This window comes from Crassostrea angulata, chromosome 3 (genome assembly GCF_025612915.1).
Source record: "Crassostrea angulata isolate pt1a10 chromosome 3, ASM2561291v2, whole genome shotgun sequence".
NCBI classification, from domain to species: domain Eukaryota; kingdom Metazoa; phylum Mollusca; class Bivalvia; order Ostreida; family Ostreidae; genus Magallana; species Magallana angulata.
In genome coordinates this window covers 16,347,106-16,408,053 of record NC_069113.1, presented here as the reverse complement: position 1 = coordinate 16,408,053, position 60,948 = coordinate 16,347,106, and the positions used below count along the sequence as shown (strand labels likewise).

General features: G+C 32.6%; 5 protein-coding genes across 8 annotated transcripts; 3 read left to right on the top strand and 2 right to left on the bottom strand.

The window, feature by feature from the left end:
* Positions 1-7,946: 7,946 nt before the first annotated feature.
* LOC128178693 (RNA polymerase II-associated factor 1 homolog) lies at positions 7,947-14,630 on the bottom strand. Its single transcript, XM_052845984.1, has 13 exons — positions 14,499-14,630; positions 14,184-14,276; positions 12,876-12,997; positions 12,319-12,385; positions 12,104-12,205; positions 11,560-11,665; positions 11,193-11,261; positions 10,841-10,944; positions 10,031-10,147; positions 9,551-9,676; positions 9,028-9,130; positions 8,832-8,913; positions 7,947-8,658 (listed from the first exon to the last, which is right to left on the bottom strand). Exons 1-13 carry the CDS (start codon positions 14,561-14,563, stop codon positions 8,375-8,377), a joined length of 1,440 nt encoding a protein of 479 aa, XP_052701944.1. The 5' UTR covers positions 14,564-14,630; the 3' UTR covers positions 7,947-8,374.
* Positions 14,631-14,809: 179 nt separating this feature from the next.
* Positions 14,810-47,564, top strand: LOC128176053 (mediator of RNA polymerase II transcription subunit 29-like). The gene is made up of 4 exons (XM_052842087.1): positions 14,810-14,966; positions 16,146-16,207; positions 17,007-17,091; positions 47,248-47,564. The coding sequence occupies exons 1-4, from the start codon at positions 14,820-14,822 to the stop codon at positions 47,461-47,463; spliced, it is 510 nt and encodes a 169-aa protein (XP_052698047.1). The 5' UTR covers positions 14,810-14,819; the 3' UTR covers positions 47,464-47,564.
* On the bottom strand, positions 23,095-46,558 carry LOC128176052 (uncharacterized). 4 transcript variants are annotated; one of them, XM_052842083.1, is made up of 14 exons: positions 46,200-46,558; positions 45,218-45,346; positions 37,512-37,623; positions 32,414-32,478; positions 29,343-32,002; positions 28,972-29,078; positions 28,712-28,847; positions 27,434-27,498; positions 25,965-27,315; positions 25,738-25,861; positions 25,526-25,649; positions 25,310-25,428; positions 24,919-25,114; positions 23,095-23,856 (listed from the first exon to the last, which is right to left on the bottom strand). In XM_052842083.1, exons 5-14 carry the CDS (start codon positions 31,634-31,636, stop codon positions 23,486-23,488), a joined length of 4,887 nt encoding a protein of 1,628 aa, XP_052698043.1. In that variant the 5' UTR covers positions 31,637-32,002; positions 32,414-32,478; positions 37,512-37,623; positions 45,218-45,346; positions 46,200-46,558; the 3' UTR covers positions 23,095-23,485. The 4 variants fall into 4 exon arrangements, with proteins under 4 accessions (XP_052698043.1, XP_052698046.1, XP_052698044.1 ...); XM_052842086.1 differs by lacking the exon at positions 45,218-45,346 and adding an exon at positions 45,091-45,151; XM_052842084.1 differs by lacking the exon at positions 45,218-45,346.
* An 839-nt stretch (positions 47,565-48,403) lies between the features above and the next one.
* LOC128176051 (nucleic acid dioxygenase ALKBH1-like) lies at positions 48,404-52,874 on the top strand. The gene is made up of 6 exons (XM_052842082.1): positions 48,404-48,740; positions 48,836-48,932; positions 50,645-50,807; positions 51,314-51,395; positions 51,782-51,975; positions 52,287-52,874. The coding sequence occupies exons 1-6, from the start codon at positions 48,597-48,599 to the stop codon at positions 52,741-52,743; spliced, it is 1,137 nt and encodes a 378-aa protein (XP_052698042.1). The 5' UTR covers positions 48,404-48,596; the 3' UTR covers positions 52,744-52,874.
* A 3,565-nt stretch (positions 52,875-56,439) lies between these two features.
* On the top strand, positions 56,440-59,751 carry LOC128178298 (neutral and basic amino acid transport protein rBAT-like). The gene is made up of 8 exons (XM_052845402.1): positions 56,440-56,924; positions 57,227-57,409; positions 57,610-57,755; positions 57,874-57,999; positions 58,085-58,204; positions 58,444-58,722; positions 58,897-59,157; positions 59,263-59,751. The coding sequence occupies exons 1-8, from the start codon at positions 56,510-56,512 to the stop codon at positions 59,599-59,601; spliced, it is 1,869 nt and encodes a 622-aa protein (XP_052701362.1). The 5' UTR covers positions 56,440-56,509; the 3' UTR covers positions 59,602-59,751.
* Positions 59,752-60,948: the final 1,197 nt, after the last annotated feature.

Genomic DNA, 60,948 nt, shown 5'->3' with positions numbered 1-60,948 from the left:
TTATCTTAATAATTAATGGCCAGTGAGAGAAAACCGCAAGGCTTGGTATAGTCTGTCCCAAGATATTTATGCAGCACATTTTGACGATTTTTAATAAAAATACACATACCTGTGAAAGAAGTGCAATTGAAATAGTTGAAAGGGATAATTTCCAAGATAATTTCAATGACACATTATCATCTTTCACTCAGAAAAATTCACAGGAACAAAAACAGATTCTTTACGGAGATTTATAATGGGGAATGTTTACATCTTTTCTCCATTCGAACACACTCGGAATACATCGTGCAATTTTTCAACGTTATCATCCGGGCTTGCTGCAATACAAAATCCCCATAGACATCACATTTTTTAGCATTGTATTGAAACCTGATAAGCCAACAGGGGCGTTTCGACTGGGAAATCTTGGAAATGTTTCATACTCTTGAATGAACATCTTTTGAACCCTGAGGTATTTATAAATACCAAGCAATTAAGCAAAATGTGATTCCAGTATATTTTGGGACAGACTATAGTTTAAATCTAATTATGTTACATTTAAGTTTTAAAATTCGGATAATTTAAGACTCTCTATAACAATTTCGAAATATGTTTATTTAAAGATGAAAGAATTTGTTTTAAATTTACGGAATTATTTCTCTTTACCATTGGCAACCAGTAGAAAGCCGAGTGGTATCCTACCAAGCTATTCCCCAACGTAATCATATTCACAAACAGAGGAAATCTTTGTATGAAAATTATACATGCAGTAATCATGTTTCAATCTAAAAAAACAACAACCCAATTTTAGTTTAATTAAACTATCCAAGCAGAGACATAAATAATAAAAAATAATGTTATTTTTGTCTCTGAGTCTGATCCAAGTAACTACATGTATTTCAAGTAATAGTATGTTGTTTTATTTTGTTTAAAGCCAAAAGAAAGATAAATAATTCTAAAATATATTAAATGTTTTTGAAGTTGCGACAAATACACAATTTCGAAAGCTTCGATGTTAAGAACAAAATATACAGGTACATGTATAACGTTGGGTTTTTGTATGACGCTCACAAACAAACGCGTTATTTTCGCGTAATAAAAACGAATCTTTTGTGTTATAGTGTTTACCGGTAAATACAATATCGAGAAACATTTTATATAAATGTAGACATGTCAAACAAGAACAATGAAGGATTTTTATCCGTGTCGAACTACTTATAATGACATGATGCTTAAATAAGCAAAACACGCATTAATTCAAACTCGAAATTAGATACGCATATGAGCGCATAAGTTTGAGGTTACTTATAAGATGAATAATATGCGCGTTTCTTTAGTAACTTTTGCCTTTATTGGCGAAAACTTTGTATTAATGCTACAAATAAGAGCTCATAGGGCATCCGTTAATATCATGATTTAATATAAACTATAATAATTTCTGCTCTTGAAATACTAGTAGTCAAATCCAATTTTACAAAAAAAATGGAAAATAAAATTGCAGTTTATATTACGTGTACTTTGAATGACAAATGTACAAGTTTTTTTCCTGTTTTGGAGGCTGATAATTAGTCAATCTAATATAAGAAATAACATATGAGGGTTAAATTAGTATTTTTCGCCAGGAGTACTGAAAAATATTAAGAGTAAAGAAAGATAAAGTAAGCGCTTGCAAATGCTCTGTCTCTCAATCAACACAGTCGGTATTCGAGTTATAATCTAGACTCACACAAAATGCTAGCACTTTAAGAGGTTTTAAAAACCTTCAAACGCTAGCATGAAGCTGAATTTGGATGAATCCTCCAAAACTATATTAAATATAACCAAAAACTAAGATATAATTGCGCATGCTCACTTGCCACTTCCTTGTTCCCACAAGTACTGACCATCAAGATGTTCCTTGGCTCTGCTCATTTAAATACCATAAGAATAAGTCATAATTGGGGTAAATGCGTTCGATTGATGACTCTTTTATGTTCCCAGAGATTTTATTTCTATTTCTGACAAATAGGAAAAGAAACCGGAAGTAGCCAATCAGGTGATTATCAATCAGTTTGGTTCCCGTGTCGCCAGCTACCCACATAAAACTCGTGACGTAACGCCCGAGTGCTGAGACCTCACCCTTTTATGGTTTTGTCGACTCTAAATAGGGACAGCCTGTGTCATCTTTATACTGCGAATACCATGAAAGTGTTTGGCAATTGGAAGCGCCTAAGTTAGCCATGCTGCGTAGAGTATTCATAAATTTTGTGATTTTGATTTTCAATGCAGAAAAGTTCTCTCTATCAGTTATGTTATGTAATAACGGTACTATTGACGATCGAAATGTTTTAAAATAAACCGCAAATGGTTTTATGGCGTAAATGGTTGCACTTTCTATACCTGTTATACATACGTATCAAAGGTTGTAAGTTTTTAAATTGTAAATTTTTGTCCACATACATAGAAACGTCAAATACCGTGTACATAATTTTTAGCGTGTTTGTGTGTATTGGTATTAATTTTTTTTTTTTAATAAGTGAACGCTCATTGTGAAAACTTTTATTTACTATAAAACAGTTATACATTTAATTCACATGTATGTAAGATTAACAGGTAACAGGTAAGCCCCCGAAGGTAATATTTTTTTTTTAAATCTAGCACCAAAAAATCTTCTTCAGAAAATAAATGTTTATAAATAGTAATAAGATATTTTTTTAGAATATACGATCTATCATAACTCCTCACAGTTATTTTGTACCACCTTAAAGGTTCATTTTTTATAATTTATCAAGCAGTCCAGAAATTTTATATCGTCAAAATCCACGACTTTTTTCAGTAATTTCCGTGAGTGCATTGTAACGGAAACTCGATTTTTCTTTTTTCTATTCGCTTTATCGTAAAGCATAAACATTGCTGCAATCATGATATGCGATATAGATGATACCGATAATACAATATAAAACAGCGGATCAGTTAACAAGCAAAATAGAGTCGGGTTCATCTGCAGTTTATTATGGGAATCCTAATATCCAGGTATCAACAGGGATGTAAGCCGCTGATATGCAGTTGGCTACATTTACCAATTAATAGTGATACATGTATTTCTTTTTTCAAATCGTTTCCAGTTTCATACTATTCATGATGTATCTCTCCTTAATTAACATGTAGTTTTTAAGTAAATCAAAATTCAAATACATACATATACGATTCAATTAGTATGGTTTAAAATACGGTCGGGTGATCAAATGCGATACGAATCAAGGGCTTTAAGGTATTCCACTCCTCAATGTTCTTGTATCGAGAATTTATTGAGAAGTACATGTATGTATACCATTGAAATCAATAGACAAAACAAAAGAAATTAATAAAAAAATACAAAGATAATTGGGTCTTAGAGTTCATCCCTCTGAGTTATGCCTACTCTAATTTGACCTTTTTGCACCTAAAATGCAATTTCAGCCTGATTAAGATTTGATGTCAGTATTTTTGATTGAGCAAACTTATTTCTTCAATATTGTCTTTAATTATGCACAATGGTCACACTGAATAAAATAATTATAAAAAAATGTGTACGAAGCTGCATAAATTTTTGTGTGACCCTTTTGCACTTAAAAGAGACAATTTCTATAATAGTTACAATTTGATTTGAAAGAAAACCTTTTTGAAAAGCAAAAATTTTAAAAGATTAATCCAGTATGCCTAGATGTGTATTCAGTATCATTTTGACATAATAAAAAATGGGGGTCAGTGATGTCAAATTTTAGATATTTGGCTTCAAAGGTAAAATTATCGCAAAATTTGGCTTTACAAAATTCAGACTTTTTTCATATTTTCATATCACAGAACCTATAGAATAAGTTACAAACCTATCAAATGTAAAGAAAGTGAATAATGAATAAAGTAAAATAAAAATAGAAGTTTATTGAAAATTCATATTTGCGTATTTCTGTCATTTTCGTCTAAAAAAAAAAAACCTTCCGCACGAAAAATAGTTCCCCCTAAAACTTGTTTGTTTCTTGAATTGAAATGGATTTTCTTTATGAATGTTGTGAAATTATGAAATAATAATCTTTCTATGGTGATTTAATAAATAAAATCATACTCATTTAGAACATAATGATTATCTGCGCAATTAAATCAATACGTGAGGACTGAGATACCTTAAGATAGACTAATATTGGTGAAATTTCATTGTATAATATCTTCATTTCATATTACTTGGACTTGTAATATGTAATTTTTTTCATGGGTTTATTAAGCTTTATATTAAACAAAACAGTGTATAAATGATCTTTCGTATCCTTAGTGAGTTGAAGACGACTGGTCGCTATAAATGGTACATGCTATGTACAACGTTAACAGTTATCTTTGTACATTTGCTCTTTGTATTTCGGCTATGCAATTCTATCTTTAGGATAATATTCATAAAATTACATATAACACAATTTAAGGAAAACAGCAGTTCTTGTATCTCTTTCTAGATATGAAACTCTTCTAAAATGAGGATGCTTGCACACTTTAATCACAAATTGTAGCTTTAAAGTTCTTGAGAAGATATTTGTTAACATTTTCGCAAATACCCGATATATTTCTATATTGTACTCTGAAAACCTCTTGGGACCTTAGGGTTGACCAGGGAGATATTGTTTGTATGATTTAGAATCTACACCATTTGATAATGCTTGTACAGAAACATCACAAATTTTATCATCGTAATTCTTGAGAATATTTTTAACATTCATTCTATATATTTCTTTGATGAAATTTGAACCCCTCCTGGGACCCACGTATTGATACGGGGGTCAGTTTTAATATAATACATGCGTCTTAACTATACATAGGAGATTTGATGTACATATTGGCATATTTTGTGCTGTGGTTCTAAAGAAGATTTTTTAAGACACACATCCTATATTTACTGTTTCCTGAAAAGGTTTAGCCTTTAACAGCTTAGAGGATGCTTTATATCAAGTTTGGCTAAGCTTGGCCAAGTGGTTCTAGAAAACCCTGAAAATTTACAATTTTAACATTTGTTTAATCTAAATCTAGATTTGTTTTCTTTCAGTTCATCCTTTTCAGGAATCAACTTCGTTTGATCAGTTTCGTTTACCAGTTCTGAGGATATTCAATTCATTTATAGTTCAAATCGTAGTTACTGTGTATGAGGGAGTGCACTTCAACGACGTTTACTTGGTGATTTCTCAGGATGTTGTTGGAGTCTTCCCATAATGTGATAGAGAAGAAATTTTTTTATTGAGACAATGAGACATTACTAACCAAGACCAATTTACATATCCCCCTATCGTTTAGGCTTTATAGGCTAACTGTAATTTGATGCAAAAAGCTGTCCACCATTCACAAACAATAATTAACTTAACATCTTCGAGACCAAGTGAAAGAAAATAGTTTTTAAAGAGCATAATATTGCTCTCTAATTGGTAAATAAACCAGTGTAAACGTCATCTTTTTTGTGTCGTCTGCTTTCGTCAAGATTGGGTCAACGGGAATGTCGTAGTTTGGAGATTAACTTTGGATTTATTTAACGACAGTGTGTACTATTGTCATGTTGCGCGCTTCATTGGCAAAATATTGTCTATTAAAACTATAAAACAGTTTCCTACCTCAGAAAATGGCAATAACCCGCCATTGTAAGCTGTAAAATTCGTCTCTCGGATACATAAAATATGATCAATGCTCGTTTCAGATTAGGATCATATTTGAAGTGCATATTCAGAATTTCCAGAATGACAGCATTATTAGGACCATTTATAAAATTAACTCACGTTCGCGTTAATTATAACCGGTATTTCCCTACTTTTAAAACTCGAGAAATATCTCTAGAATAAAATTCTCACAAAAATATCACGACCGTTTTTCATCTAGTCGATTTTTTTTCTTTCTTTGTTAACACTTTATTCCGATATTTTAATCTAACATTGTTCTAATCTACTTTGCGGCGCAAAGATTTCATTTAAACATTTTGTACTCTTCACCGAAAAGGGGGACGGTAACAAATTAGTTACTACGGTTTAATTTTAAAACATAAACGTTCTGAACAAAAATAACCCTATCTGATCTGTTTCTCCCGTTTTTGTGTCTGGACCATTAACTTTGTCGTAATGGGAACAAATGAAAGTTAGGTGTACTCTTCATCCATGTTCATGTCTCTGGTGATATAGTTATGATCTCATAAAAATTGCGTTTGATTCCAGTTACACGCCTGAAACCCACGGCCATCTTTTTTTCAAACCGAAACGGTCATATGCTAATTAAGTACCCGTTTGGTGTGCCAATGAAAATATTTGAAAACGTTCTTTACCACATTATTGTACATTTGACATTATAAGACACCTTTCCTACAGCCTGCATTTGAGATAATAAAGCTCCTTGTTTTTTAGTTTTCCGTGTCAGTTCATGGAACTTTGTGTATTCTGTAGTAGGCTAAAAAAACATCATGTAGAATATAACATGGAACCAACTTAGGACAAACATGTACGGTTTTCTTCAGATCACATTCTAACCACAGCAAAAAGCTCATACATTGGAAAATGAAATAACCCGATCAAACTGGAGGCATACAATTGGTAATGTCCCGTGTATACGTATATACGTAACAAAGTATCTGTTTGAAACAGTCGAATCAGGGCAGATAATTTATGGGTTTAACAAAAGTCCCATAGGCCACATCGCTCACAGGTACAACGCTGTCCATCTTAATTTGGTCCATGTGGCGAACTAGCTTAACTACACCAATGAAAATGGTATGTCATCGCTCAAACAAACGTGGAATTTTTGTGTATTAGTTTGCTTCCATATCAATTTTGCACATATTATTCTTATGTTCTTAGGAAGATAATCTCTATCATTACGACCCCTTCTTGACCCCTACAGATCATGGTAAGAAAGAACTTGAAACATCTGTATAAAAGTTTTTTCCTAAATCATATTCTCTATAATCATCAAAAGACTGTAAAATAGGGCCTTGCACATGAACTCTCTCTGGCACAAAAGATTAAGGTGGTATAGGTCACTTTCATATTTTGATGCACATCCTATCAAAATAAACAATATCAAGTATAATTTTTAAAAAGTTTTCTTTCCAAATATAGTCACCGAACAGAGTAGCGCAGTGGGTTTGACTGTTAACTACAATGAACTGTAAGTCACGAGTTTGAATCTTTCTTGGGCTTTTATTTTGTTTTACCTTCTAAAAATTGTTTAAATGCACTTGGTCAATTGTTGTAAAAATTTTAAATTCAAAATTGGTGAAGGTATTTTGATTATAATGTTCATTTATCCACATTAATATTGACAGTTGTCCAATATCACCTTGACGTAGGATTGAATTAACAAATGCATAAAGTTCCCATTTTCTTCCTAAGATCTTTTTTCTCAATTTGTCAAGCTGTAAGTTTTGACACTCCTACCTATTTTGCAGTTCCTCTCTGGCTATAAATGGTTGTGGTATGGATCAATTAAAAGCCCATCAAATATAAGCATTCTTCCATTTAAATTTCACAAAATATAGCCTTTTTTTCTTCAAATAATATATCTTATGTAAAATCAGACACCCTTTCCAGCTGATCCCTTTCTGACCCCCCCCCCCCCCCCCCCAACACACACACACAGATATTACAACGTGTTTTTTCATTCTAGCATAATTGGTTTCTCCTCTCTCTCATTGCAACAAGGTGAACCAAAATTATGTAGTTATTATGGGCATAACTGCTTTTGATAGTTTTGACCATCATGCATATATTTGATTGGTGAACGTAATGGATATAATATATACAAATAGAGTTTACAACAACTGTTTTCCTACTAAAAACTTTTCAAATAACATCTAAAGAACTGTCCTTGGTAATTACAGTGATAATTTCAGTGAGGTTAAGGACTGGTATAGTTTGAATACAAAGTGTTCTTGTCTTAATGAGATCTTTAGGAGATTATACTTAGTATTTGAAGATAAACAAGCCAAAAAGATAAACTTCAAAATCTCTGATTTATTTACAGGCATGAAGCACATATGAATAATGATGTTTTAAATGCATGTTTTGACAAAATTATGATGATGATATTAAAATCAAACATGTTCAATACCATGTATCTTTGCTTATTTGGTCTTTTAGAACAATACTTATTTTAAAGAAATAAACTCCAAGGTGCATCAGAAGGTTTTCTATACATACTAAATATTCTGAACCTTCAACTCGTTTCTAAACATATTGTTAGAAAATTTTTGAACTTATTACACCTTATATAAATTTTTTTTGGGATTTTTTTAAAGTTAGGTCTATGTTTATGGTGCAAGAAAGAAAAAAACAAAATCCAAAGAATAAAATATAGCTTCCAACGAAAAATGTTATTGCACCATTTTGACAGAATCCTCCAGGAGTTCTTTTTCAATAGAGCTCCTTCAATCTTCATCAGAGCTGCTGGCCGACCCAAAGATCTCCTCCTCGTCCTTCTTCCCTCGGTCACTGTCACTGCCGTGTTCGCTCTCACTTCTTGCTGGTGAAGGACTCCGGCTTCCACTGGCACTTCTGCTGCGACTACGAGATGATCGACTGCTGCTTCTGCTGCGACTCCTGCTTCCACTGCGCGATGGACTGCGACTACCGCTACGTGACCTTGACCGGCTGTGACGACTTCCAGCCGATTTGACACTTCCTGCTTCACTACCACTGCGGAATTCTTCATCTGAACATTACATGTAAAATTTACTTAAAATGTTTGCATTATGGTCAAACACTGACTAAATTAACTTACATTGTTGATTTCATCATTTTTTAAATAGATACAGGTATATGAAAATCTTATTTAAATAGATATATGAAAATTTAATTGATAAATTATTAGAAAAAAAAAATGACCTGATCCAGCCAGCTGCTCCTCTTGTGCTTCTTCTTCTTCCTCCTCCTCTTGTTGGGGCTCCAACATCATCAATCGGGCATTCTGCAGCAAAATATTTTAACTAGTATCAACATTTATTGAGTACATATAAGACTTTTCATATATGACAAAAGTACCTCTAGGGTGTTTTCCCATGACTGAGAGTGAAATGTTTACCTGTGCTGCTACCTCTCTCTCATTCACTTCTCGGTGTTTGACGATAAGTCGAGATTTGGCCATCTGTGCTCCTCCTGTCTTTCTCCTCTTGCTCAATCTCACCCTAAAACAACAAAACTTATAACAATTACTAAACTATACGGTAATAAAAAACATTTTTTATCATACAACTGAAAATCGGCCCCTTAGCTAACAGAAGAAAGCTATCATTTGTTTCAACCGAAAAATCAAGAGATGTTAACACAGAACTAGTTTCCTCCACAAGGCCTTTTTCAATAAATGCTGTGACTGTTGATGATAAAGTGACCTTGAGTCAAAGTCATGTCATATTCGCATGTCATAAGCAACTTTTGTTCAAAATATGAGCTTCGGATATTTCTTTCAAGTACCAAAACATGAAAGTTGGATAGACAGAGGGAGAGACAAACAGACAGATGAACACGAGGATTCCTTTATATTTCCTTAAACGTTGTTGGCGAATGTAAAATGCACAAAACATGCCAAGACAAAAGCATCAACTGACCTGGTTTCCAGCTCGTTGTAAAACATTCCATCCTCTCTGAACACAAAGAAATATGTCTCCTCGTAACCTCTGGAGAGTTTGTTCTTGACATTCCAGTTGTATTCTCTGGCTAGTGTGTAATCATACCTGGGAAAGATTACAAGTCCTCATGAGTATAGTCTCTTTGGTTTTAAATAGATATTGATTTACAGGAAATAATGTATGTTTTGTTGCCAACATTTTCTTAATGAAAAAAAATGATGTTTTCAGAAAACATTCATGTATGTTCCATAAAATGTAAGTAAATATTGTATGCATATGAACATAACAGTGAAAACTTTATGGTTATACCAATTTATACTAGGCATATCCATGCTATTAAAATCAAAAGAGATTTCTGATACATAAATGTAATACATGTACATATTTGTATAATGTCATGTTATTGTTTTTCGAGTTATGGCTTCACTTTTAGTGATGAGTCCTTCAGTATGTACATACTCATCCTCAGCATTATAATCCACGCCTTCCTCTGAATCTCGCTTTCTCTTTGTTAGCGTTTCCTCGGTTGGCAGGAAGTATGCAACAAACTGCTCATTGTTTTCATCAACAGCACCTCTGTAAATCAAACAAAACATGCTTATAAGAAGCTTCAATTCATTGTCATCATCATCAAAGAACTAAATTCACTTGTGACTAATTTACCCCTAATTTTGATGGAAATATAAAAACTGCAAATCAGAAATAATCTTTCATTTAAACTTGTTGATAAAAACAAAATACAAAATCAATCAAAGTTTAAATGCAAACCACTTAATTTGGTTTGTTTGACAACCTTTTCTAATTAAATGATGAATAATTCGCATTTTGTCTGTCTTCGAAGTTGTAGTTATGAGCTGCATGCTTTGACCAACATAAATTCATTATTAATTCAAGTTCTAAGCAGCCATCACATTATTTTCTTGACATCTTTTACAGAAGACCTAAATTTTTGCTATACTGATGACATCATATCACCAAAAGAAGAATCAAATAAACTGTTTTAATTTATCATTCTTTTTTCCGTAGTGTTCAACATGGAATTCATAGAGAAGAAATAAACAATGTTCAATTTTAATCTCAGAGCCAAAAAAAAAAGATTACTATTGTACATGGTCCATAAAACATTTCTAGAGTTCCATTTCCTCATATCTACATCTATATAAAAATGCCCCTTGAGGCATCTTGAAAACAGTAAATCAGTTCAAAAAGCAGATCATCCCCTGTGGAATGCTCTAGCTGATCCGACACAACACCTCAGTTCACACACACCTGATCATGGCCTGAGACATCTCTTCCATCTGAGCCGGCTGGGGCCGACCCTTGGGAGCAGGGTCAGAGTCAAAAATGACTTGGGCAAATGGATGTTTCCACAGCTACAAAGCAAGTTGCTTTACAAAAGACTGTATCAACTATGCAGATAAAATATGAAAAAAATCAATTTTGATCCTTAACAATTTATAACGTACCTGGTAGATAAATATCAGTCATTAACAATGCTAAATTTTGATCAATGACTAGTGATTTTTCATTCCAAAGGTCATATTGCAAGTATTTCTCAATGTAAAAAATTGCCATTTGCTTTGATTTTCAAGCTACTAATATTTGAAGTTTGAAATCTTACATCAAAGTCTGGAAACACTGGCAGTACTTCAACAGGTGTCACACCAGGCTTACTGTAATGTTTGGTGATCTAACAGGAAACAATTTATCCAAAATTATTTTTCTATAGGGATTAGCTGTTACTAAACACAGAGTTTTTCTCAAATCAAAATTGTCAGAATTCAGAAAATAATCTTAGATATGTGATATGTTAGTTGGTGATCTAACAGGAAACAATTTATTCAAAATCATTTTTCAATAGGGATTAGCAATTAACATACACAGAGTTCTTCTATGAATCACAATTGTCAGCATTCAGAAAATGATTTAGTTAATATGTGATATTCTGGAATTATGTCAAGAACAATAACTTTAACAAATTCAGATACCTTTTCCTTGGCTTGTTCAAATGTCTTATCTATGGCCTGTATCTGGCTCGCTCTGTCTTTGTATATGTCTTCATCTTTCATGATCTGTTTTATCTTAAATCCAACTCTGTTAACATAGTAATAAACTTCTTTTATGAAAATTTTTGACTTAATATCCAGTGAACATCACCTATGTTATTGAATTTTGATATTGCACTTTTAATCCCTACCCTGCATGACACCATGTAAGATGAATTCCACTGTTTCCTTTTCAAGCCAATATTCAGGCATAGAAACACACAATGAAAATTCAATCTCATGGATCACAAATAATGAGAAGGCCTACACACTGTATCTTTTAACAATTGTTCTACGTTATTACAAAAATATTTCATGTTTTTATGTTGATAATATGGTCTAGCCTTAGTGAGTAGATACACATAATAAAAGTGTGCATCATTCAAAAGCAGCAATACGAGTCTCCCTGGCACTGATAAAGAAATAACCTTCCCACACAAGCCTCTACCTGTAACAAATTACCAGTAAATGTTTTTACAGCACTTACTTTCTCTCGGAGTTATCTGATTTCTGTGTGAATCTGTTGTACTCTGTAGAAATGTATTCTGTCTTACGCAACCATGATACCGTAGTATTGTGCTGTCTAGATCTGCAAAGAAATTTCAGATATGTTAATCTTTCATAGAGAAAACACCAGTGGAACAAAGCCTTAAAAAGTGAAATATACAAAAAATATATCATAAATGCTTTTCAAAGTCTCACCTTTTCGAATCTGTGGGTGTATTGAGGTCTTCTTCCAATAGTCTTTCATCTTCTGGATCTAGGTATGCTAAAAACAAATCAAAATAATAGTAAAAAAAATCATTTATTTATCAAATAAATACATACATACTTAGAAAAAAAGCTAGTATATATGCATTTTAACTTGCAGAGACTGCAGAGGAATGATGTGTGCTCAGAATGTCTATTAAGATTTTAGGTGGTATGGGACATCTGTCAATATTAATGTGGATTAAAGTACATTATAATTGAAATACTTTCATCGGTTAAGATTTTAATATTTTTACAATATTGTAAAAACCAAAAAACAGCCATTAAAAATATTTTTGAGAGGTAAAAATTGTAAAACACCCAGCGGGATTTGAACTCATGACAAACAGACTCATAGTAAACCCTCTAACCCACTGCACTACGCTGTTAGGTGACAATATTGGGAAAGAAACTCCCTATATAATTACACTTGGTTTTATTGTTTATTTTGATAAACAATACGTCACAACATGGAAGTGTCCCATAGCACCTTAACACTATAAGTTTACCTCCTGGCTCTATCCGGTACGTGTCTGGATTTATGAGGTCAATTGTCACACCAAGATCATGTTCTGTTAGAAGGTCATATTTATAGCTCCGCTCTAATGATGTGGGTTTATACTCTACAAATCTGAAAAAAAAAAATTAAGTCAGTATAGAAAATGGTCAGGTGGAAAAACAAGAATTCAAATCTATTTAAATTTAATTAATCCTAAAAACATAGGTAATCAAAGATTACAGAGCTCAGCGAGATGAAGCATCATCTTTATAAAATCATTTTATCCATATTTACCAGTATATGAAAATCATAGTTATTAACCTTTATTAACATATAGTTATTATATTTATGTGTGGTTTATCACAATATTGTATCATATCACACAATATTTAAATATCATATTATACGATATTGTATAATACAATAATGTATCAAATGGAATGATACAATATTGTACCACATACAATATTGTACCATATAATATGATATTGTATTATATATATTGTATAATATGATATTGTATAATATAATTCAATATTATATCATACAACATTGCATCATATCATATTATATCTTACCTCCTGCTAAATTGTAACAAAATCATTGGCTAACAGCAGTCACATTGAGACCATGTATATTCAATACATTGTCAGTACAAAATATTCCTCCCTTTGAGCATTATGATGTCATTTTTAGAGTATCATGATGTCAGTTTTTTTTGTTACCCATATTGAAACTATAAAACCTAACTTTAATTGTAATTATTCACTATTTTCCATTCATACAAAGGCAGTCCTAAGATATTATTGTTACATGGTTTGTAGTTGACCTATAGTATGGTTTATTCATGGTCAGTAAATTCCATATGGAGCTTGAGCTCCACTTCCCCCCTAGATGGAATAAACCATAGTAGGTCAACTACTGTACAAATCATGTAACTAATAAAAGAATGCTATATAATATCATTTTATAAAATAATAAACATATGATTTAATATCAAAGGAATAGAAATCATGATGTAATTTATATCAACAATCACATCTATCTAGCAAGTTTGAGTGAGGTAGGATAAGGTTTTATCTATTCAAAACACTTAACACTTGCTCCATCAATTAAATAATCAAATTTTGTATCTAAATGCATTGCAAATCAATGACAATGAATATACCCAAATGAGAACATTGAAAAACTGTGCAAGGTGTTCAAAGTATTTCTGAATGGCAATGAGATGTAAACATTTCCCATTTAATACATATAGGACTATGTTTTGTTCTAATTAATTTCTCACTATTAATAGTATGACCCTGATAAGAGATACCTGTTTGTTTCAAAAGGGTAAGTGATGAATTTGGGGTCAAAAGGTATATCTGGTAAAGTGTTGTTGTATTTCACTCTGCACACTAACTCAGATCTGAAAAAATTAAAACATTGATTCAGAATAAAGTTGAAAAGAAACCAGTTACAAATATAAAATTCAGAAAAACAAGCTAAAATAAAGTTCAGTGTAAACCAAAACCCAGGTGTGCTGCATATGAATACAGAAGCACCATAAGCAAGAAAATTCGAAATATAACTTTAAAAGCAAAAAATTAAACGAGAGAGCATTTATGTTAGTCTTCTAACATAATACTACCTTCTCTCTCCTGGTCTTTTTCGGTCTCTGTCATCTCTTGGACCTGACTGTACTGTTGGTGGCATTTTATTTGGTTTTCCACTTCTTTTTTCAAGAGAATATGCCTAAATTATGATTACACTAATGACCCAAAAAGTGTTTTCAAATAAAAAATAATGTGTGTATTTTATTTGTTAATGTATTATTATTATTTTAAATATCATTATATTTTACATATATCTGTAAAATTAAAAAACATTAATTTTATTTAAGCTAAAGGAAATTTAGAATTTTAAACAAAATCATTGTTATAGATCGGGTTTGGGATCAAATATAATCAACATGGCGTCCTCAGTTGAGCATATGAGACAAGGGGGAGCTCAACCTAATGTACAGCAAAGCGCAGGCGCCCAACCTGTAAACCAAGCAGAGAATGACCCAATATATAGATTTAAGTTACTTTTACCAAGATTAAAAGAGTCGTTGGTTGTAAGTATAGCACTAAACGTTACCTTTACTAGACCTGACACAGATTCATTGAGCTAAATACAGTCGTTTGACCAGTTCCGAAAAGGGTACAGATTTGGAGGTGCTGTAAATGTTCCTGGGTGTTATTTTTAGATCTGATTTTTTGGTCGATATACACCATATCCCTGCTGATATAAATGCAATATAACTGCATTTAATTTTTTTTAAATAAAATTTTATTCTAACAAATTATGTGGGAAGCCATTTTACCAGTTGTGAATAAGCCGATGGGTTCCGAATAACATAACTGTTCCTATACATATTGAATGCAGATAAAAAAAGTGTCGGTCCTAAAACTATTGATTGAACCTGTTGAATAACAGGTTTAATGCAAACATCTCAGTTATTGGTATTTTCTTAACAAGACAGTTTGATTTGCACGGAAATGACAGACAAAATCACCGTAACAATAATATAGCCTGGTTTCTAACATCTTGTCGGAATACAGTCGCAGCCCCTCCACTTATCATTATTGTGGTACAATATGATTTATTTAAGACGGAGAAAGACATTTAATGAATTCCAGAAGTGTTTTTTTTAATCAATCCCTTCATTAAATCCTAAAACAGAGGGAAACAAATTGGGTATTCGGAACTTGTAAAATGATGGCTCAATAAAATTCTGCTTCCACTTGCGTTTTTATTTTATTTTTATCCTGTTTGCTTTTGGGTTTGTTAGAATACATACTAAACCTACATTTAAAAAAGAAATCTTGTCACAAGTAAAAATTTAAGGCACCGACAGACGATTTTACCTGCATATTAGCGTTGCAATGACCTGGATTTATTACAAAGCGAAAGTAGGTCGAATAATCTAAGACCGATATCAAATACATGTATGACCGCAAAAAATAAAACTACAGCAGAATTCAAACAAGCATTAATACGTGTTTATATTAAAGGTATTGATTTTTTCCTCCATGTTTTATTTCATTAATTTTTTGCTATTTAACTTCTGAACTATTCGGAACTGGTCAAAATTCGGAACTGGTCAAACGACTGTAATACTATTAAATTTCTATACATGTTATTATGTTTCTAAATAGATGTAGATGATCAGAGTCGTTTAATCAAATTATTATTAGGACTTAAGGGGGATAAACTGAAAATACCTTTAATCTTTTTCGTTTTTATTCCCCAGAATTTAATGAAAATTGCAGGAACCTGTCTGCATCACAACTCACAACAGCTGGAGGATAGCACGTATGTATCTCATACTTTAACAGATAATGTATATAGGGAAATATTCTCCCCCGTTTCCTTTCGCCCTCGTTGTCAGCGGGCGAATTTAAGAATGGGCAAACTTTAATATCTCAAATTATGTTTCTTTAAACAAAACTATGCCAGGGCATATTCAAGATGGGCCGAAACTGTTTACAAGTGTAGAAGGGTAAAAATTACAAGAGGAGAAATTAATACTGTATTAAGTATTTTATTGAATTTTTTCTTTTGGGTTAAGTAAGGCAGAGGAAGCTAATTGTAAAAACATTTCAATAATTACAGTACCAATCAGACCCAACCTAACAGAAAGTAAACCCCAACTAAACCCTGGGTTTACTTTGTGGGTTTACTCTGTGTTTACTAGAGTGGACCCAGAGTAAACCCCAAGTAAACCCAGAGTGGACACAGAGAGTAAACCCCGATCAGAAGTATACCCTGAAAGCAGATGTTACATGTGTATTCAGAATATACATCGGGCAGGAATCACAGGCAGTAGGATGATAAGATAAAATACAAGTCTGCTTCACACCTCAGTGCGTATAGTTGACTCCAAAAGCAATTCTGGAGTAAACCCAATGTAAACCCCGAGTAATCCCAAAGTAACCCCAAGTGGGCCCAAATTTCCAAAAAGTAAACACATAGTTAACTCAGAAAGTAAACCCCAGGGTTTAGTTGGGGTTTACTCTGGTGTTAGATTGGGTCTGATCAGTACTGTAAGTTCAGTTGTCTTCACAATTGTCTTTCATGTATTTGATATGTCTTTTTCATTTTCTTAAAACAGTTCCAGTGTTGATATTCAACTGCAAAAATTTGAGAAATCATTGGAAGAATTTTATTCCATGTGTGATCAAGTAGAAATTAGTTTGGTAAGTATAAATATATCTACAGAAAGGTGTAATATGGTACATTTAGTAAATATAAAAGTTCTTTGTACTTAATATGGTTGTGCACCAAAATAACTAGTCAGATCAATAATGCACTGATAAGTAAAAGCTTATTTGTTTTGTAAAATGTAGGTCAGAAGAGCTTTTGCTAAAAAAAAAAATTGAATATGTAGATGATTTTCATACCCCAGATGAGTTTGTTCAGCTCTGTAGATCGATGTGTTAGCTTATTTGATATTTGTTGTTCCTTCATCATATCTGGTCACTTTGTTAAAATGTCAAAACCATTAGAATGTCACATCTCAAAGAAATTTGATAATTAACCTAGGGCTTGTTTAAACAAGAGGCCCATGGGGCCACATCGCTCACCTGAGCAACAATGGGCGTTCAAAAGATATTGTGCCATATGGTCCCTCGGTAGAAAAACAAAAAATAAATATTGTAAAGTATTCGAATTTTACACTTTTTTTGTATACATGTAATCTTTGACATTGTACCTTCATGAAATACTATTTTTTACCAGAATAAGAAAATTCTACGCAAGATATAAAACTAAACATTTGGTAGAGGTATACTGTTAAGTTGTTAACTTCCAAATCCCTATATTTTCGTTCTGCCCCCCCCCCCCCCACTTTGTAAAGCGATCAAAATATATGAGTGCATATAGTTACATTTTTTTCATCAACTACTCAGTACTTACTAGTTATTGTTTTAAAAAAAAATAATAGTTATTGTTTTTTATTTTAAAAACCCTACATGTATAGATGTGAAGAAGAAAATTGTACCTCAATGTGCTCAATTTCTCAAATTAAAAACATTCAAAAATTTTATTTGTCTTCTCAATTACAATTAAATGACTGTTATTTACTTCGCGTACAAACCAGGATAATTATCCGCTGTGATATTCTTAGGAATAGCGATAATTACTTTATCCCCGCAACAGAAATGTGTCAGAAATATGGAAACTGTTTTAAAGATGTCGTTTTTATTTACTCGTGTCTGAAAAACTATCAAAATTGATGTAGATTTCACATTATTTATTGTATAAAGAGAGGGAGAGTAGATATATACAGAATACTGTGGAATCATTAAATTTCGTGGGGGCCAATTTTCGTGGATGACTTAAATTTTACAGATTCGTGGGGACGTAATTTCGTGTTTTCATATATATCTACAAAAGGGAATATGACGTTATTACCCTAATTCATCAATTCGTGAAGGATGTTATTTCGTGGATGAGAGGTACCCAAGAATTCCACGAAAAATGAGCCACCACGAAATCTAATGATTTCACAGTATCATTATTTTATTTTGTTTGTACAAGTATTTAACATACTCTAATTCATAGAGATTTTCTAATGTTCAACCAAAATTTCAGCGTCAATTGTAGAATTATAAGCAAGATACAGAGCTCACAGTTCGCCTAGGTTTGATTCATATTTTGTTCACATGAGTTTATTACATTCAGCTTATGATTTTTAACTTGGTATTTCCTATTCAGCATTTAAAATGGAAAAAAAGAATGGCCTAAGATTTTATATTCTTTTATTCACTCAATACCAGTTCACTGGTATTTGAGGTTCAAAATCAGTTTATACAAATGTACACAAACACAGTGAAGGATCACATGTACAGTAGGAGTAATAATGACGAAAAAATGTTAAGTTTACAATACAATAAGATGTTAAAGTTGGTTTCTGAACGAACAGACTTTGAAAATTTTCTCAATAAATATTGACAAATTTTTTACTTTTTTAATCTTTAGTTTTTAAGATCTGTGTACAAACATAGAATTGTGAGCAAATCTCTGTATCTTGCTTATAATTTGAAGCTTAACACTCAAATATGGTTAGTTATTAGAAATTGAAAACAATTAAACACAAGAAACATTCACTATAACAAATAAAGAACACAATTTATTTTTTCGAAATGAATCATATAGATACATGTATATACCTACATATTTCCGTCAGCAATGTCAAACTTTATTTAAATTGAATAAACTCGAGAAAATGCCGAGCATCGCAACAAAACCTATTGCATTAATCTACCATTACGCAAAAGATAATGCCGATCGAATTACCGGTAGAATGAATTGTATTTCATTATTATTTAATACATCAGATTTTGCTTAATTTGCGCAGGTATACAGTTAACTGTTTGATTTACCAAAGTCTCTGTTTGATTTGATACGTAAAAATCACGAAATAATACAGACGATTGTTCCCAGGTTACAAGCAGAAATAATGAAAACGAAACGAAAATCGGAACAAGCTAACACCAACGTCATGTGTGAAAACTGTCAACGCATTGAAATATTTAGCCTCAATTTACTTCACAAAATCGGCAACGATATATTTTGCATGTTTCAAAAATTTCCCTTCATACGCGAACTGTTGCACAACAAGCAAATTCATCATAGTCAGATCGACCCTTTTTCTTATAATGTCATGGCTGCTTTAAACAAAGAACCTCGTTTTAGATATATGGAATACGAGTCTAGGTAAAATGGGTATGCAAACCCGGGCCGTGGCAAAATAAAAGCCAAGGCAGATCGACAATCGTCAATTCCAAATACGCATTATTTTGCAGCAATATTTACAGCGAATACAAATATACTAGTCCATCAAATATCCTGATATTTTAATGAGATTGGCAGATTAATATCTGCCAATCTTTGTTTTGCCCAGACCAAGTCTTGCCTACCCATTTTACCGGATGCCGGATTACCGGATGCCGAGCCCGAAGCTATTAAACTGATTGAAACACCCATTTCCTTTATTATTATTTTCGTAATAACTCAAATTTGACACAGAATTAGCACTTAATTTTTGCAATTTATATTTTCCTTCCCATAAGGATAATTTATGCTAAACTACGTTGAATTGGAATCAGTAGTTCTTGAGAAGAAGATTTTTAAAAATGCACCCCCCTTTTTCTACAGTTTCAAGGTTTTCTCCGCTTTGAATACAGATCGGACTTTTATTTTTGCAATTTATATTCGCCCTCACATAAGGATGCTTTGTGCCAAATTTGGTTGAAATTGGATAAGCGGTTTTAGAGAAGAAGATCAAAATGTAAAAAGTTTACAGACGGACAGACAGACAGACGGACATACTGCCAAATCATCATTCTGGGACCACAAAACAATGGGACTTTTCTTTTAATCAATGTGGGACTTTCAAATGTTTTCTAACAATTTGACATTTTAAGACTTTTTTGTCCGATCTCTCAGAGACTTAATTTTTAAAAGTTCCACAAGGTAATAATTTTAATAAAAACGTTTAAAAACCAAAACCAATTAATTGTTGTAATTTTATTGAAAATGTACATTTTATAAATATATGAAAAACTGATAATAAAGTGACTTTTATTTTCAATTTTGTTTTGAAGTGAAATGGTCGTAGATGTTTTCTGTTTCAGTGAAAAACTTCTATGCAAGATCAAATTTCTTAAGTTTTGAAATAAATTCCAAATCAAAACGATAAGTCTAGATAGGACTACTAGTCTTACAAGTACCAGTAAATCTATATTAGTTCCATACAGCTAAATACATCATAATCTTGTAATTTCATAAACCCTGCTTATAGTCCCACAAGTAAATATCTTCACAGTCCCCAAAGATTTGGACAAAGTTCCACTAGGTATACCAATGCATCCTTCAACACTATGGTCAGGTTTTTGTGGGACTATGTGGTTTGATAGAATCTAGACTTGTGGGACCATAGTTAGGTTTTGTGGGACTTTGTTTTCAAATAGAATCTAGACTTGTGGGACTATAGTTAGATTTTGTGGGACTATGTGATTTAATTAATAGAAGACTTGTGGGACTGTAGTTAGGTTTTGTGAGACTGTGTGATTCAATAGAATCTAGACTTGTGGGACTACAGTCTGGTTTAGTGGGACTATGTGCTTTAATTTATATAATCTAGACTTGTGGGACTATAGACAGGTTTTGTTGGACTATGATAAAAGTCCCATAAAACAAGATCATAGTTCTACAAGTGATAATCACAAAGTCCCACAAAACCAGACTCTAGCCCAACAAGTTAAGATTATATTAAAGCAAAGTAAATTAAGGTATACCTATGAATCTTACAACACTGCGGTCAGGTTTTGTGTGACTATGTGGTTTAATAGAATCTAAACTTGTAGGTTTGTGGGACTATGTCATCATATAGAATCTAGACTTGTGGGACTATAGTCAGGTTTTCTGGGACTGTGTTATTTAATAGAATCTAGACTTGTGGGACTTCAGTCTGGTTTTGTGGGACTATGTGCTTTAATTAATAGAATCTAGACTAGTGGGACTATGGCCAGGTTTTGTGGGACTATGATTAAAGTCCCATAAAACAAGATCATAGTTCCACAAGTGATAATCAGAAAGTCCCACAAAACCAGACTCTAGCACCACAAGTTTAAGTTTTATTAAAGCACAGTCAAATAAAACCAGATTATAGTGCTACAAGTTGTAGTTCCAAAAGACTTGGATTTAGTCCATGAAGTGTAGATGCAACAAATATGTAATTGTCCAACAAATAAGTCCAACAAAACCTGCCCATAGCCTCACTGTTTAGATGTATCTTTAATATTGTGACATAAAACTTGGCTTAAGTTCCTCAGGTATAAAAAAGTATATTTTATACCTGTAGTCTCTAAAAACTTGGCCATAGTAATGCACGTCTAGATATGATTCAAATATCTCGGTAGTTTCACAATATTTGTCCACAGTTGGAAAAATCTAGAGAGAACTTTATTGAGTCTGCATTCTGACAAAATCTGAACTTTACACAGGACTAAATGCAAAATTTAACAGTTCCATAAATTTAAGTCCATTAATTTGTTGAGTTTCACAAAACTGGGACATATTCCTACAATTTAAAATTGGAATATATATGACTTCATCATACTCTTTAAAACTTTACGATGCACAAGACCATACAGTGGAATCATTAAATTTCGTGGGGGCCAGTTTTCGTGGATGGCTTAAATATTACAGGTTCGTGGGGACGTAATTTCGTGTATTCTCATATATTTACAAAAGGAATTCTGACTTTATTACCCTTATCTATCAATTTGTGGAGGATGTTATTTAGTGGATAAGAAAGACGAATTCCACGAAAATTGAGCCACCATAAAATCTAATGGTTCTACAGTATTTTGGGATATACAAAATCAATCTTTGGTTTATTCAGTTACCTTTATATGGTTATGCAAGCAGTAGTTGCTGAATTTAAAAACCTTTCTGTGATCTTACAAAACTTACAGTTCCCCCAAGTCTATCATATCTACGATATCTAATTACATCCATAAAACCAGGTCCCCTAAATTTGAGAAATTCTGTCAATTATTTTTTTAAAGTAATGCTTAAATATTATTAATTATTATGCAACTGCACTCAAGGTGGAGTGTGGAGAATGTAGCTCAGTGGTAGTACATGTAGTTGTTGGCTGGTATCTAAAAGGTCTCCGGTTCGATACCTACTGTGGCACTTGAGGTTGCATGTCCTGTCATTAGACAAGACACTTTATCTGCATTGTCTCAGTTTACCCAGCTGCAAATGGGTTCTGAAACTATAAATCGCAAAAAAAAAATAGTAAGGATGAATAAAAAATCAAATATATTTTATTTAAAGCAATTCTTTTGCTAATCTTGTAATAAGAGACAGAACATATTAAATGATCTCTTATATCAAAATATAAGATATTGTAGAACTGTAATACAAAACTTCATGATACATTATCATGACATATGATACAAAATCATGATACATTATCATAAGACATATATGATACAAAATCATATTGCATTATATAATATTTATGTATTGTATAATATAAAATGATAATGTATCATATATTGCAAGACTGTATCATATAACATTATCATAAGATACAATATTATATAATACAATTTCACATCAAACAAGATTATATGATTACAATATTATTTAATATGATTTAATATCATATGATAAAACAATTTGATATGATACAAAAATACAAAATATATTATACAATATAAAATACCATATGATTTGATACGAAAAATTATTGATTAAATATCATATTGAACCATATAATATTTTACAATATCATATTCTATGATAAAATATTATATCATATGATTCAATACAATAGAAATGGGAATCATGATATTATATTTGGACCGGTAGTAACTAAAATACAATATATTTTCACAGTACAAAATTTTGAAGTTTACAATTTCTTGCATTCACTAAATCCTTTGGTCTACATTCAGGTAAAAAGAATTTTAAATCTTGTAAAACAATAACTTTGTTTACAATATTATGCATAGTTAAAAGTATCTTCCACTTCCTGTTTTCACTGCAGTATCTCTGGAAAACTTCACTCAGTTACTTTTTGTTCATGTTAGAAATTTTTTTGACAATAGTATGCCAAAATCTTTTGGCGAGTGCCCCCCCTTTTGTTTTACTTTTCTCAATGGCTTTTAGTGTGTATGTCTTGCTGGGGCATGTTTTTGTCTTTAGAAATTTGGCAAAATACTGTTGAATTTCTTCAATCTCCTCTTCAGTCCATCTTTTTCTACTGCTCTTCGGCTTGCGATCATTTTTTTCAACACTATCAACATCATCCTGATCATAATCATAAATGTCGATTGAATCCAGATCTTCAACATTATCATCGAAGTTGAATTTAAAATTCAGGGGCTCCACTGCTTCGTCTGCACCTCCAATTTCCCCCTGAATTTTCTTTAACACGGCCTCTACAATATGAATTCATAGATGTCAAACTGAATTTCTAATTCCTAGAATTTTAGAGTAAAATTTTATTGCAGTTAGTTTTGATAGACTCAATATTAAGACTTTGCAAAATCCTTTTCTGATATAGATGTATGTCACAACTTAAAGGGATTCTTTTTTAATGAAAGAATTAAAAATTTTGATGCTCATGATCAGCAATGTTAAAGAATTTGTTCTATCGCACAAATTTTAACATACATATATATTTATATATGGGCCTGTTGTTTGAGACACTTGATCTGAGTGAGTGTAAGAATCGAACTGCATTAATAGCAGAAAATGTTGCATTTATAGTGATTTGAATGGACTGCAACCAGTATGTGCAAGTTCATAAAAGGGTTAAAGAAGCTAGAGAGTATGCAATTATTATTTATATAACGTACATTATTTCATTACTTCTTCAAAATACTTATTTTGCACATGCATCAAGATACGTAAAAGATACATATAAAGTTATATTCTTTTAGAGATTATGCAAACTAACTACTAAACAAGATGATTTTAACTTTAGTGTCAATTTTTCTTATATTTATGTACTGGGTACATGAATTAATATTCCATTATCATTGGCATGTCACATCTCCCAACTTATTTCATGCTCCCAAAACAATCAGTTTTTAACCAAAGAAAGCTACAAACAAATATTTTGATGCTACACAGATTTCAATACCACATTAAAAGTTAGCATTTCATAAACTTTAAGGTTGTTATAATGACCTTATAATCAATTAAGAGGTTTGTCTGTTGGCTAATAAGCTTGATACCAATTGTTAGGCCTTTATTTTAGACTGAATTTGATTATGGATTGTTCCATCAATCTGATTAGTACACAAGGCCCAGTAAAAGACCAGTAAAAAGAGGGTACCTAACCTTCCTAGAAACCAAATCCGATCTCTCAAAATTCCAGGAGTCTGTGTTTTTATGCCCTGTTCACAGATGTTTTTGAGATTAAACACTATATGTTATCTTCATTTTTTGGCATTAAACACTAATCGGTAAATATGTACTAGGTGACTGGACCTTACCATTCAATTCTTTGTCTGCAAGGGTTTTCCCCTTTAATTCACCTGTAAGATTCATGTCATGAACAATCATGAGCTTTGCAATCTGAACTCGTTCAAGGTAACCGCTGAGTTGTCGATAGTGGTTTAAATGAACTGCTTTTGTGTGACCTAAATGGTCACATGCCCACTGCAGCTGTGAATCTGACAAGTTCATCATCTGCAATAAAGATAACAAAATAAGTTATCTATTAAATTAATTTTTGTATCATCTGATTCAAAACTTTTCTACAGAAAAATAGTATAACACTTTTTTGGAAGATAAACAAGTACATGTACCGTACTAAGATACCCAAAAATCTTGTATTTAGCCATATGAAAAAAAACAGTTGTCACAAAACATTGAAACACTCACCTGTGTCAACGTTGCAGTGTATTTCCTCATAGAAACACTTGTAATTCTATGAGGAAATTTTAAATTACATTCCCCTGCCACCTGGTTCAGGGCATCGTAGCTCCTTGCACAGCATCGACCTGTACATAAATTATTTAAACCATTATTTCTTGAGGATAAAACGAAATGAAAAACGACTTAATTGGATTGGAACTCAAGACAAAAAAATAACTCTACCTTTCGATGGAAATAACCAATCAACTTGGTTTGCATTATAAGCCTTTCTATACTCATGGCTTGAAATATATTCAAGGGCCTTTTTAACGTCATTAGGTATGATTACTGGCACAGGACGGCCTCTCTAAATTACAAAATATAGATGAGCATATCACATCAACATCTGTTTTTATTTAAATCTATGACTAATTAACTATTTCTAGAAACATTACCTTTCCTCTAACGGTCATCAAATCTTGTGAGTTCATCAAATAATTCTCCAGTTCAGAGAGGTCTCCTAAGAGACTCTTATCAATATCTGCTAGTTTGGTGCTTCTTGCAGCATACTGCTTTACACTGAAATGTATTGAATGTTTCAAAATTAATATACATTAAGATTAACTCTTACAATCAAATTACCAGGTAATAACTTATTTTAGGAAAATGAACTAAGTGTTACCTTATGTAATCGATCTCTCCGGATCTTCTCTTGTTATATAAAACAAGTCTTGCTTGACATAAAACAACTGCTCTCCTATACGTCGATTCTACATAATTCTGCAGATTAAGTATGGACAGTTCTGAACAAATATGTTCCGTTAATGTTTTTATGTCATCAGGGGATGGAATTTCCACTTCTTTGTTAAAACTTCTTTGTACTAGTACTGTTCTTGCCATTTTAGTCACCCTCTCTGTCCATTTGATGTTCATCAATCTCATAAATGTATCACAGCTGTGGGCTTCATCAGGATCTGGTTTTTCTCTTATTTGAATTCTAGCCCATTTCTCATTAATGACTTTCAAAATGTCATATTTTATTTTTATGGCATTTGAGGGGGAACGAAGATCCTCGATGTCATCCATGTAGGGAAAAGCAAGCTGTACAGCTGCTGCAACAACTAGATCATATTTTGAGGGAACAAGAAAATCCCACAATGATTGAGTTTGTACTTCATTTTCTGGAGAATCAAGTTTTCTAAGATTAATTAAAAACTTAGCCATAAGTCGCATATGCTGGGAAGCATAGTATTTGGCTTTTTTATTTCCATAGTTTCTTCTCATCCATGATTCACCCAATGCACAAATCAAATCATCTCCTTGTGCTACTATTTTCACCTCATCTCTTGTCATGATTTCCAAAACTTGGCCAACCAAACGGTCCTTTTCCTCAACTCTCACTCTGCCAGCTTCTCTGTCAGCATTTAATTGGATAACTTTTTTGCTTCGAAACTTTGTAGAGTCCATGGCAGATCTTTTCTGATTTTCTGAATGAGCTCTGTTGTGGTGCTTATCTATATACTTCAGGTTCATCCACTCATAACAAATTGAGCAAGGTGCAAAATCAATTACTTGAAATTCCACAGGTCTTCGGGAAATAATTAATTCACCTTTGCCTTCCTTTAAAACCAGCTCATTATGCATGTTATCACCTTTGGCTCTAAGCTTGTCAAATCTTCTTTTATCAGTTTTCATCAGGGCGTCTTTTATTTCAGGGTCATTCCTATGTTTGCTTTTGAAGTGGCATGGTAGATGGAGGATCATTTTCTTACAAAGGAAGCAACAGTGTTTTTGATTGTACACTCTATCTAGCTTTCTATTAGGCTGTGAACTGTCTGCTAGATTGGTGCTCTTGAGTACTTTCCTTATGTAAATGTGCCTATTATCTTTAGCTCTCACTATTTCCTCTTCTTCAAAGTCCTCTTCAGGAATGTTTTCTTCTTCTTCATTCTCTTCAAGAATATCTTGCTCGATTTCATCTCCTTCATCATACCCTTCTTTCTCGTTAACATTTTCCTCATTTAAAGTAAGCACTGTGAAAATATATATAGAAATATTATCATGCACATATACTTGTGTATATAATCATCATTTTCTTCAAAATAAGAACAGAAGATGTCATTATAAAATTTAATAAATATTTCTGCATACTTTTTTTTCTTCTCTTAATGGGAGGTCTCCATCTGTCATGCTCCATGTCATCATCTTGCAAACATCTGAAATCAAAAGGGTTTTTAAATACTTTATTAAAGTATACAAAACATACCAAAGAAAGATAATATCAATATACCGATTAGGCCTATTAAAAAAAGTTGTGTGTTTAGGGTAACACTGATGAAAAAACTAGGTTAGGTAGGTAGGGATTTTTTTAAATTTTATCATATTTTTTTCTGCACGAATCCTAAGAATGTTTGTGCCATATTTAAAAACAGATTTTTTAAAAGAAATGATATAAAATTCACAATCGGATAAAAACAGACAACTAAAAATGGTAGGATCGGGGCATTTTTATAGGTTAGGTCGGGTTACCCTAAACAAACATCTTTTTATTTAAGGCCTTACTATACAATCACAAGATTTTTGGAAATCGCAAGAGATAAAAATTGTAGAATGTTCATAGTATTATATTTACATCTACTGAGTATGATTCCCTCTATTTCTTATGGAAACTTATAGACTGAAATCTACACGCCCTGTTTATCAATTGGTCAAAACCTACAGCAACCAAAGAAAATTCACAGACTGCACGAAATAACATGATGATGTCAGACTCAAATTTCAATAGGAGATGATTTGACGATTTCTATTAGCTAACATACACTAACTCAGGTTATGTATTTTATCTGCAATACTGCCACATTCATATCACGCATGAATCACCAAAGAAAGCTTTTTATTGTTAAAATAATATGTCCTGCAAAAGCACTTCCTTCACTTTTTCTGCCAAAAACGCTAAATAGACTACAAATCAGAAAGATGGGGAGAAATTTAAAACTATTTTTTGTATTCTGGAACTAAAATTTAATAAACAATGATAGTTGGCATGGTAGGAGAATCTTTAACATACTGAAGGTGGTATGGGACACCTGTCGATATTTAAGTGGAAAAAAGTACATTCTAATCGAAATACTTTCCCCAGTTATAGTTTTAAAGTTTACAAATCTGACCAAAAATTAAGTTTTAATCTTTTTTAGACAGGCAAAAATAATAAAAGCCTCCAATGAGATTCGGACTCATGACTTAAAGATCCTTAGTTAACACTCTGACCCATTGTGCTACGCAGTTAGGTAACTGTTTAAGGAAAGAAAATACATGTATATTTAAATAATAACTGATTTCATTGTTTACTTTGATAGGAGGCATGTCACAATATGGAGTTGTCCCATACAACCTTAAATCAAAAGCTTTATAAAAGAGATAAAATCTTACTTTGCTGATGGAATGTCAGATAAAGGTATATCAACAGGCATACTGCTTGGTAATACTGGTTCAGTATTTTTTCCTTGTTCAATATTTTCTCCTTGGTCAAAATCCTCTTCATCAGAGCTATCACTTGAAAAAATCACTGCAATACAATAAAAAGAAAATAGAAGTTTATATTATGATAAATTAAAACAATGTTTTATTCCCATTAATGAAATAAAAAAAACTTCATATCAGTATCAAATAACAATTTTTCAAATACAAACTTTTCTTTCTTTGCTTGATGGGAGGTCTCCATTCTTCATCTGAATCAGAAATACACGATTCTTCGTCAGACTTCATCATACTTGTAACTTCAATTTCTTGTACATACCTGCATAAGAAGGTTTATACTGTGATTGTTTCTAGTTTTCTAAACGCTATTTAAACAAAAGATGACATCTTAGTTTTATATTTATTATTCCTGTGACAAAGAAACATAGGACTGCCAAAGATTATGCATACCAGTAAATGTACTTATAAAATTGTATAAAAAAAATAAAAATAAATAAAGACATGACTAGGCATGAAATTAATATACACCATGCATTTACTCAGTTTTTGATTTAAAAAAATCTTAGAAGACATAAAATCTTACTCAGGAGATGGAATATCGATGTCAGTAATTGATGAAAACTCTGTATCCAATTCATCTTGGCTCATAAGCATATTGAGTAAAGAATCAACACCTGTAAAATATTCTCTACTGTCTATGTCATCACTTCTTTCTGTCCATCCACTGTCTATCTCATCCCTTCTTCCTGTCCCTCCACTAGCTATCTCATCACTTCTTCCTGTCTCTCCACTGGCTATCTCATCCCTTCTTCCTGTCTCTCCTTTGTTTATCTCATCACTTCTTTCTGTCTCGTCACTGTCTATCTCATCCCTTCTTCCTGTCTCTCTCTTGTGTATCTCATCAGTTTTTCCTGTCCCTCCACTGTCTATCTCTTCCCTTTTTCTTGTCCCACCACTGACTATCTCATCACTTCTTCCTGTCCCTCCACTGTCATTCTTGTAACTTCTTCCTGCCCCTCTACTGTCATTCTTGTAACTTCTTCCTGTTCCTCTACTGTAATTCTCATCACTTCTTCCTGTCCCTCCACTGTTTATCTCATCACTTCTTCCTGTCCCTCCACTGTCTATCTCATCCTTTCTTCCTGTCCCTCCACTGTCTATCTCATCCTTTCTTCCTGTCCCTCCACTGTCTATCTCATCCCTTCTTCCTGTCTCTCCTTTGTCTATCTCATCACTTCTTCTTGTCTCTCCTTTGTCTGTCTCATCGCTTCTTCCTGTCCCTCTACTGTCATTCTCTTCCCTTCTTCTTGTCCCACCACTGACTATCTCATCACTTCTTCCTGTCCCTCCACTGTCATTCTTGTAACTTCTTCCTGCCCCTCTACTGTCATTCTTGTAACTTCTTCCTGTTCCTCTACTGTAATTCTCATCACTTCTTCTTGTCCCTCCACTGTCTATCTCATCCCTTCTTCCTGTCCCTCCACTGTCTATCTCATCCCTTCTTCCTGTCTCTCCTTTGTTTATCTCATCACTTCTTCCTGTCTCTCCCTTGTCTATCTCATCAGTTTTTCCTGTCCCTCCACTGTCTATCTCTTCCCTTCTTCTTGTCCCACCACTGACTATCTCATCACTTCTTCCTGTGCCTCCACTGTCATTCTTGTAACTTCTTCCTGCCCCTCTACTGTCATTCTTGTAACTTCTTCCTGTCCCTCTACTGTCATTCTCATCACTTCTTCTTGTCCCTCCACTGTCTATCTCATCCCTTCTTCCTGTCCCCCCACTGTCTATCTCATCCCTTCTTCCTGTCTCTCCACTGGCTATCTCATCACTTCGTCCTGTCTCTCCTTTGCCTATCTTATCAGTTTTTACTATCCCTCCACTGTCTATCTCATCCCTTCTTCCTGTCCCTCCACTGGCTATCTCATCACTTCTCCCTGTCTCTCCTTTGTCTATCTCATCACTTCTTCCTGTCTCTCCTTTGTCTATCTCATCACTTCTTCCTGTCCCCCCACTGTCTATCTCATCCCTTCTTCGTGTCTCTCCACTGGCTATCTCATCAATTCTTCCTGTATCTCCTTTGCCTATCTCCTCAGTTTTTACTATCCCTCCACTGTCTATCTCATCCCTTCTTCCTGTTCCTCCACTGGCTATCTCATCACTTCTTCCTGTCTCTCCTTTGTCTATCTCATCACTTCTTCCTGTCCCCCCACTGTCTATCTCATCCCTTCTTCGTGTCTCTTCACTGGCTATCTCATCACTTCGTCCTGTCTCTCCTTTGCCTATCTCATCAGTTTTTACTATCCCTCCACTGTCTTTCTCATCCCTTCTTCCTGTCTCTCCTTTGTCTATCTCATCACTTCTTCCTGTCCCCCCACTGTCTATCTCATCCCTTCTTCGTGTCTCTCCACTGGCTATCTCATCACTTCGTCCTGTCTCTCCTTTGCCTATCTCATCAGTTTTTACTATCCCTCCACTGTCTATCTCATCCCTTCTTCCTGTCTCTCCTTTGTCTATCTCATCACTTCTTCCTGTCTCTCCTTTGTCTATCTCATCGCTTTTTTCTGTCCCCCCACTGTCTATCTCATCCCTTCTTCCTGTCTCTCCTTTGTCTATCTCATCACTTCTTCCTGTCCCTCCACTGTCTATCTCATCACTTCTTCCTGTCTCTCTGTTGTCTATCTCATCACGTCTTCCTGTCCCTCCACTGTCTATCTCATCACTTCTTTCTGTCTCTCCTTTGTCTATCTCATCACTTCTCCCTGTCTCTCCTTTGTCTATCTCATCACTTCTTCCTGTCTCTCCTTTGTCTGTCTCATTGCTTCTTCCTGTCCCTCTACTGTCATTCTCTTCCCTTCTTCTTGTCCTTCCACTGTCCATCTCATCCCTTCTTCCTGTCTCTCCACTGTCTATCTCATCAGTTTTTCCTGTCCCTCCACTGTCTATCCTTTCATTTCTTAATGTCCCTATACTGCCTATCTCATCCCTTCTTCCTGTCCCTCCACTGTCATCCTGTTTTTCTGTCCCTCCACTGTCATCCTGTTTTTCTGTCCCTCCACTGTCATTCTCATCACTTCTTCCTGTCCCTACACTGTCATTTTTGATACTTCTTCCTTTCCCTCTACTTTCTATCTTATAACTTCTACCTGTTCCTCCACTGTCTATTTCATCACTTCTTCCAGTTTCTTCACCTCCTTCCTCATCACTACTTTGCTCATCTGTACTTGGTTGACCTTCCTCTACTTTCTAAAAAGCAAAGAAATTTAAATTTATCAAATGATTTTCCTTATATGAATGTGATTTCATTAATTAGACATTTTTTCCCATTTATCACAATACATGTTTAGACACCTGTGATATCACATAAATAAGTACATTTACACATCATTGATATCAAAAACCATGGATATGTCAAAGTAATTTGGAGGTTGCAACCAATTATCCTTTATACATGTATATTTTACACTAGATATCTCAAATACTTTGATATGTTTTTCACCAGTCCCAATGAGACCAAGGTAATCACCTTTGACTGTAGGTTTGAAGATTGAGGTATAATTCCAAATAATTTTTGGCCTTTTTTTAATTAGATTATAAATCCACCTATATATAAATGGGTTGATGAACCATTGTTATTTCTTTCACTTGAACAATTACCTGGACTGCCCATTCTACATCATGTAAAAATGCTTTCAATGTCTCTTTCTTTCGATGTAAAAGTTCTGTGTGAAAATAAAAAAAAAAGGTATTATTCCAAAAAGAAAGAAATACTTAATATTGATGGGATTCCTTTTCTTGATTGTTGCAGCTAATAACTCACTAAATAAAAGATGACATTTAATTATCACCATCTTTATAATATTTAAAATGTTTTTCATTAACTCTGTTTTTCTTTAGTTTATCTAAGTAAGCAACAAATAATTAGAAATAAAGATTATATACGTAAAGAGATTCGTTGCCTTTAATTGTGTACTGACAATTTGCAAAAATTGTATCATAATACACACAAATCAAATGATCAGAAACATTTAAAATATTAAGGGTGTTAAGAAAGTGCATCCCATAATGACATATTTTTGAAACATTTAAAGTAGTGTTTAACTAAAGGGATTAATTTTCCACTCTGGCAAATTCACAAGATAGTACTTTTGATTTATAGCGATTAATTTCTAGCAGAAAGTTATAGGTTTTTTGTCCATATGAAAATATAAAAATCTTAACGTGTGAAAATAGGATTATTTACTTTTGTTTTTTCACAGCTTATCTTGCATCATACATAAGTGATGGGCTTGGACATTTTTCAAATGAATAGGTTTTTCATATTGAATACTTGTAAACATGAAATATCACAATTTTTAAATGTATTCTCATTGCATTTCTTTCGAATATGAAAGAAAAATGTGGAATAACTTTCTCAACACCCTTTATATGGACAATTAGAGCATTCCTGAAAGATAATCCAAAATACAAATCTTCATGCATTCAAAAAGTGAAAAACTAGAGTTGTCAAGAGCAAAACTTTACTCAATCCAGCTAAAGAAGAATCAAGAAATATGATGAGAAACAATACGAGGTTGTTAAAAATTTCGCGGACACATTGATTTATGGAAAATTTATTGTATACTTTGAAGGATGAAGTATGTCTGATTAATTCTTATCTCTAGTCTATTAGTATATAAAAAGTCAGGCTAAAACTAAGATTTTGAAAATATATAGTGTGTTTTACTGTGCGGTCATAGGATTTACAGATAATTTACTTGATGTTAGGCAATGTCACATCCTGAAAATCTGTTAAGTTTTTCACAAAGTTCTAAATGTTTTTCATTTTTAAAGAATTCTTATGTTTTTTTTACCTGCTTAAAAATTAAATAACTAAATCTACACAGGTTAATTTTATTCTAGATTGTCTAATTAGATATTAGTGAGATATTAAAATCAATGTCTATGAAGTTAAGCTATCAGGTATAGAAAAAACACAATCATTTAGTGCAATGCTCTTTCGAAGAGTGGGGTTTATGGTTATTGCAAGAGTTAGCAACAAAAAATGTCAATCCTCTTATTCTTATAGAGATACTACGATTTACATTAATTAATTAATTAATAAATTGTAAGCATCCACAATCAGCATTTGACTATTTTATTTCATCTTTAAATTAGTCTCTTTCAAGCATTTCCCTTTCCGCACTTATAATTTTAAATAGCTTAATGCTCAATTACGTCAAACAACATTGCCATTATTGACTAAATTTTTAAGCATTGAACATCTCTGACTAATTAGCACAAAAAAAAGTCACAATCCTTACATTCTATCAACAGGTATAATATCACAAAAATTAATGCACTAAAACAGAGCAATTTTCAATTCCAAAATGAATGTCTTTATAATGTAAACGTGCGAAAAAAAAGACATGCTCAGTGAAGCATGTTTTATCTTTAAAAAATATAATTTTTAAGGATCATTGGAAAACACCAAACCTTTGCATATTTATCTGAAAATACTTGTAATTTTTTTCTGCATAGTTCAGTGGTTTAATACAAATAGCGCACTCACAACACAGTTTGTCCACAAACATTTCTAACAACCCTCGTATACAATTATGAAGATAGATAAAGGTTTGAATTTTGAATATTGTATATTATTTTCTTAAAAATTGACCAAGATCAGAAAGGCCAGTGAGAAACCAGTTACAGTTCAAGATAGTTAAAGTGAATATGCTTGTAGTGAATTCATGCTTACAATGAAGTGGATCTTAATTAAAAGTTATTTTGAAAAATATTACGAACTATACTGGTTAACAAATTATGAGGTTTTTAAAAAATAAAAATTGTTCCTCCCTGAGAATTCACTATAAGCATTATCAGTTTACTGTACTTAAAACTGATTTGTCTGACAACACTAACATTTACTTAGTGTATATCCAAATTATTAGTTATAAAACAAGTTACACATCATTAATACAGGGTGTTCTAAAATATCTGATACCATTTTGAACAATAATAAAACTTAGCCTATATATGGCATATTAAAACTTTATGTATTAAATTCTGCACATCTTATTACATACTTTGACATATTCCACCATATATGTTATGTGTATAATTCATTTGTTTTTTTAATACTCTTATTCCTATCTTTAAAAATAATGAACAAGATGTCCTTTTAATCAAGCATGAGATAGAGTCTCTTTTGAAGTTTGTTATCACATTTCTGAAGATATCTGGAGTAACTTTTCATATTTACCTATGTAATGAAAAATTGAAATTCTCAAGTAAAATTGACTGTATTTGTCCTTCATGTCTTCCCAACAGGTAAGTATAGTAAACATAAATCAGGGAAGAATAAAAATTTCAGTTGAAAATTTGATTTGATAAACGAAGTTCAACAACTGTAAGAGTTTTAGAGTCACATCAGTTTAAAATGACAAATAAATGAAGAACATACTATGATTGATGATAACTTATGAGGATTAAGGTAGTCTCAAATATTTTGAAACACCCTTTTGATGTTGTACTTATAAAAATAGGTTAGTAGGTGATAGGTACAACCCTTTTTTAAATTTTATGAGATTAAAATTAATGCCTTCAGTTGAAATACTGAAATTTGATTTGCATACAGGAAAAGTAACTTCTTGTGTTCTCCTTTAAAATAAAAGAAACATAAAAAACTTTTTTCTTAAACATGTTGAAAGGCAATTCTGTTGCTATTATGGAATGGTAAGGAGCCAAAGTATAAGTAAACGTAACATGAAACTTTTGTGCTGATTTTTTTTTAATGTATTTTTTATGCTGATGCCTCAATATCAAATCCAATGAATAAAAGTTGTCTTAATTCTTCCTTGTTATATTTCTCTTTTTGTTTAAATCATCACAGAATAGGATTAAGGATAATCATCTGAAATTTAGCAGCAAAATCAGCCTAAGAATTACTATTGCCAAACTCTAACTCCGTCTCTACCCTAACTTGTCACTTGGATTACATGTAAACATAAAATCTTGGTAATTTTAACATTCTGAATGATTTTTTTCTTTTTCGGCTCCGCAGGATTTGATCAAATGACCAACCAACTTCATATCCAGGTGAACTCTTTACATTGCTGTTTATTATTTAAATGTAGTAAAAAAAGAAATAACAAGAGGCCCAGGGGCCACATAGCTCACGTGAGCAACAATAGCCTTAACTCTGATCAAATCAGTATTACAGGATCAAAATTAAAATATCTTGACAACTAAGTACAATAGATCTTGCTCAAAACTTTTTTAAAAATCTACCAATTTATATTCACATATTTTTATGGTAAATACCAAGTAACTGTTTTTTGGACTGAATACTTTTACAGAGGATTTTTAAATTTTTTTCTCTCTAAGTCTTCTTCCGTAACAATTTGCCCTCCCCCTCCCCAGGGTGGCCCCATCATACCCTGGGGATCATGATTTGAACAAACTTGAATCTACACTATCTGAGGCTGCTTCCACACAAGTTTTAAGTTTTTCTGGCCTAATAATCCTTTAGAAGATTTTGAAAAATTAACAACAAATTTTTAATTATTCTAAATTATCTCCTCTTTAAAGAGGGTGTGGCCTTCATTTGAACGAACTTGAACCCCCTTCACCAAGTGATGCTTTGTGCTAAGTTTGGTTGAAATCAGCCTAGTGGTTCTGGAGCAGAAAATGAAAATGTGAAAAGTTTACAACAACGACAACGACAACAACGACAGACGACAGACAAATTTTGATCAGAAAATCTCAGTTGAGCTTTCAGCTCAGATTAGCTTAAAAGAATTATTAAGCTAGTAACATAGTGTGTTTTCCACTTATGGAGACAGAGTTTGGGTAGTAGAATATATAAATAACTTATCATAATTTCAATGAATGTAATTCATCAATATTGCAATTTTTTCTTGATTTGAGAATTTAAAAAAAAAAAAATTTATTGAATAAAATGACTGTGTGCATGAAAACGGACAAAACAACTTTATCTTGTGGCTCATCCTTACCATTCTCAAAAATAAAGTTAACATAAAAGTGGAATTAATTATTACTAGTTCCAATGTCCTTATACTTGGCAACTTCTTTAAAAGGTACTTTTTCTTTGAATGGTAATCTACATAAAATAAATGTAGTGAAATTCTACAGCATTTTTTCATTATTTTCAGTGATTAAAATCGATGCATTATTCTTTAAATATAAATGATTAAGATAAGATAGAGGTAGCTATAAATAATCAGTTATTAAAATGTAAACCTCCTAACATTTAACATTTGTATGTGTGCAGCATACTGTAGCTGGTATACTTTCAATTGTTAACTTAACATATGCGAGTAAAAAGTAACAACCTCAACTTATGCTAGTAACATTCACAGCTGGTAAAAAGATAAAGTGCACTGTTCAAAGGAACAATGTGAAACATCATAATGATGCCTTCATTTTCTCATCACGTACTTCTATGGTTGTCTACACATACTTTTGAATTAATGCATATTTGTCTACACATACTTTTGAATTAATGCATATTTGTTAAAGTCGCTAGAAATAATAAAACTAGATTAAGAAAGGGTTGGTAATGATTACAAAGGTAATTAAAATCAGGCCACATGCATCCTATCTGTGCATGTTGAACTAGATGTGCCAAAATGACAGAATGACAGAACATGGTATTATCACCATATGCCCTGGGCCAGCCATTTTATGACGAGGGCATAAACAATGGATATTTCACATACATGCATTTTCAAAATAGTAAAACTATTATACTCACAAAGCGTTGTCAGATTTGATGTACACCTTACAGGAATCAATTTTTCCGGGCCACCAAAGTTTGGCTGGCAGACAAGGAATGCCTCGAACCCAAAAAATATTGGACATTTTCCCTAAAAAAAGAAATAGCTATCAATTATTTATATAAAATAATACATTTAAAACTTTATTGATAAAACTTAAACATACATCTTACAAATTCTTATTAAGGTTCATAGCATGCAAGTATACATACAATCTACAAGTATAAAAAAAAAATACAATATTTTCCCCTTAATGCTGATTCTTTAAAAATGGAATTAATTTTTTTTAGCAAACAGTACAAATAAAAAAGGAACTTTATATGGTACGAGTCACATTTGGCCCCCATAAATGATAATTTATCTTTTTTAAAATTGTTTCAGATACAATAAATTGTTGTTTTTTTAAGAAGATTAATGTTATAAAATATATTTCTAACCTATTTATTTGATTTATTTGCACTCACTGGCAGAATATGACATCAGCTATTTACAGCTATTTGTAAGAACCAGGTAGCCTGAGGCAGGAATGATTCATTACCATCTTAGATTAATTCTATGAAATTTTAGTATGACATCAGATGTGTATAAAAACTGCAAATCAACTGTCACTCATATTAAACAATTGCTATACAATCATATTTCAACAAGAAATTGAAACAAAATAGTAAAGCTAACAAAAAAAAAAATGGAAAATCCTAAATTTGAACTGATCTTAATTGTAAAATCAAACTACTCTCAAACAAAATCACATAAATTTGAAATATATCACATTTTGCAAATTTTCAAATTGGTCATAAAAATATGTTATCTCTTTGAAACTTCCATTTTTTTTTTAAAAGCTTAAGATTTTGAAGTCCCACAAGTACATGGAAATTTAACATTGTAAGGTTATCTATAAGAGCCGTTGGCATACCTTGATAAATTCAAAATTGCTTAAATCCCTAGAGATGGCAGTCTTGTCCACCAAACACAAATATAGAAAAGGACAGTGAAAATAAAAATGTAAAAAACAGTAGAGACAGTCATAACACCAAGGATGGCTGCTAGCAAATCCTCCTCAGCCATTTTGGATTCTTAAATCTCCTATCACAAATTCACTTCCTGTCACATGTCTTCTATCCCTTCTTATTATAACCTTTAAAAATTGTCAAATAGACTTGATAAAACTCTTAAAATGGTTATATATTATAATCCTTTACAAAGAATAGATCCCACTGGAATAACTTTATGGCCAATTCCCATAAAATACAATTTATGTACACGTCAAATGCTAGCTGTTAAAAATACAACTAATCAGATAAAACTTGTAAATAGTCCCACAAGTTTAGATATGACTTATATATATCCAATTTAAAGTCTTACTGAAGATGCTTATAGTCCCATAAGCCAGAAAGGATTTGTATATTTCTAAATTAAGTTTCACAAAAGATAGCCAAAGTCCCATAATACTATACAGGAATTATATAAGTCATATACATTAAGAAGCTGGATGTTTTTTATTTAAATTGGTTAAGAAAAAATGCTATATCTATGAAATATCTGCCATCCATTCATTTTTGTATATGGCTGATTAAAAAATATTCACAAAGTCCCATGGTAATCTAACACTATAGTTTAAGGTTGTCAAGAGCTGTAATTTTAACCATTGGCATACCTTGATGAAATCAAGATTGCTTAATTCCCTGGAGTTGCCATCCTTGTCCACCGAATACAACAATAAAAGAGAGCAATGGATATAAATAGCAAAAAAACAGCAGAGACAGTCATAACACCAAGGAGAGCTGCTAGCAAATCAGCCATTTTAGATTCTATCACAAATCCATTTCCTGTCACATGTCTACTATAACTTCCTATCTTAACCTTTGTTATGTCCAAGATACAGAGGCAAAAGTCCCAGTAGAACAAAGTACACATATATCACAAAAATTATTGCTTATACTAAATCTTATAGAATTAATTAGGCAAATAAAATACATGTCTTATTCTGTTTATAGACACATACCTTGAAATCACTTAATTGCACATTAAAAAGGATATTCCCATCAGATTACAATAATGAGTTACATCCCTGAATTCAAAATAAGATTCAAATTCCAAGACACAACTCCACACCATTTTAAAAGTTTGCTCATCAAGCTCATCTTTCACAGTAAGCACACAATTGCAGTTATTATAAAGTACATATGATAACACAAGTATGTAATCATGATGACTTCTAAGCTTAACTTGCAATTTCATTCCATTTTCCATATTAGTAAAACCCCTACAACAAACTGTGTTAAAAAAAACACTGCTCTGGAATTTTCTAAGTTCAGAGTCCAAAAGTACTGTTACATGTAAGTCACATGACCAAAAATTTCAAAAAGTCCCAAATGGACATGAATGTTTCCGAAAATTTTTTGCTTGAAATTTCTATTTTTTACCAGTTGTTTTTTGCTTCCAACTTTTCAAATTACCCGTAATCCTTTTCTTTTAATTCCCTAACATTGAATTAAAATTGCATAACAGTTATCAATATATTGTTGGACATCAATATAGTCACATAGCAGTCATATTATTGTTGAAAGTGGTTGCCCATGTGGCACAGTGGTAAGAGTCTCTAGAATTAATTAATCTTGTGATTAATTACAAAGTAGGATTTCCCACTAAACATAACATAAACACCTCTCTGTAGTTCCACAAGACTTAGGCCATATCCTAACAAGTTTAAATAGATTCTTATCTTTCTGTAGTCCCACAAGACTTGACCAAGTCCTGCAAACCAGTAGAGGCAACTCTCCTGCAAAACTTAGCAAAGTCCCTCAAGTTGAGAGGCCATAATTTTTTTTTGGATACATAACCTCAGGAATACATATATATTTAAGGACGACGGACCCAATTTAATATTCCATTTGCACAATATCGCGCACCTTAAAAGATTGATTGTTATGAACATCGAATTCTCAATATTACGTCACAATCACTAAAACTCAATGGAAAATCGCTTATGATGCAAGGTATAGCTGTTCAACTTCATCAATACACACTTTATATAGTGCAAGTTGTGGCTGACCTTGCTATGATTAAGCAATATGCTAAAATACACTTTTCAACATTATTTGTTTAGGGGATGTCAAAAACTGTAGGGAGTTTTATATTAGCTCAAGTTAATTATAAACACCTATAAAGGTTTTTTTAACAGAGTTTGAGCCAGGGAACATTAATCATATACATTTCTATTCGCTTCAATACTCATATTGAAAATATAGTAAAACTGCCCCTGTGCTTAAGTTCTGAAGTATTTTATCATACACAAACGTTTAGCACACTCTGATATTTGCTTTTTTTATATAAATCAACCTCAAAATAATGTACATAAACTTTTCCTTAATGTTTGCGCAATACTTCTCATAAAAAATTGAAGAAAAATGATGACACACCACACTTCGGCATGTGCCCCCATAAAAACGAGGTCAATGACATGGTCATTTTTAAAATGGTATTAATTCAAAATCATCATATAAGTGTCATATTTTGATTTGGATAGATAATTAATAGCAGAATTTTTTAAAAATTAATTTTTCCCTCACAAAAATCCTTTTCCCAATTAGGTTCAATTGAAAGAGATTCTGATGTAATACAAACATTTTTGAAATGATCCCTACTAAAAATCTAATTCAATTTTTATGTTATTTTTTATTGATTTTAATATATATTTAGTAACTCTAACTCATATAGAATTTTCATGAAAATCACTAATAACTGTAGAAGTGAATTGGGTTCGTCATCCTTAAGATAAGCTATAGAGAGATAGATATATATATATATATATATATATATATATATATATATATATATATATATATATATATATATATATATATATATATATATACACACTTCCAGTTAATCCTTTAGTAATACCTCAAAACTAAGCCATAGTTTCACAAGTACAGAGTACCCTTAAGAATAGAATTTGTCAATGTATCTTTAGAAAATATATGAAGGATGTAATGTTTTGCAGTCAAATTCATTTGTAAATTTTGATTCCTTAATAAGATAAACAACATATTTTATCATTCAACTGTAAATATAATTTTGTTTTTTGTGTAATAAAAAGATTTAATCATGGCTTTACGACAAAAAAGGATAGTAAATTGATTTAATTTGACCGAGTTTTTAGTTCTTATACGATCCCTATAGCTACTTCAAACAATGCAAAGTTTGTTTAAGAAGAGTGATACAAACAATTTCCTATGATATTGTACTTAAAATATTCACTTACCATAACTCTCTATGGCCAACAATAAAAATACACAGCAGCAACAAAACAAAATATTAAATCAAATATGAAAGAAACTCCTAAAAAGAGATTTAAACTGATATGTCCATAAACTGAAAAGGTATTAAAAAAATAAGCCAGCCCTTTCAGCAGCAGACTCAAAATTACATGAACACCCAAAAAAAATATCTCCCTCTTCTTCATCTTATATTCCTACAGTTATTTCTATCATGTTAATTTCCTGTTAGATGTTCATCACTTCAATTTTGGAATTTAACATCTCATTGTTTAAAAACCAATGGTCAAAGTTCCACAAGTCAATTAAGAGAGGCATCTACTACTATAAGACTAATAGTCCCACAAAACATTGATCATAGTCCTGCAAGTTCACCGAGACATTTTCATTTTCATCAAAATCTTGGGCATAGCCCCACAAGTATAATTAAGTAACTTTCAAATAATTAATCTACCCATATATCAAATTAAAATATCTATGAAATGAAGATATGTTGAAAAAAGTAAGCTAGCTTGGACTTTCAGCAACAGTAATCTACAGTTGCTTCTACAATCTTTTAAATGCATTAACTATTTCTCTGGTATGTATCTATGTAGAAACAATAACATGGACAGACAACAAAGGTTTTACTTACTTAAAGTCCTTCAAAGAAGAGTAAACTTCTCAACATGAAAATTTGAGATAATGCAAAAAGCCCGACACGCATGGAATTCAGGGAATGAAAAAAAAGTTAAACAACAAAATCCATGTATAAAGATTTCCAAAACATCTAAGTTAAAATCCGAGCAGAAGGTGCATGCCTGTGAGTAGTCATACGGAGAATAAAACAAAATAAATCCAATGGGAATTTCCTCCATCTTGAAGTCACATGAGTATATACACTTGGTTCCACAAGTTTAGACTCTATTAAATCCCATAGTCCCACAAAACCTAACAAGTCTAGATTTCATCATGTAGTCCCATAAAACCTGACCATAGTCCCACAAAACTAGATTCTATTTAAACACAAAGTCCCACAAAACCTGACAAGTTCAGATTACATCACAAAGTCCCACAAAACCTGAAAAGTTCAGATTACATCACAAAGTCCCACAAAACCTGACAAGTCCAGATTACATCACATAGTCCCACAAAACCTGACCAACGTCCCAGAAGACTAGATTCTATTTAAACACAAAGTCCCACAAGACTTGACCAAAGTCCCGCAAGTCTAGATTTTATATCACATAGTCCCACAAAACCTGAACATAGTCCCACAAGTCTAAATTCTATTTACCAGTAAACAAAAAGTCCCGCAAAACCAGACTATAGTCCCACAAGTCTAGAGTCTATTAAATCACACAGTCCCAAAAAACTTTACTCTACATAAATAGATGCGCAGTCTGTTAAAGTTTTATATTTACATCTACAAAGTATTATTCCCTCTTTTTCTTACGGAAACCTATAGTTAATTCATAGCTCTATATAGACTATCTAAGACTAAAATGATTTGAAAGTATCACTAACTCTTGGTAAAAACAAAGTATAAAATAACTGGTGGGGATGAAATTGTTAAATAGAAAAATAAAAAGAGCCAATAATTGTCAAGAGGTTTCTCTTTTCTAAAAGGTTTCACATGTCAAATAACCTCAGAGAATTTTTCTTTAAATTTACTCTTCGTAAAAAAAAAATCATGGAAAGAATATAATTTGTGTAATATTCTTTCAATCATCACTATCACGGGCATATGTCTAGTGTAGAAATTGGTGATGGTATTGTCTAAAACTATATTTGGGAGAGGGTAAGAAAATGTAACAGAACTCGACAAATTCCACTGCATATCTGCAGTCAAAACCATGACGCCATGGTGTAAACGAAGCAAGAAAGATGATGTCACAATGCCCCTAAACTTAATGCAGGAGGCTTTATTGGGGCATTGACTGAATATAGCTTTGGTTTATTAGGTTACCTTTATTTGGTCAATGCAAGGGGTAGTTCCAGGATAAATAACGATTTTCCACAAAATATCACAATAATATTACAATATTTTTTTACTCAATTTTTACTACAATTTGAAATATACTTTGATAATTTTTCAAATGTATTTTGAGACATAACTTCACTTCTTCCTTCTTAGATATTAACTATGTATGGTTGCTCTGATGCCACTGTTTTACAACATTATTTTCAAATCTATAGTTATTGGGTTTCTTAAATTTGAAATAAGGAATCATTCTTCGAGTATTATGAGGTGATAATTTCACTGACAGTTAGGTGTGATCAAATCCAATCAAGTCTGAAAGGTTTCAGGAATGATTTCATCACATCCAGACCGAAATTATCACCTCATAATATTCAAAGAATGATTCCTTATAACTTACATTTATATCATTTTCAGCAATTATGATTAAATATTTAAATATAAATAAGCAAACCCTGTTTGCGCCCCAATTACTCATCATTTAAATTTATTGGACTGTATAACTAGTACAAAATCGATATCTAGTGTTATCACAGGCAAAGACACTGAAAAATGTAAATATTAAAAATTAATAATTGCATATACCAAGTACTATATTCCAATATCTTAGTCTCTGTCAGTGTCATTGATTTTATGCATCACAAAAATCATAATAAACTGGCACACTTATAAAAGTTGTGCATTTCTTATAGAATTATAGAAATTAAAGGGGTTTAGTCCAAAAGTTCAAAGACAGAATGAAGTTTTTACAAGTAATACATAATTTTATACATCTGACATGTTTTATGGACCAAAATCACAGCCAAATATAGTCAATTTCCCCTAATAAATGTGTTCAATATTTTCCAAAATATTTTTCTTGGTGTAAAATGTATTTAAGACCTCATAGTAAAGTTCTCTAAAAAAAAAAAGAGGCTGCTTTTAAAAAAAAACAGGTGAAAAACACTTGTTACTTATTTAAAATAATTTAACGAATTTCCCTTTAGAAGTAAGTCAATATTACTTTAAGGATCCCACAATCAGACCTCCATTTATTTGCATTATGGGCTTTAACATGAGGTTGTTAATGAGAACCTTTCATTAATTTCTTTATTCACTTACTCAATCATTATAGAAGAAATTAAAGTTAATTTAACTGATTGCAAAGTGATTCGATTTTGACATTATTTTCCACATGCCAAATTATACAATCATAAAAATGTCATACCAGGTATAACAATTTCCATCATCAAAGAAATCTGTTATAGGGTTAATTATAAAAGCAAGACAACAGAGTTAAACTCATTAGAAACAACTTACTCATGTATGAATGGTATTTACCTTAATAAGAAAGTTATTTCCACCAGAGACAATTGCAGTATGTCCGCTTACGCTAATTAAACTAAATTTGCCATGACAGATATAAACAAAAAAATAAATAAAAGAATGTTAAAATTATATTGCTTACTGTATTGTTGTGAGCCAAAAATGGCATTCAGAGATGCTGGGTCCTTCAATTCTAATTAGGATGTTTGTGTAGTCGAGGCACAAAGTTTGTGCTTTAATAGGAAATTCAATTTATTCCAAAAATTACCAACTGTAAAAATTTCAAATTAGATTAGTGCATGTAAAGAACTATATATGATAAGAGTTAAATTTGGCCCCCATAATTCGCCATTTTTTAAGTGTTTCGGGTACAATAAAATGTTAACTAATTTTTTAGAAGAGTTGATATGAAATATATTTTTCATCTTTTTATTTGATTTATTTGCACTCACTGGTAGTATATGACGTCAGAAATGACGCCATTTCTATAATTCAATCAAAATCAGCCAAAAATTGACATTTTTCTTATCTATTTACGAATGGGAAATATAGAGCGCATGCTTGAACAAGGAAAATATTTTTGTCACTTATTAGTCTTGGCTAGATACATCTCTGATTAAAATATTTTATTTGTTCAAGAATGCGCTCTATGTTTTCGGAAGGAAAAACTGCTCGAAAACAAGCTGTTTTACGCTAAAAATGCCAAAATGGCGGGAAAAGGTTGTCTTTACAATGTCATATTTCTAAATTGTGGGCACTTGAACCAAAATGAATATTATGTAAACACATCACATACATATCTGTACTAAGAAAACAAAGAATGATAGGAAAATGATGATGTTCATTTTAGGGGGCCATTTTAGGCCCTTATCATATATAGTCCTTTCATAATGTTACCTATTACATAACAATTAACAAATCTATCCAATAAAATTTTTAAAGGGTGTTAAATTATTTTAATTCTTTCTCACTAAGCAAGTAATGACACATTATATTATGAACATACTGACTGTTTTCATCATTTTCCTTCATGATCATCACTTATTTATCACAAGAATTTACATAAATTATTCTAAATGCTTGGTCACTATACCAAATAAAATCAGTAGAAGACAGAAACTTACCTTAACTTTTAACAGCACAGTTTTTCAGCAATAGAAGCCAATTTCATAGCAAAGTGGTAAATTCTCGAGGTGTTCCGAACAGCGAATGAGTGAGGCTACATTATGTCATATGGTAAAAACCTGAGAGGTTCCAAAATTAAAATCCAAAATGAGGCTAGAAGAAATTTTATGGAGATGTCCATCACATAGACAGATATGTCCAACCAAATTTGTCCAAAATCTTGTGGGACTTCATAAAAAAAAGGAAAATTATCAATGTGGGACTTCAGAAATGGACAAATTTCGAAAAATTTTGTGGGACTTTTTTTATAGTCCCAGAAGGTCAAAAAAGTCTCACAATATCCCCCTCGTACAAACGGACAGACGGACGACGGACAAAATGTGATCAGAAAAGCTCACTTGAGCTTTCAGCTCAGGTGAGCTAAAAAGGTATTTGCTATTTTAAGTATACTCTGTCCCGAGTTTTTGCTTCCACCACTTTTTGCTCGATATTTCAATAATAGTAAATACCGGTACCTTTGTCCTCAAACTTCGTTCATCCACTAATATGAAAAATGTCCAGATTATCTGTTTTGAAACGCCCACTCTACCGCTTCAGGTTTCAATACACATCCCAAAATTGAAAGTCTACAGAGATTTTGCATTGCATCAGCCATTAATAAGCCCGGGTGATAACGTTCAAAAATTGCTCAAGGTATCCCGAGTACTTCCGAATGGAGAAAAAATGTAAACATTTCCCATTATAAATCTCCGTAAGAAAATCGTTTTCATTCCTGTGAAATTTTATGAGTGAAAAGGGATAATTGTTCACTGAAGATATCTTGGATATATTCCCTTTCATCGATTTCAATTGTATTTCTTTCATAGGTATGTGTATTTTTATTAAAAATCATCAAAAATTGATGGAAGCAATAACTTGGGACAGACTATAGTAAAGTTTTGCCATTACTAGTGGAAATGTATAAGTTCTGAAAAAGTTTGATGCACATTGGTATCTTTTATTGTAAATTGTTAATATAATTTTTTGGGGTCATTATTTTTAATACAGAGGCTTGCTTTGGAGAACAGTCAGTTGAATGCTGATACTGTGAAGTATATCCCTGCATGTGTTAATGTTCCTAATGAAAAAGGGGAGTTACCATCGACACAGAGGATCATGCAGTACCCACAGTACCAGGCCATCATCAGGCAGCAAATACACAGTGCTAAAGAAATGCATGACTTGCTATTGCAGTTTTCTCAGAAAATAACCGCAAAGACATGAGAGAGAGAGAGAGAGAGAGAGAGAGAGAGAGATTATTAAAGACTAAAATGTTGATCATCTTTTGAGTTTTTTATAATAAAATAAATCATATTATCATATTATGTTGGACACATTGGACACATAATATACAAGGAGTATTTTACCCACACACATGCAAAAAAAGAAGTCAAATTTTTTTCTTTTTATTGTTGAGCCTTTATAATTTTTAGAAAACAAGTTTTTATGTTTTGTTATGTAATTTTGTCACAATTAGACTGAATTTGAATACATTTTAGATTTATCAATGCAAATTTATTATGCACATTTTGACATAACTTTTTAACCAATTGCAAACATATTTTTAAAGTAAATTTTTAGAGCTTTTTTTTTTCTTATTTATCCTTTTAATTAAGATAGCTCAATTGTCTTTTTTTCCGAATAGAAATAAATACACTGATATCACATCTCAAAAATTGATGTTTGGAAATTAACTATACTAAAGAAGAAAAAAAAAAAAGAAATATGCATTTATCAATATGTATCTTTCAAATCTGATCAGAAATGGATCTTGAACTATAAAAAATAAATTATAAAAAAAATTTAAATAGAAAAGTAAATAGAATATTAATTTACATACTTTTAGCACCTGAGTCTGAATAACTTTGGTCATCTGTAAATTATGAAGTTCAGATGAATTATGAGACGTCTTCAAATTACAAGTCTTCAATTTTATTTTAAAGGGTATTTTGATTAGTTTTGATAAAACATTCCTTTACATCGATGGGCAAACTGTTCTTCAATTATAAAAAGAGGAACCTGTTAATATTAGGGCATATAATGATAATTTACTTTGTTTTCTCTACTGCTTGTATTAAAGCTATAAAAACGCCTTTCCTAAAATTGTTATGATTAAGTCGTTCTTTGGCTGTTATTTTTGCTGCAGTGTCGTTAAGGAAGATCTATATGTTATATAGATCATACAGATATTCGAATTGTAAGTATATCAAAATAGAATACAGAGAATGAGAAAAAATTATTCTTTTTTGTCCGCATTAATGAACAACATTATACGAATATTGTAAGCCTCGACTTATCATATACCTGTCATCCCCATACTTTATCACGTTTTACTTTTTTGTCGAAAAATTGTTTAAATGGATTTGTACGGCCAAGATTCCGAAACTGTAGATGATGAACAAGATTTATTTAAACCAGAGTACAAAAAATACAAACGAAAGGACATTAAGCTCGATCTTGGTGATGTCATCGACTTTACAAAGCAAAACAATATGGACAGTGTAAGTTTCTTGCATTTGTGCATTGCGATGTCTCATTCTGTTTCAATCTTTTATGATGTAAATATGTAATCTAAGGTGTTTGTTTTTAACTTCAGGTCCAAGAAATTGTACTGCAAGAGTCTCAGCATCCTGCAGTGAGAGGCCTAAAACCAGTAAAAGAATGGAAGAGTTACGCTATCAAAGGATTTCCAGGTAAATGCTTAAGGATGGGGGGGGGGGGGGGGGGGGATTGCCGCTCAACTGAGGTGAAGGTCCCATGTAATGAGATTTTTTAATTCTTTATGAAAATATGTCTGTGAGGTTTTCATTGTTCAATGTCCAAGCTTGGGCTAGGTGAAATGAATAATGCAATAGCGTACTCGGGCTCTCTTTTAATCTCAGCAAGATTCATAGAGACAACAAATTTTGTATTGATGTCTTTTCCGGAGGAGACATCATTACAAAAATTTCATTTTGATGATTTTACTGAGAATATTTCTCTTTCTTTGTGTCGATTGAAAAATGCAATTAAAAAAGAAACACCCGTACTGAAATATGCACTAATATGTTTATATTAGAAAATAACAAAATGAGTCATTTCTTTCCCAATAACTTTTTGTTGTTGTTATATTATTACATGTACTGACTTTGCATGCGCGGATCCAGAAAATTTTTCCAGGGGGGGTCCGAAGGATAATTGTGTTTGCCAGGGGGGGTCCGAGGCATATTTTTGCGATAATTTTACTATGTAAATTTAATAAATTTTCATTTTCCAGCCCCCCGACCCCCCCTCTAGATCCGCGCATGCTTTGTGTCAGGAGCTAACTGAGAAAAAGGATTTATTACATTGAGAGAAGGACCTCTGTTTGCTTTTTGATCGCGTGTCCATTTTGCTTTAACCAGGTCTAGGCAACCTCCGTTTTTGGAGGATAGATTTTATCCTCCAAAAACGGAGGATAGATGTTTGCGCCCCCTGGTGGATCTTTTCAGATGAAGGGCAATTAACTCTGTTTTTACAAAGGGAGTTAACTATGAATAAAATATAATTATTAGACAATAAAAATATCACCTTATTTAGCTATTAGTAATTATATTTATTGATAATATTTAATAAATATTTAAGTTTAAAAAATTGCAGGGCTGATTTTAAAGAAAAATATTTTATGTGAAGACTCTCACATTTTTTTCAATATTCAGGATAATTGATATCTTTAAATGGTATCATTTTGATTAATAAAATTTAACAATGTCTTTTTGTGTGAAGGGATTAAATTTAAATGATACTTAATAACCTGTGAATTAATTAGAATAAGAGCTACAAAGTTCCTAAGGTGTATGCAAACATTTACTTTGTACATGTACAATATAGCAGATCAAGATATCTATTATGTGTCTCTAAATGTGAATGAACTCATTAATGTTTTAATAAGGAATAAACATCACTAGTTTGTGATTTTTATTAAATGAAACAGATGTAAATAGTCTATATGTTATTTGTAAAACTGAACACACTTTCAAAGCATATTGTGAAAATACTATACATAGAATTTCAAATCGCCGCATACAATCATTAGTTTATCTCCTTAACTTTAATTCCCATATGGTCTGGTGCTTGCATTTTCTCATTAAAGATATGCACCAAGCCTTTGAAATATACCCATGCTATCCTCCAAAAATGGAGGATAATTTCACCCACAATGCAAAGTGACTTTCCATATATGGTAAAAATCAGCAGCCATCTTGAAATTGAGCTATCCTCCAAAAACGGAGGTTGCCTAGACCTGTTAACATGACAAATGGTTGTTCAGTGATGTGTGTTGTGTCTGTTATGAAAAGATCTTTCACCATGTATATAAGCATTCCATTTAGCATGTGTATTTTGTGATGATTTAACATACTTGATATATTTTTTCCCTATTATTCAGGGTTCATCTTCATCAGGAATCCCTTTGAAGATGGCCACCAGAGGTACTGGATTGAAAGGTGTGTCCTGGACTACCCTAACAAACCCAGCAAGACCATTCTGGACAATTTGGTGGACATGAGTAATGTCAGTGATGTTTGGCTCACCAGTCAAAAAGAGTCAGGGTGGGTGAATATAAATAATCTAAAGCCATGGTCATAACTCATTCCTACTTGTGGCTGCCCAAACACATAAAGTATACCTAGTAAAGCTGAATATTCGTGCGTCATCTGTTACGTCACATTTTAGCATATTATAATTCTACATGCAGTGCAGTGTTACTGCATCAGCAGTAAACACAATTTTTTAAAGTAATCTACGATTGGATGATAAAAAGTCTCATCAAAAGTTAACCCCGACTGTGCTACTTGCATTAGTCAGTATTTTAATGAACCATGAGATATTCTTGTCTCACGCAATCATGGCCTGATGGGAGGGGATCGTACATATTGGCAATGGTTTTGCAATTGTTTGTGCAAACAAATTTTCATAACGTGCATTACTCATTTTGTATGCACACCCGCTGCAGTTATAAGACTATTTCACTCAAAAAGTAATGATTCTATGCTTAAATATTATTATTCATTGATTAGAAACTCTAACCTTATAAAATCTTTTTTTCTTTTTGCAGGTCAAATATTACAAATAAGGACAGTCTAATTATGAAGCTAAGGTGGGCAACAATGGGCTATAACTATGAATGGAATTCAAGGGTAAGTTGTTGAAAAGAATGTTATCAAAGTTATTACAAGGATTTTAAACTCCAGAAGTCATACAAGAGTAAGTAATGAAACAGAAGTGAACATTTCAGATCAATGATTTAAATTTGTTAGACTAAATCATAATTTTGTTTTATCAGTATTTCTATGAACATAATGGATTTCTTAAGAAATAGTGGAGAAAATTCTTTGTACATGTATACCAGTATAAATGGTTATTGTTTCTTTGAAGAACATAATCATTTATTATACACTGGAACACACTCATACCTACAGATACTTGTGTGTGTATAAATGCAAGTGAAATGTACTGATATCATGTTTAATAACATAAAAAGAAGCAATCAAGTTTAATCTCTAGAGAAATATGCTATTTACAGGCCTACTATGATGAAATGAAGTCACAGTTTCCCTCTGATTTACACGAGCTCTGTCGATACATTGCTTCTACTATAGGCTATCACAACTTCTCAGCAGAGACAGCCATTGTGAACTATTATCACATGTCTGGAGACATGGGACCCCACAAAGACATCTCAGAAATTGACCATGATGCTCCACTTCTTTCATTCAGGTATTTAACATGCTATTTACCAGTATTCTGTTTATACAATTATTAATGATTCTATCTTTATGGTAAAATAAAGTAAAAAGAAAACTGAACTTCATTTAATTTACAACGATTAATAAAATAAAATATAAAGTAGTTTTAAGTAATATCAGTTTAATTAGATTAATAGCAAAATGTGGTATTTTAGGTTCAATAGAAAAAAAATAAAGGTGAAAGATGATACATGTATTTTTTAATTAGAATTGATGAATGGCCCATGTAGGTAAGACTTTAACATTTATGTAAAGTGAAGTCCAACTTTTCTTTTTCTGTAGTTTTGGTCAGGATGCTTTGTTCCTACTCGGTGGATTAACAAAGGCCACAAAACCGGTTTGTCTGAGTCTCCACAGCGGCGACGTGTGCATTATGTATGGGGACTGTCGTCTGGTGTACCACGCCGTGCCCCGAATTCTGTCAGCCGACCAAGATAACCTTAAACACTGCTACAACTTTAATGGAGATTCACTTTGTTGTGGAAACAATACATTGGAGGAAAAGAGCTCCAAATCTCCAGATATGTTGGGCGGATTAGCAGCTAGAAGACAGGAAGTCGAGTGGGGCTTGTTTAGTCAGTATGTCCAGTGTACCAGGATTAACATGAATGTGAGGCAGGTCCTACCCCCTGGGGGCACAAACATTGCAGATTACCCCCAGCCTGTCTGTCCATCAGTGAACTGTAAAACAGGAAAGACATCATCTGTACATAATGACACTGAGCTAACACAGAGATGAGGGTTGTATTGGGAATATCTTAATGTACTATTATTCTGATGCTGTGATAATTGACATTGAGAACAGTTTTTGCATGAGTATTTTGTGAAATAATATACTGTCATTCAGCAATAAATCTTCTTAAAAATTTCAAATAAGGCGTTTGTTTCCAGGAAATCTAGAGGGATTCCAAAGCCCCTATGGACTCCTATTTGTTACTCTAGATCTCTGTTTGATATACCAATTTATTAACTAAGTATATATACTTAGGAAGTAGGTCTCTGATTTAACCTTAGAATATAAAGACATGTAGATTTATGTTTGGGGAGCAGCTATACGTATGGGACGCCCGTGACATTTAATTAATCTTTCCCCAGCTATGCGGCCATTCAGCCCTCTGGATACCAGATTAAACGAAATCCTTCTATAAAAGCTCCAAACGCCCAAGTTACAATTAATCCCTTAGTTAATCCGTGGATTCCACTTCCCGAAAACATGTTGATCAGTTCAAAAAAATTATTCGTTGTACTAATCCTAAACTTTAAATTTAGACGCGAATCATGTTATTTTTGTTTGTTTGATGGTACGTGTATATTACTAAAAAAAATTAAAGCGCGCCTAATTTTGGGGTTGTTTTGTAAGTTACTTCTTCTGATTGCGCTCTCAGTTTTGATAAGTAAATGAGAGGGGTGAGAAATGTCGAAGTGTGCACATTTACACGCAAATTATATACGTAATTTTTAGCAATCTTCCTGAAGTAACATAGTTACTTGGACGTGGTCTCGTTTGCCTTGATATTTCGTGATGATTCTGGAGGTACAATTATAACATTTTTGTACGGTTTACATTGTTGTACGTATATTACACTAACGTAGCAAATTAACAAAGCGACGAACACAGCACAAACGTAGTGCAACTACATTAACATGTAGAACTACTAGATTTGTGTTATGTTTTATGTCAGGTTATCAGCAGCTCGGGTAGCAAATAAGCCTGTTGCTCTTTGTAGTATGGATCGAACCGTTTATGAATATTGGTTGATGGATATATGTGAGTCAAGCTAATCCCGGATGAAATTCGTAGTATTGTCATTTGCATTGATGGTCCGGACTTTGGTCGCTTGCCGTGCATGGTTGATATCGGGATATCCGTGTGTCTCGTCTGCTTCAATTTTGCAGCGTTGAAAACGTACGTTGTGGTTGTGAGAGAATACCGTTTATTTCGTAAATAACCCCTCCCCTCCCCCCTTATTAAAATAAAAATATTGCAGTACATGCATTAGATCTAATTGTCTGAATTGAAAAGGTTTCTTCTAGAGTATCATAATGTGCATGATATCATTATAATTAGATCAGAAAATTTGTTCATTCAGTTTGCACGTAATGTAAAATACATTGTCAACTATTCGTGATTCGCATTTGTAAAATATAGAATATACTGACAGGACAAGTTGCAAAGGGAACTTGGAACTCCCTAAGTACACAATAGTATATAATTCATAAGAAAAAAAAATAAGCTGATCAACATACTAGTAACTATTTAAAAAATTTAAGATCTATATAACTGAGTAACTGCCGTCATGTTGAAAAAAGTGGGGTAACAAGAATTATCCAATCAGTATTTAAAGATATGTTAATCACTTCAAACGGAACAATTTGACAAGTACATATGTAATTTGGCTTTGAAAGTTGATTAATTAATAACGATTGCTCATAAAGATTTTTTAACTGAAAGTCCGAAAACTATTTTTTTTTTTTCAGAAGTATAAAATAACACATTGACATGTAAAATACATAACCAAAGAATTAAGAAAAGTATTTGTGTTTTTCAGTTGTTATAAAATGAACAAAAACTTTTGGCTGAAGATTAAAACAATTCTGGGCAAAATTATGTACTTGTAATCTATATATAAAGTATCACTATTATTTTACAAACTGTAAATGTGCCTGAAACAACTGATAATATTGTAAGATGATCAGGAGTTTTATTACTGAATGATGTGCGACATTAAATTTATTTTTGCAGATAGGCCTAAGGCCTATCGCTATTTTAACTTTTTCTAGTTTTTCTGTTGTTGTTTTTTTTAACTGGCGGTCCTATCTTGTATACGTATGGTGTCGTCTCTCAGCACAGGAATGTTAACGAGCGCGCTTTGCACATGCCAAAGCAGAGCTGAACATGCGGTGATAATAATGATTGTTATACTTTCATGTTAAATACTGAAATCTGATTGGTTAAGACGCAGTTAATAATATTTACTATTACCCTCAGCGTTAGCAACGCACTTGGCAACGGGTAACATTCAGTATATTATATATTATATTATATTATATTATATTATATTCAGTAGTATATTCTCACTATATAACTCTATATATACAAATAGTCAATAACTGTAATATTAGCTCGTCCGAAAAATATTGACCGGTCAATATTTTTTTGATATTGACCGGCTAGGAATAATATCTAGAGAACATTACCTCTAGCCTCTGGATTTGTTGATTCGTAAACGATGACGTAAAAAACTCTTCGCGACTCCAAAACAAGGTGACGTCATAATAGACAGTCACTCAAGGCAAGTAAACAACGGACGCGCAATGCGACGGTTTGCTATCATAACGGATATAAGGATTTGCGAATTACTGTGAAGTGAAATTGGGTAGAACATCTGTATTTTCATTCTTCCGGTCGGCGGATTATCAACAGTGACCGTTTGATGCTGAGGATATTTTGGAAATGAACTTTGCACTTTGAATTCGTGAATTCTTTGTTGAGCTGAGAAAATTACGGCGATCTGTTTTCAATTACTTTCTTAAATTTTGGTTTGTTTCTTCATATAACAAAACAAATGTTGACTGTGTTTTCGGGCAACATTGATCATATTAGCCCCCTTGGGACGAAAATATTGCCCTCCGCTTCGCGTCGGGCAATATTTCGTCCCTCGGGGGCTAATATAATCAATGTTGCCCTCAACCCCAGTCAATATTTGTATAATGTTACATGCGCGAAAGTTATGCGCGTACGGTTCGCTGTAGAATTCACGTTATTCCTATATAAAAGCAGTAAAATTTTCTTAAAAATTTTAAAAAAGACATTCAGTATAACAAAATATATAGTGCCTGTTTGGGAGGATAACAGTTGAAATTGACACCCCTCGAAAACCATTGTCAACCTCCGCTTCGCGTCGGTTGACAATGGTTTTCTCGGGGTGTCAATTTCAACTGTTACCCTCCCAAACAGGCACTATTTATATATGAACACAGCGGGAGTAGCTTTCCCGCCTCAGACAAGAAAATATATCAAATTGCATGTCACGTCATAATTTTAAATCCCATCAGTAAGTCCTAATATTTGTATACCAACCTTTGACTAAAATATATTATATTTTTAATAACCCAAGAATAAAACACCATATTTTTTATATTAAACGTGCCTTTTATCAAAACTAGGCTAGTGTAAACCCTTCGAGAACCCCATTCAGAGTTCAGACGATTCCAATGGCGGGTGGTATTAATAGTTTATATAAATTTTCGTATGATAAATAACATTAAAATATTAATCACAAATTTAAGTTTGGTCATATCAAAACAATTTATAATAACAGTGGGTATTTTACCACCACTCATCAAAAGCAAAGACAGTGCATTGGGATGGGTTTTTCGTGCTGTCACTACCTATTAACATAGAATAGTCCATCCGGTTGCATCAGGTTTGAACACAATTGACAAGTAGACTAGTTGCGTGGCTACAATTGATCAAGGTACAGGACAAGAACAACACCTTGAAAATGGCAGACCTCGAGGAAAAAACACCATTACACGAAGAATCAGTGGTTGAACCAGATTCTAAAGCCCAATTTGTGAACGGGGGTAAAGAACCACATGTCGCCATAGAATGCGGCTCGGGTGACGACGTGAGTTTCACTGGGCTGGGCAAGGAAGAGCTGATGCAATATGCCGACGACCCTTTCTGGAAAAAAGTGAGACTGATCCTCCTGATCGTGTTTTGGGTAGGATGGGTCGCTATGCTGGTGGCTGCTATTGTCATCATTGTCCTGGCACCAAAATGTCCTTACCGACCTGAGCAAAAATGGTTTGACAAGGACACTGTGTACGAAATCCTCCCTGAATCTTTCCAAGACTCCAACCCTAAAGCTGAAAAGGCGGACACCAAGACAGGAGATGGAGTGGGAGACATTACTGGTATTTATGATTGATTTTATATTTAAATCAAAATTATGTAATTGATATATATCAATCGCTCAGAGAGTCTTTTATACAAATGTTTTTTTTAACTTTGAATTATTGCGACTCAGGTTAGAGTCGGATTTTGTGCATGGTTGTACATGAAACCCGTCCTCTATGTAGAGCAACTTCTTGTTAGATTAATTAGGTTGACACAAGTCTTCATTTGATCTGCCTCTAGTGCATAGAATTCTAATGCACAGAGCCATGTGTTAAGTTGTTGTCTTGATCATTAACACTAATTAATGTATTTTTTACAGGAATTCAAGCTCGTTTAGATTACCTGAAAGATGTTGTTGGAAGCAAAGCTCTTTACATCAACTCACTGTATGAAAGTGATGATGATGATCGCATGGCCATTGTCGATCATAAAAAAATTGACTCTGTGTTCGGAACAATGGCAGATTTTGATACACTTCGCAAAGCCACAAAGAAAATGGAAAGTATGTCAAACATACATTGGTTTCAACATGGATAAAAAAATAATGATATTTATTAGTTAATTGTCTTCATTACTTAAGCAACCATTCAGTCCAATCCCTGTGAGATTTATTCATTGTGTATACATATTGAATGTTGATATAACTGGAAAGAAATTATTATTAGAAAAAATATGAAGAGTTTTGATTTATTTTAAATCAAGTGCGTCTGATCATGGACTTCATCCCTAATCACTCTGGAAAGATGAACGAGTGGTTCAAGAAGAGTCAGATGAAAGATGGAGTATACACCGACTACTACATCTGGGCCAGCTGTGATCCAAACACCAACACCTATCCCAACAACTGGGTAAAGCTCATTTATTAGAAAGATGGAACTTATACATTTTTTGTTAAAGACTTGTTGTCACAAAATTAATTTTTCTTTAACAATGAAAATCAGCATCTTTTTATTGTGTTAATGATAGATGAGTGTCAAAGGAGGACGAGCGTGGACGTATGACGACACCAGAAAGGAGTGCTACTTCCATCAGTTGGAGAGCGACAAGCCAGACCTGAACCTCAGGAGCGCAGACGTCAGACAGGAACTTGAGGTGTGTTTGATAAACTATGCTATGTAGAAAATTTAAAATGAGATTTGAGTTTCAAGTATTATAATGTGCTGGTTCTATTTTATAGAGCATATTGCGTTTCTGGTTGGATCGAGGAGTGGATGGTTTCCATGTCCAGAATGCTCAGTATCTGTATGAGGACGAAAATCTGGGAGATGAAACTCTGATAACTGGAAAAACAGGCGATGTAAGATTTCTTTCGTAAAAATTTATGACAAAGAAAATTTAAATGGCAAGGCTTTAAATATGATGTATTGGTTCTTAGGCTTGCTGCATTTGGATTGAATGCTTCAATGATGATCAATTTTATTGCCATTTTGAAAAGGGGAATAACTCAATGACCCAATTTTGAATAAAAGTGAGTTAATTTTCTTGAGCCCAAAATGATAAAAATGTTCTATGATTAAACTTTTTCTTTGTATTTAGAATTACGCTGATTTTGAGCACAACCAGACCATGAACCATCCAGAAAATTTGAAGATTCTGCAAGGCTGGCAGAATGTTTTGGAGTCGTACAATACCAAGCCAGGCAGAGAAAAGGCTCTTATTGTGACGGCTAAAGATGATCTGAACACAACCATGGAGTACTTTGATGCAGGAGTCACCATTGTACGAGTCACCCCATTGTCCGACAGTGGTGCTTCATTTGCTGAACGCATAGAGACCAAACTAAAAGATGCCAATTCCAAGAGAATCGGATGGATGGTGAGCTTGTGTTATTTTGTTACTTTAAAGATCAAAATATAAAAAAGTATCATTCAATATTTTTTTCAAGTGATAGTCACAATTACTATATTACCAGTTGATATCTACATTTTGGCCCCTTTTTTTGATTCGATATGTCTTTGAAATATCATAACCTTTTGATTTCAATTTCAGTATGGAGACAAATATTCCAGCCGTTTGGCCGACAGGTTAGTTAACCCTGAACAAATTAAAGCTTTGTTGACTTTACAAGCCACTCTGCCTGGAGTCCCATTTAACTACTACGGGAATGAGATCGGAATGACTGACCACCCCACATTGTCTGCACCTAACAAGTACAGGACACCAATGCAATGGAACTCTAAAGGAACAGGATTCTCCAAGAATACTCCATGGGTGGATCGAAATGCTAACTACATTACAGTCAATGTTGAGGTAAAAGGTCGTTTCATTAGCTTATTAAAAGGTTTAATATATTATCTTGTAATTTTAATGTGATTTTGGTATTTACTAAGGTTTTGTGTTGTTTATTATTTACAGACTGAAAAGGCAATTGGAGATGAATACACCACACTTAAGGTGTACAAAAGGCTTCAGGAGCTGAGAGAGAACGAGTCTTTCCAGTGGGGAACAATGAGTGTGTATAGAGATGGAGACCTCCTGATGTACACCAGAAAGGCCGATGGATTCCCGGGATACCTGGTGGCCATTAACCTCGGAACCAGTAAGGTGACCGAATCTTTCCATGCAGCCACCGGAATTCCGAAGGAAGTCAAGGTGGTCTTCCATACTCACAAGGACGACAACAGCGCCATCAGTTTGTCGGATACTTCCTACATACTGGATCCTAGTCATGCAGTTGTTTTGGAATATCAATAATGTTTTGTAATTATGGAAACAATGTTTTAAAAGACCAAGAAAACAAACTAACTTTGAATCCCATATTGTCTTTAAAAGCAATTAAGAACATAAGCTTAATTTAGAAATAAAAGAATTTGGATTGCTTAATAAAATTGAAGTCAAATTAGATTATTTGTGTTTTTTATTTTACCAAGGTTTACCGGGTACTGAACACTTTGGTCTGCCTGTAAATTTTTAGAGGTTTCTACTTTGTAAATTTTTCATCTTCAGAACCATTGATTAAAGAGGCATTCCCATTTTTTTTAAGTAAACTCTTTTTTCAACATTAATTTTTTTAAAGAATAAAGGCATAAACAAATCTGCTTAATGGAGTAAATAGCAAGTTCGCAACCTAATTTCTGTACAGGATGACAATAACGAAATATTGCTTCTGTGGTTTCTAAATAGCTTTTATCATCAAAACTAAACAGAAGTCTGTTTACCATAATTGTTTTTCGTAAGTTAAATGGTAAATTGTATTATTTTTAAAATGAAAAAATTCGTACATGAAAATGAAGTATTGATGATCATGCGACGGGGTTAGAGTAGGGGGTGAACATTCCTATCACCGTCACCTAAATTATCAATGTATAGGGTACATATTATATTTTTTATTATGAGAAAATATATTATGTGCCTTTGTTTGAAATTTACAGGTAGTTTATAATATTAAAAGCTCAAAATAAAATATGACAACTGTTCATTTATTATTTTGTCAGGGAAATGCCCTGTCTTCTCTATATTTTAGCGCACAGACACCTGACGTTATTTATTTTTCTCATAATCGAGGGTGTGTGTGTGTGTATGTGTGTATATATATATATATATATATATATATATATATATATATATATATATATATATATATATATATATATATATATATATGTTTTATTATAAAAAAATATATACAACGTAAGGCTGTACATGAACTATTTGTTGAGCATATTTATCAGCGATTACGACAGGCTTATATTAATTAAGGGACAATAATTACATGTACATGTATATGTATATCACGATAAAGGGGGGAGGGGGTGGTTATATCAGTTTTTGAAAATAGAAACATGAATTTGAATTTTGTTCAAGTACACTTTAAAACAAATAACCTATTAAAAATATGACAGTAAAGACAACCTGTTATTGGTGACCTTTAAAGTCTGGCCCACTAGGGAATGAAAATCAATTCTATATATATGTCCAAAAAAATTGCTAGCAAGACGCCCGTCCCATTCAGAAGCAAAAGGTCGTCTTCTTAGTTTTATTTACATAGTATAATAAATGGATATCAAGTTTTCCGTCTTAAATAATTGAAACCGGACAAAC

Excerpts from the sequence above, each read along its gene's own strand:
- LOC128178298 (XM_052845402.1), top strand. The coding sequence starts at position 56,510 with ATGGCAGACCTCGAGGAAAAAACACCATTACACGAAGAATCAGTGGTT. Across the intron at positions 57,410-57,609 it reads AGCCACAAAGAAAATGGAAA|TGCGTCTGATCATGGACTTC; the intron begins GTATGTCAAACA and ends TTTTAAATCAAG. Across the intron at positions 58,723-58,896 it reads CCAAGAGAATCGGATGGATG|TATGGAGACAAATATTCCAG; the intron begins GTGAGCTTGTGT and ends TTTCAATTTCAG.
- LOC128176052 (XM_052842083.1), bottom strand. The coding sequence starts at position 31,636 with ATGGACAGTGGAAGGACAAGAAGAAGGGAAGAGAATGACAGTAGAGGG. Across the intron at positions 29,079-29,342 it reads ATCGATATTCCATCTCCTGA|GTATGTACAAGAAATTGAAG; the intron begins GTAAGATTTTAT and ends CTTCTTATGCAG. Across the intron at positions 25,862-25,964 it reads GGAGAGATCGATTACATAAG|TGTAAAGCAGTATGCTGCAA; the intron begins GTAACACTTAGT and ends AATACATTTCAG.
- LOC128176053 (XM_052842087.1), top strand. The coding sequence starts at position 14,820 with ATGGCGTCCTCAGTTGAGCATATGAGACAAGGGGGAGCTCAACCTAAT. Across the intron at positions 14,967-16,145 it reads GATTAAAAGAGTCGTTGGTT|AATTTAATGAAAATTGCAGG; the intron begins GTAAGTATAGCA and ends TTTATTCCCCAG. Across the intron at positions 17,092-47,247 it reads ATCAAGTAGAAATTAGTTTG|AGGCTTGCTTTGGAGAACAG; the intron begins GTAAGTATAAAT and ends TTTTTAATACAG.
- LOC128176051 (XM_052842082.1), top strand. The coding sequence starts at position 48,597 with ATGGATTTGTACGGCCAAGATTCCGAAACTGTAGATGATGAACAAGAT. Across the intron at positions 48,741-48,835 it reads AGCAAAACAATATGGACAGT|GTCCAAGAAATTGTACTGCA; the intron begins GTAAGTTTCTTG and ends TTTTAACTTCAG. Across the intron at positions 48,933-50,644 it reads CGCTATCAAAGGATTTCCAG|GGTTCATCTTCATCAGGAAT; the intron begins GTAAATGCTTAA and ends CCTATTATTCAG.
- LOC128178693 (XM_052845984.1), bottom strand. The coding sequence starts at position 14,563 with ATGCCACCAACAGTACAGTCAGGTCCAAGAGATGACAGAGACCGAAAA. Across the intron at positions 12,206-12,318 it reads ACACCCACAGATTCGAAAAG|ATCTAGACAGCACAATACTA; the intron begins GTGAGACTTTGA and ends ATTTCTTTGCAG. Across the intron at positions 11,262-11,559 it reads TTGAACAAGCCAAGGAAAAG|ATCACCAAACATTACAGTAA; the intron begins GTATCTGAATTT and ends GTTTCCTGTTAG.